Source organism: Chiloscyllium plagiosum, unplaced genomic scaffold (assembly GCF_037043375.1).
Source record: "Chiloscyllium plagiosum isolate Xiang-an unplaced genomic scaffold, Cpla_swu_hap1 HiC_scaffold_26, whole genome shotgun sequence".
Taxonomy (NCBI): Eukaryota; Metazoa; Chordata; class Chondrichthyes; order Orectolobiformes; family Hemiscylliidae; genus Chiloscyllium; species Chiloscyllium plagiosum.
Window position 1 is genome coordinate 36,617,190 of NW_028270164.1, and position 72,089 is coordinate 36,689,278.

The 72,089-nt window shown below is 40.8% G+C and overlaps 1 protein-coding gene across 1 annotated transcript; it reads right to left on the reverse strand.

Annotated features, from left to right (window-relative positions):
* Nucleotides 1-36,272: 36,272 nt before the first annotated feature.
* On the reverse strand, nucleotides 36,273-46,979 carry LOC122563236 (pleckstrin homology-like domain family A member 3). The gene is made up of 2 exons (XM_043716840.2): nucleotides 46,403-46,979; nucleotides 36,273-36,725 (listed from the first exon to the last, which is right to left on the reverse strand). The coding sequence occupies exon 1, from the start codon at nucleotides 46,815-46,817 to the stop codon at nucleotides 46,419-46,421; it is 399 nt and encodes a 132-aa protein (XP_043572775.1). The 5' UTR covers nucleotides 46,818-46,979; the 3' UTR covers nucleotides 36,273-36,725; nucleotides 46,403-46,418.
* Nucleotides 46,980-72,089: the final 25,110 nt, after the last annotated feature.

Sequence of the window (72,089 nt, forward strand, 5' to 3'; positions counted from 1 at the left end):
CTATATAAAGGTAAATTCTAGTTTTGCTTTATTTCATCCCTGATTCCCTCGTGCTTTGTGTTAGAGATTTCATTTTATTGAAGGTCAGTTTCAGTATATAACTAAACAATCTGTAACTGTAATATTGTAAGGCAAAAACAGTGGACTGTAAGTCGTCACCCCAGCTCTTGGGTCCACTGTAAGTCATTATCTGTCACTTAGTGTTAGAAGTGGTAAGATTTGTTAGAATTTTAATTAAGTTATCCTAATGGATGGGCTACAGTGTTTATTTTGGAACCTGGTGAAACCTTTTTATTCTGATGCTTTAACAAGTTGGAACCAGCCACAAGATAATTGTAAATAATTTCATAGTTATGACCAAAATGCAGCTTTTTCATTTTAAAATCAGCTTTGGAGAAACTATCCAGCAGATTTCACATATTTTCACTATTGTTAATGAAGGGAGCCTTTATAGACTTTACCAGCATTCTTGGCAATTGTGTCCTGAGCCTCTTTATTAGTGCTGAGGGGAAATTTAACCAAAATTGCACCATCAACTGATGTATCTGTAGGATTTCTCATCATGTATTGCTATAATAAGGCTTTCCATCCATGGGATTCAACATTTTATCAATCTTAACTATGTAGAATTGGAACATGAGGGACTATTTCACTACAGGAAAGGATGGAGGAAAACCCAGAAGGATTCTGCCCCAATGCATCTTCTTCATCAGCAGCCAATTATAGAATAGCATGACCGGAGCCTGGAATCTAGAAAATAGAGCACAGACAGTTGAATGAAACTAGGGAACAATATTGGTCGAAACAAAGAAAAACTTAAAATCTGATGCTTAAGAATTATTGCATGTTGCAATTTAAATTCCAAGGTTGGATTATGCATTAACATATGTTCCAAATTAGCAGTAGTAAATATCTTAATCCAAGATACATAAGAGAAACCATATGTGAGCAATAAAGAATAAGCACTTGCTGGCATGTTTTGAGAGCCCCAAGGACAACACCAGCTCCATTTGATATTAATTTTGAGGTGCCAATATTTACTTGGTAATATTGCCAATACCAAATGCTTGAATGCTGAAGTAAAAAAAAAGAACCTCTCTGTGTTTGAAATGGGAGCAACAGTTCCTAAACTTTGTGATTCTTTGTTCAAAACTATAACCCCCTATGTAGGATGGAATGGAATTAAAAGGGAGGATGAACAGAACAACAGACAAAAGTCAAATGTTGTGTTTCCAACTCATAGCACAAAGATAAAATTAGTGGTTTTGATAGCTTACTTTGTTCTTGTAAAGGACTGAACATAGTAAATGACTGACATAGTAAATCAGATAAGTTACATATCATCTCAGTCAAGGAAAGGAAATGCATTAGAGATAAATTTTATGATTTATAGTGCAAATTTTTGCCTACATCAGAAATTCAAAGAGAAAGGTTGTGTACAGCTTGCATGATTTTCACTTCCAACTTGCTCCATGTTACAGAATAGCTTTGGAATGTAAATTATAATGATTTCATAATTACCTAACATGTGCAATTACCAACGGAAAAAGATTGTAAGGCAATTAAAAATTCCCAAAAATAAAGAACGGTCGATAAATGTTAATACTTGGAATGAGATCTTTGCTGAACGGAAAGTGTCTTCATTCTCTCATTTATGAGGCCAATATCATTCCCAGAAGGAAAGATTCAAGGCATTTTTCTAAATGTTGGACTGAATATTGGATGACAGCAGCTAAATAATTATCAATACTCTTTTCCCAGTGAACTCCACAAGGTTGTAAACTCAGTTGGAAGACAATTTTGAATATCTTGTTATATATTAGCAATCACAGAATCACTGAAAGAGGCTGTTGGCCAAACACACCTGTGTCAACTTGTTAAAAGAGCAATTTAATTAATACCTCTCAACATAACCTGTTATATTTTCCATGAAATATTTATTCAATTCTCCACTGAAAGCTAATAATCATCCTGTCTCCACTACCCTTTTGGGCAGTACTTGACAGATCATACCAATTTATTGCATACTTATTTCCTCTAGTTCTTTTGCCAATGAGTTAAATGTTTCTGTCCTCTATTTAATCATTCTCACAAAGCCACAAGCTCTACCAGAACAGGATTATTCCATGTCCCTTCAAAGTGACAAGAGACTTGTCAGCAAGCTAATATACAAAACATTTCCACACACTTGGCCATCAGCATTCTCCTGTACATGGATTCATCAAAGTCTAATCTAAATGCTCTGCACAAACTCATCTGGAATTTGTCCTCCATTGAGCTGGAATGTACATTACACCCTCACACTGGACTTTTGCAATCTACTCACACCCACTGACTCATTACACATAGGTTTTGGAACTTTTGCGTTTAGTTCTGAATGCCACACTTTAGAGAGGAAGTGAACGCATTGGAAAGAGTGCAGAAGAAATTCACAATAATGGCTCTGGAGATGAAAAACCTTAGTTTTGAGGATAGATGTTGGGACTATTTTTCTTGGAGAGAAGAAAGTTAGAAAGAAATTTGATCAACGTTTTTAAAATCATGAGAGGGCTGGCCAAAGTAGATTGGCAGAAACTGTTCCTGTTCCTAGAATGATCAAGGATGAAAGGGCACAGATCTAAAGTGATTTGCAAATGAAACAAATGGAATTTGAGGTAAAAACATTTTCACTGGACAAGTGGCTCTGGTCTCGAATACATACTGCCTGGAAATGTGATGGAGGCAGGTTCAATTAAGACGTTCAAAAGAGCATTAGATGATTTAAAAGGAAACAACATGCAAGGTAGAGGAAAAGACAGGAGAACGGCACAATCTATTAATGTGCATTTGGAGAGCCAGTACAGACATGTTGGTCTGAATGATTTCCATCTGCATTGTAACACTCCTGTGATTCTATTGAAAACAGGCACACCAGCATTTCATGAGCCCTCTTAAGGAGACAGTGCTTGTGACTGACTCATTGCGTCCAGTATTTCTGAGAACATTCAGGATGATGGTTTATTTCTGTCCAATTCATTTATCAAATTCCACCTCACCCTATTCCTATTTACTGGAATGAAATGCAACTGGAGATGGTGTGACTATGGACACTGCCCTTTCTATCCACATCTCCGAGATCTTGTATAATTTTCACACTTCATGCTGAGGCTGCACTGAGTCACGAGATGACAGTTCTTGCTTTCCTGAGAGCAGAAATGAAAAAGTGGTAAATACGGGTGTGAAAATGAGTGAGGTGAGATCTAACAAGGGCCAATATATCATGCCAGTACTCTGCTGCTCTCTGCCTTAACCAGCAAGCGGGAAGGATTATCAGTGATTACAGGAGATGAAAGAAACTAAAATTAATAAATTCAGTTCAATGAAATAACTTGTCGTGGTGACTCTATTATACATTTGCTAGGAAATTACCATTATCACTGAAAAACTATATATGTCAGATACACATCATAAGGCCCATGGAGCTATGAAATTCAGAGTTGGTTAACTTATTGATGCCAGTTTCTGAAAGACCACAATACGTTCCATTTAAAAGTTATATATGTCATAATCCTGGGAAACTATCTCATACATTGATTACATCATTAGTGCTACTTCCTTCTCTCATTCAAAGTTAAGAAGGTTAATCAAATTTGCTTCCAGATTTAATCGATTTCTTATTTTCACTTAGTTCATATCAACTCTTTGCTTCCTTCTTGACTTCACTGTTTTCATTCCTGGGGATGGCTGTCCATTCATATCCACTACAAACCTACTGACTTCCACGGTTGTTTGGAAGGGACTTCCTCACACGCTGTTTCTTTTTCAGACTCTATTTCATTCTCTCAGTTCCTTCAATTCTGTAGTACGTCTCTTGTTGATGCTACCTTCCACATAGACTCCACTCCACTCCACCATGGACTCCACGCTGAAATGTATTCCTTTACCTCACTTAAAGATACCAGAACAGAAGTGAAGGAAATGGGTCAGACACAACTGAGGTTTATCAATCACATCAGGGGATCTTCATTTGAGCAAAAGGATTACATTTCGGAACATCCCTATGGAAAGTAGTGTCCTATTGGACACAAGATGTTGGCTTTGATTCTGTCTACACTGATGTTGCCAGACCTGCTGAGTTACCCCAGCAATTTTTGGTTTTAAACTATAAAGTATGGCTTGCAGAAAAAGAAGCAACAAATAAACTTGAGTTATGATATAACCTTTTTTAAGTCATTAATGGGATGAGGGCATTACTGGCCAAGCCAACATTTATTGGTGCTGGAAAAGCACAGCAGGTCAGGCAGCATCCAAGGAGTAGGAAAATCAATGTTTTGGGCAAAAGCCTATTTCTGATGAAGGGCTTTTGCCCAAAACATTGATTTTCCTGCTCCTTGGATGCTGCCTGACCTGCTGTGCTTTTCCAGCACCACTCTGATCTAAACTCTTGTTTCCAGCATCTGCAGTCCTCACTTTACCAAGCCAACATTTATTGCCCATCAGTAATTGCCCTGAGCCAGTTAAGAGTCAACCACATTGCTATGGATCTGGAGTTGCATGTAGGCCAAAACTAGTAAGGATGGCAGTTTCCCTCTCTAAAGGAAAGACATTAACAAACAGATAGGTTTTTCCAACAATTGACTCATGGTCATCATTAGACTCTGAATTCCAGATTTTTTTTGAATTCAAATACCATCTGCCTTGATGAGATTTGAATGCAGGTCCCCAGAACATTAGCTGCGTCTCTGGATTAATAGTCTAGCAATAATAGCATCAAGCCATCATCTCCTCTTATGAGGAGGAATGAGTCAGTTCATCTATTTTCAACTTCTCTATTCAGTTGCAACAAACTGTTCAGTTGCAACAAATATTTATTTTCTTTTTCGCACAAGGTTATACCACTCTCTGATAAAAACTGTAGTTGTCCAATGCCTATAGTATTGGTAAGGAGGAAACTGCGAGGTATCTTTCACTGAAAAAAGAGCAATTTTCTTATCTGCTAACTTCAAGAAAAACAATAACAACACAACTTCAAAAACACAGCCTTTATACTGGAGTCCTTACCCACTCATTTACAGGTACTAAAATGTAAGGGGTAATGTCCAGAATACAAGGCAGATAAAATAATAAACTGCTAACATATTCGGGTCTTCTGTGGGAATGATGGTTTTAACCTAACACTGAGGTTATTTCATTCAAATTTTGTAACATCAGCAATAGCAGATATTTCAAGTATTTCAGTTCTTTGTATTCTGTTGTTTCCTTTTAATCAATTTCACCTGGCACTGTTCCTGCTTGAGAAACAAGAAATCACTTTCTCCAGCTAGTTCCAGTTGCAATCAGAAATCCATCCCCTGCTCTCCTAAAAGTAATTCCTTGATAAACAAGCTGATTTGTCCATTTCCATACTTAAGCTCATTGCTTCTATGTTTGATCATTCAGGTGCTGAATGTCATTTCCAGTATGCAAAATGCATCAAAGAATTATAAACTAAAGCAGTAAATGATTTTCATGCCTGACCGTGTGGACTAGTTTCAGTGTCTTTTGATAAAATGTTAATTGCAAGTCCAATTATTTACTTTGTTTCATGTTGCTTTCATGAAGCTTGGCTAACCTTTGGGATCAGCTGATTGCTGAGGCCATTTTTAAGTCAGGGTTTTATCCCATGTTTTAAAACATTTCAGTCTATGAATGTCCGAGATATTAAATAGGTATTGGAATTTGAAATTTAATATTTTATATCTTATATGTCATCAATAAAAAGAGGAAATGCTGGAGAAACACATGATGAATTTGTGAATACAGAGACAGAGATAATGTTTTGAGTCTCTCATGCCTTTGCTCCAGAACTAAAAACAGCTGGAAAATTATGTTTTTTCATTCTGTAGATGGAAGGAGGAGAAGTAGTGGGACAGATAATGAGGATGCCCAGAGCAAAAGACAAAGGGAGTGCTATTATTGGTAAAGGAAATATGGAAATGTAAAATAGGTGCAAATGTTAGGTGTGAAAAGGAGAAAATGGATTCACTCGAATGAGAGCAAAGCCAATAACACTTGGCTGGGGAGGGGTGTGTGTGGGGTGCAGGGCGGGTTGTAATCAAAATGGAGAAAAAAGTCATGTCTGAATTTGTTGAACTCAATATTAGTCCTGGAGGCTATAAGGTGCATAAGCAGAAAATAATGTGTTATTCGTCCACCTTGTGTTATCTTAACTGGAATAGTTTAGCAGGCCCATGATGGAAATGTTAATACGGGAGCAAGCTCTTTTATTGAAATGGCAAGCAACTGGAAGGTCAGAGTCTTACATATTGAGTGAATGTGTTCTGTAAAAGAGTCACCCATCACAGGGTCAGCAAATGTAAAAGTATTTTCAGATGAATTTTCAAATTTATTCATTTGTGCGATGAGTCATTGCTGGCTGGCCAGCATTTATTGCCCGTTCCTAGTTGCCCTTGTGAAAGTGTAGTGAGCTACCTTCTTGAACCACTGCAGCCCACCTGCTGTGGTTAGACTGACAATGCCATTTGGAAGGGAATTCTAAGATTTTCACCTCGTGACAGGGAAGGAGCAGCGACATATTTGCAAGTCAGGACGGTGAGTTGCTTGGAGGGAATTGAAGGTGGTGATGTTCCAATATATCTGCTGTTCTTGTCCTTCTAGCTGGAAGTGGTTTGGAAGGTGCTGTCTGAAAAAGTTTGGCGAATGACAAGGCAAATAACTAATAGAGAAAATTCACACATTGTAAGCCTGAGATTTGAAGAATGGAATTGGTTAAGTGGAACAGGAAAATATATAACATAGAAGTTCCAAAATAAACAGTTTTAAATCCCCTTTTGAATAAATTGTAGTGTTTGTGCTGTGCACTCCCTATTTCCAGATTTAAAGGAATGCCCAAGGCAATGGAAGAAAGCATTCCTCTATTAAAATAAACTAGTAATGCAAGGATTGAGAACCAAAGAACACACATTTAAGCTGATTGCCAAAAGTGAAATGAAGAAATAAATCTTAATGCAGCAAATAGTTTTAATCTGGTGAAGAAAGTTACCTCAGAGTACACCAGGATCCTGATCAGGTGAGCCAATGGGCTGAGGAATGGCAGATGGAGTTTAATTTTGATAAATGAGAGGTGCTGCATTTTGGAAAGGCAAATCAGGGCAAGAATTCTACACTTAATGGTGAGATCCTGGGGAGTGTTGCTGAACAAAGTGACCTTGGAGTACCGGTTCATAGCTCCTTGAAAGTGGAGTCTCCGGTAGATAGGATAGGGAAGAAGGTGTTTAGTATGCTTTCCTTTATTGGTCAGAGTATTGAGTATAAGAGTTGGGAGGTCATGTTGCAGTTGTGCAGGACATTTGGTTAGGCTACTTTTGCAATTCTGATCTCCTTCCTATGGGAAGGATATTGTGAAACTTGAAAGGGTTCAGAAAAGATTTACAAGGATGTTGCCAGTGTTGGAGGATTTCAGCTATAGGGAGAGGTTGAATAGGCTGGGGCTGTTTTCCCTGGAGCATTGGAGGCTGAGGGGTGAACTTATAGAAGTTTATAAAATCATGAGGGGCATGGATAGGGTAAACAGACAAGGCCTTTTTCCTAGGTTGGGGGAGTCCCGAACTAGAGCGCATAAGTTTAGGGTGAGAGGGGAAAGATTTAAAAGGGATCTAAGGGGCAATGTTTTCATGCAAAGGGTGGTGTGTGTATGGAATGAGCTGCCAGAAGAAGTGGTGGAGGATTTTAAAAGGCATCTGGATGGGTAAAAGAATAGGGAGGGTTTAGAGGGATATAGGCCAAGTGCTGGAACATGGGACTAGATTAATTAATGTATCTGGTCAGCATGGACAGGTTGGACTGAAAGCTCTGGTTCCATGCTGTACACATCTCTGACTCTATGCTGTACTGCTTGAAATGTCATGCAGGCAGATTTGCACATGGCTTTGAAGAGAGAACTGGATAACTAACTAAAGAGAAAACAATTTCAGGGCTATAGAGAGAAAGCAGGTGGGTGAACAAGTTGAATTGCACTAGCAGAAAGCCACGTTGACATGAAGGGTCAATTGGCCCTCTTCTGTGCTTAACCTACTCTTATGATGCAATGAGTATATAAAATTACATAAATCCTAAACACAGAAACAGGTCCAAAGTCTATTTCAATCGTCATTGTCTACATAAAAGGCTTTTCGTTCTACTTTATCTTCCTTCCACATCTCTCAATCACCTTCACACCTGCATCAAGCCTCTCTTTAAATGTATCAGAGCTTTTGTTTCAGCAAATTAATGTGGCCACAATTTCCCCAATCTTACCATTATCCACATGTAAGCAAATTCTGACTAAATTCTTTTTGACTTATTACTATTTATTTTATATCTATTCCTATTATTCTGGGCACACCTAGAGTTGGAAATAATTTACCACAAACCATGTCTCAAAATTCTAATCAGTTCCTCTTTTCCAGAGAGAGAAATTCCAGCCTGCTCATTCATTCCTGATAACTGCATTCTCTTAATGTTACTAACCTCTTTGTGGGTTTTTAATTTTCCCTGCATGTTCTTCAGAGGACTCATTGCTTTTCTGTCATATGGAGATCAGAACTATGCACAGTTACAATATAGAAGTATGTCTAAGATAATAGTTCAGTATAAATAACTACTATCCCAGTTTGACTTTATTAATTTTCATTTCTGTTTTCAGTAATTAATGTATCTGTATTTCCAGATTTCTGCTGTCGTTCTGAATTTACTTAAGATGTAATCACAACTCACAACGCTCTCGTAAATTTGACTTGCCATTTATCCACCAATTTACAGGCATATTAATATGTCTTCCTGCAACCTGCTATGGTCCAGAATGCCAAGTAGCGAAGGATAGTACTGGAGCCAATCTTTAGATATTTTATTCACATGCATTTTCCTACACATGAGTTTCAATGTGTTCCTTTTTATAGATATACAAGTTAATCTCCAACAAATGCTCAACACCTGCACACAGTTCATTACAATTAATATACAATTAACTGTCTTCTACATATTATAACTTAGTTTGGTGTCAATCATTCATTTCAGCACCATATTTTTATCTCATTTTTGTACATAGCAAATATGTCTCAACATGAATCTCTACCAGATACAATTTCCCAATTCATCTCAGGACAAAGAGCAACCATTAACTCTCACTCAATTTTTTTTTCTTGTTTTGTGGCCTCTTTCAGTCCATTTTTGTACATAGCAAATATGTCTCAACATGAATCTGTACCAGATACAATTTCCCAATTCATCTCAGGACAAAGAGCAACCATTAACTCTCACCCAATTTTTTTTTTCTTGTTTTATGGCCTCTTTCAGTCCATTTTGATTCCGAATCTCTGACTTCATAAAGAAGAAATTGAATTTAATGCAATGCAAAGTTTTCATTCAAAGGTACTGTTTGATCCCAGTTTAACTTGGGCTTAAAACTTTGCCTGTGTGTAAGCAGTGAGCTGTGGACAAAAAACAAACATCCCAATGCCACTTTTCAGTCAGAATCTGAGGATGGATATCAGATTATGATGCTGTGCCCCTAGGTTCTGGGGTAGGAAGTAAATGATGTGGCGAACCTTTAGAGGCAAGACCTGGCTAGAAACAGCCCACTAGTCTTCTGAATACAGTCAACCTTTTGACTCTACAGAAGAGAAATTATAACAAAGTATTTTTATTTTTATGAGCAGCCTCCAGTAGTCCCTTCAATGCAAGCTGCCTAGGCTAATGCAGACAGACTGGAATACCAGAATAAAACAACACTCAAGAAACTTTACACCATCCAAGGAAAGGTTGTCCACTTAATCAACATCTCATCTACTGATCTGAGTATATAGTCCCTTCATCACCAGCATACCATGGCTGAAAGATGTGCCATCCACAAATGCAACAAATCACCCAAACATCTTGCATGGCAACTCCCAAATTCATGACCCCCACTAGCTAGAAGGTGTGGGCACAAGGGAATGCCACATCTTCCAAGTACCAGCTTAAATTACCGGATTACACAGAGAGTATGGTGACACAGGCAGTATCATGGGTGATGGAATCCAATGCTGAGTAATGTAAAGTGATGGACTTTGAAAGAACTATGGAAAATGAATATGCTATAAATGGTCAAATTTTGAAATGTATAAATGAGTTGTGAAATCTTGCTGTTCATGTACAGTACATAAATCATTAAAGGTATGCATCAGATGATAAGGTGGGTAAAAAAAACAAGTATGGGTTACTTGGCTTTGTAAATAGAGGAACAGAATATAAAAACAAAGAATATGTACTAGAGTCTTATGCAATATTGGTTAAGCCTTAGCTGGAAGACAAGTATGGACAATTCTAAGCACCACACTTCAGGAACGATATAATGGCTCAGCCAGGTTACAGGGTTATTTATACTATTGAGAATGACAGACCACTGTTATGAGGAAAGGTTAAAAAAGTTAGAACTGTTATCCTAGGAAGAGCTTTTAATGATTGACCTGACAAATTTCAAAAAGATGTAGAATAGGTCGAGAAGATTTGATCTCTTTGGTGAATGAATCAATAATCAGAGGTCATAGATTTAAAATCATTAGCAAAAGGTCTAGAGGGAAAAAAAGAGGATTTCTTTTTTCAGCCAGGGTTGACACATTTGGAATACTGGACTAAAATAGATGTGGAAGCCGGTTGTAATTTTTATTTTTTTTTAATTAAACAGTCACTTGAAGATGAGAAAACTGTAGGGTTACAGCTAAAAGCAGAGTTATGGGCTTAAGCATGATGGCTTATGTCAAAGAACAAGGCACAAGCACGATGGGCTTTCATGCTATGTGATTCTATTACTCTTATAATATTAAGCTTTTTTGTCTATTATTTGTCATATAACTCTGCATTAATGCAGAGCACATACAACACAAAGCAGTTTGCAACCTAAGGTCAAAGTTTGCTGGAGTAAAGCAAAATGAGAGCTCCTGGATCATAAGGGCTGAATTTTACCATGGATCCCATAATTGGGTCAATTGTTTCTGAGTTACACTTGCAAGCAGCATGAACAGATTGGCCATTTAATGAGAGACGATCTAAGTAACCATATTTCTTTCTTTTATAAATTCACCCATATTGCACAAAACCTAGTCATGTGTAACCCAAGATTAAAACGGTGAGAATGCTTGTTACTTCAATTGACAATAGTGTGATAGAAATTTTATCCAGTGTTTATATTTCAATATGGCAGATAGTCACACACATTTAATCCTAATGAGTTAACTCCTGTCTACCATATTGAGAAAGATCAAAAAAATCATGGAGTGTTCATGCCTGAGTACTCCGACAGACCAATTTTCTTTCTGCTTATGACAGCTTTGGTCTGTTCTGTAACCTACATCCTCAAGGTTGGGTTATATGTGAGACTTCAATGGGAACTAATTTGAGGCATCCTGTATGACACTCCAAACATAATATGAAGTGGTCACTTTAAATCTAGTTTTTCAATGGTTGCATATTTTATGGGAGTATGCTGTAGTTCAATTTCCATCTAGTCTTTAGTTATTAAATACTCAATTAATGAAAATGGTTCATCTGTCTAACAGACAAAATGCCTTCTCTTTACTTGCCTGCAAAGTAAAACCACTTTTACTCACATTGGGTACAGATTTCCTTTTTAGTTCACTGCTCATGCAACCTGTCAATTCAGATTTACTGTGAGAAGCAAATCTGAATCTAATCAACTGTCTGAAAAAGCTTTTAAAAGTTGTCATTGTTAAGGTATGTCTTAATATCCAATGTGGGAAACAGTTTTAGTACAGTGTTGAAAATCCCCTGACATAAACTTACATTACAGCTTTATCAGGATATTTCATTCTAAATTTATTGTGTTTTTATCCAGAGTAATGACCAAAACAGATTAAATGGGACATTACGGTACAATTATCTCTGTTCTAGGAAATGATTCATCATCTGGCTGAATAATAGAGGGGGAGAACCAACAGCACAGAGGAAATTACTTGTGACATCATCTTACTGTGGCGATAGTGTTTGCCCAAGCTTTGTGCAAAATAGGGATGGAGGGTTAGAGCACTTGAGACATAGGAACGTGCAATCATTGAATATGTATTCAAATGCATTAATGGTCTCCTCAATATTTCAAGAATATTCTAGGTTTTAAAAGGAATGTCAAGTATTAGTTCCTAGCAGCCAGTAACTCTTCATAGGACAATGAATTGTTAAAAACTGACAGTGATATGCCACCTTTAAGATAGAAAGCTTTACAAGATATTTAGTCATGTAACTCTGTAAAAGTATTCACCCTTTATTCAATTCTCTCATACATAATATAAGATCTTCTCATCTTAGACTCCTTTCGAAGTCACACAAAGCTAGTATGATCATTGATCAGAAGAAATGCAGTCATGCTTCTCCACTATGCTTCACTTTGTGATAAGAGTATAGATGATTGCAGTTTGAGTTAGAAGTTAAAAATCACACAACACCAGGTTATAGTCCCACAGGTTTAATTGGAAGCACATTAGCTTTCGGAGCGACGCTCCTTCATCAGGTGATAGTGGAGGGCTCAATCGTAACACAGAATTTATAGCAAAAATTTGCAGTGTGATGTAACTGAAATTATACATTGAAAAATTGATTGTCTGTTAAGCCTTTCATCAGTTAGAATACAGTGATAGTTTCACTTCTTTCATGTGTAAATCACAAAACCTTTTTTTTTAAAGTTGCATTCTCTGGTTAGCTGTTAACAATGGTGATAGCTAGACAATATGTTGAAGGTGTTAGCCCCCTGTGTTCTCTGTCTATGACCTGATGTTTAGATTGATTCTAATCTAAAAAGTGAGATAACAGAGTTTTACATAAATTCATGCAGTTTTTGAGCTCAGAGTTCTACATGAATGTATGCAGTTTTTGAGCAAAGTGCAATGTAACTCTGCAAGTACAAATTCACCCCACAAAATAAATGTGTGTGTGTGGGTCTTTGTCTGTCTGTGTGTGTGTGTGTCTGTCTGGGGTGGGGGTTGGAACTGTCACTACTGACTATTTTTAATATTTTTGAGAAAATAAGTTATCATACACCTCTGGAACTGGTGAGACTTTAAAGCAAGCTTCCTGCCTCATCTCGGGACTCTGCCACTGTGCTACAGGAGCCCATGAGTGTGAGTATTGAGATCACACGCGTTACTCAAATGTAACTATTCCTCATTGTCCCCATATTTGTTTGGTAAATTGTCTAACATCTGTTTCAGGTCCAGGCTCTGCATTTCAAATTTTTGGTCTTTAGAAGAATGATGAGGAATCTCATAGAAACCTATAAAATTCTAACAAGAATAGCAAGTTAGCCCATTTCCCCTCAACAATAACCTCCATGAACAGTTTCCCAATTTTCACATCAAAGTTCTTAATTCAGTTGGCATATCTACACTTAGTTTATTTCAGGCAAAACTCTGTCTTCACCCAATGTTAGTTTCCTCAAAGGATCTTTAAAAAAAACTCCTCCCACATCTCAATTATTTCTCAATATGAGATCTGTAAACACCTTGTTACAGCCTTCGGTTTCTGGAACTTCTTAAGACTTCTTCCACCCTGCTACCAATTTGGTGTCCTATCTTTCTAGCAACCTAACATCAAACTTATAGTTAGTTTTGTTCAACATGCCCAGGCGTGTTATAATATATATCTGGAACAGCTGGGACTTGAACCTGGGTCTCCTGGTCCAAAGTTTAGGACATTACCTCTGAACCATGAGAGTCCTTCACCCTTACCTCATTTACTTAGCATTTGACAGCAACTGTCAAAGAGGCTGTCAAGACCTTTCGATTTCAGAATACAGCAGCTAACTGCTATGAAAAGGGTGTGTGATTTACTTTCCTCTAACAGTTCTGCACAGTGGAAGAGCTATCACTATGGAAGCAAGGCAATGCATCTCAGAAGGAGCCCTGCATGGAATCTTCTCTCAGAAATATGGTCCTTCTTTGATTAAAAAGAGAGAGGCTGAGGTGGCAATCTAGATGAGATTGTCACGTCAAGGAAAATTCGGCACATACTTCTTAAAAATAGAAACTCAAAGCAAACTTCAGTCTGTACATGACTCTGTCAACTTTAGAGCCCAAATTTCCAAACAAAAATAATAATAATATCACAAACCTTCATCATCGAATCCTTAGTGTGAATACAGGGCATTGTCACAACAATGTCTATGCAGTGGTCACTCCTACCAATACTGTCATGGACAGATGCAACAGCGATGTGTAGATTGGTGAGGACAAGGTGAATTTGGTTGTTGCCTCATGTCCATTCCCTCATCATGTGCAACAGATACTTTCTCATAGCTATGTCTTTTAGAACTCAGGTAGTTTGATCAGCAGTCACGTTACCAAGCGCAACTTGGTGATGAATTTTTTTTCTTATTCGTTTGTGGGATGAGGGTGTCACTGTCTGGCCAGCATTTAAAGCCTTTCCCTAGTTGCCCTTGAGAAGGTGGTGGTGAGCTGCCTTCTTGAACTGCTGCAGTCCACCTGCTGTAGGTTAATCCACAATACTGTGAGGGAGGAAATTCCAAGATTTTTGCCCAGCAACAGTGAGTGAATGACGATATATTTCCAAGTCAGCATGATGAATGGCTTGAAGGGGACCTTTGATGTTCCCATATATCTGCTGGACTTGTTCTTCTATCTGGACGTGGTCAGGGATGTGGAAGGTGCTGACTGAGGATCTTTGGTGAATTTCCGCAATGCATCTTGTAGATAGTACACAATTCTGCTACTGAATGTCAGTGGTGGAGGGAGTGGATGCTTGTGGATACAGTGCCAAACAAGCAGGCTGCTTTGTCCTGGATAGTGTCAAACTGCTGGAGTGTTGTTGGAGCTGCACTCATCGAGGCAAGTGGGGAGTATTCCATCACATTCCTGACTTGTGCCTTGTAGATTAGATTAGATTAGATTACTTACAGTGTGGAAACAGGCCCTTCGGCCCAACAAGTCCACACCGACCCGCCAAAGCCAACCCACCCATTCCCCTACATTTACACCTTTACCTAACACTCCGGGCAATTTAGGATGGCCAATTCACCTGACCTGCACATCTTTGGACTGTGGGAGGAAACCGGAGCACCCGGAGGAAACCCACACAGATACAGGGAGAATGTGCAAACTCCACACAGTCAGTCGCCTGAGTCGGGAATTGAACCCAGGTCTCTGGCGCTGTGAGGCAGCAGTGCTAACCACTGTGCCACTGTGCCGCCCATGGTAGACAGGTTTTGGGGAGTCAGGAGATGAGTTACTAGCCACAGTATTCCTAGCCTCTGACCTGTTCTTGTAGCCACTGTGTTTATGTTGTGAATCCAGTTGAGTTTCTGGTCAATGAATAAACCCAAGATGTTGATAGTAGTCCGTCATGGTAACACCATTGAATGCCAAGGAGCAGTGGTTAGATTGTCTCTTATTGACGATGGTCATATACTGGCATTTGTGTGGCTTGAATGTTACTTGCCATGTGTCAGCCCAAGCCTGGATATTGTCCAGATCTTGTTGCATTTCAATATGGACTGCTTCAGTATCTGAGGAATCATGAATTGTGCTGAACATTGTGCAATCATTGGCAAACATCCCCACTTCTGATGTTATGATGGAGGGAAGGACATTGATGAAGCAGCTGAACTTGGTTGGGCCGAGGGCACCACCATAAGGAACTCCTACAGAGATATCCTGGAACTAAGATGACTGGCCTCCTAACAACCACAACCATCTTCCTGTGTGTCAGGTATGACTCTGTCCACCTGGGAGTTTGCCCCCCGATACCCATTGATTCCGGTTTTGCTAGGGCTCCTTGATGCCACTCTTGGTCAAATGCAGCCTTGATGTCTCACCTCACCTCTGGAAATCAGCCTTTTTGTCCATGTTTGAATCAATACTGTAATAAGGTCAGGAGCTAAATGGTCCTGGCCCTGCCCAAACTGGGCATCACTGAACAGGTTGTTGCAAAGCAGCTGCTGTTTGATAGCACTGTTGATGGTACTTTCTATCACTTTATTGATGATCGAGAGTAGACTGATGAGACAATAATTGGCCAGGTTGGATTTGTCCTGCTTTTTATTGACAGAACATACTTGAGCAATTTCCTCATTGTCAGTTAGGTGTCAGATCTTCAGGACAATTGTGGGAATGTTGTAAAGGTCTGTAGCCTTTGCAATATCCAATGTCACCAAATGTTTCTTTATATCACATGAAGTGAATCGAATTGGCTAAAGACTGGTATCTGTAATGCTGGGGACCACTGGAGGAGGCTGAAATGGATCATCCACTTGGCATTTCTGGTTGAAGATTGCTGTGAATGCTTCAGCCTTATCTTTTGCACTGATGTGCTGGGCTCCTCCATCATTGAGGATGGGGATATGGAGGTGGAGACTCCTCCTTGAGTGAGTTGTTTAATCATCCTCCATCATTGACAACTGGATGTGGCAGAGCTTTAATCTGATCCATTGGTTGTGGGATCACTTAGCTGTCTCTCACTTGCTGATTATGCTGTTTGACGTGCAAGTAGTCCTATGTGGTGGGTTCACTCGGCTGACACATCATCTTCATGTATGCATGGTGCTGCTCCTGGCGTGCACTCCTGCTGCCTCCGTTAAACCAGTGTTGATCCCCTCACTTGATGGTAATGGTTGAGTGGGGGAGCTGCCAGGCCATGAGGTTACAGATTGTGTTAGAGTACAATTCTGCTGCTATTGATGGCCCACAGTGCCTCATGATGCCCAGTCTTGATCTATTCAAAGTCGGTCCCATTTAGCATAGTGATAGCACCACACAACACAATGGAGGTTATACTCAATGTGAAAGCAGGACTTCATCTCCACAAAGACTGTGCAGTGATCACTCTTACCAATACTTTCATGGACAGATGCATCTGCAGCCGGCAGATTGGTAAGGATGAGGTGAAGTATGTTTTTCCCTCTTGTTGGTTCCCTCACCATCTGCTGCAGATCCAGTCTCGTAACTATGTCTCTTAGCACCTGACCAGCTTGATCAGTAGTCCTCCTGAAATCCTTAACCCAGAGTACACTTTGTGCTCTTGCCATCCTCAGTGCTTCCTCAAAGCGTTATTCAACGTGGAGGAGGACTGATTCATCATCTGAGGGAAGACAATACATGGTAATCATCAGGAGGGTGCCTTTCCCATGTTTAACCTGAAGCCATGAGAATTTGTGGGATTCAGAGACAATGTGGAGGGCTCCCTGAACAACTCCCTCCCAACTGTATACCACAGTGCCGCCACCTCTGCTCGGTTGGTCCTGCTGGTGGGACCAGACATATCCAGGAATGGTTTTGGTGATGTTTGAGATATTGCCTGTAAGGTATGATTCCATGACTATGACGATGTCAGGCTGTTGCTTGACTAGTCTGTAGGACAGCTCTCCCAAGTTTGGCACAAGCCCCCAGATGTTAATGAGGAGCACTTTGCAGGGTTAACAGGGCTGTTTCTGTTGTTGTTTTTTTTCCAGTGCCTAGGTCGATGTCAGGTGATCCGTTTGGTTTAATTTCTTTGAGACTTCATAACAATTGATAGAACTGAATGGCTTGCTGGGCCATTTCTGAGGACAATTGAGAAACAACCACATTGCTGTGGGTCTGGACTCACACGTAGGCCAAACCAAGGGGAGGATGGTAGATTTTCTTCCCTGAAGTGAATCAGATTTTTTTTTTGGCAATCAGCAATGATTTAATAGTCATTGGTAGATTCTTTATTCCAGATTTTTGTTTCATTGAATTCAAATTCCACCATCTACCTTGGTGCGATTCATATGTGGGTCCCCAGAACATTACCTGGGCCTCTGGATTAATAATCCAGAGATAATACGACCATGCCATCACCTTCCATCTAGATTTCATCAATGCTTCGAGTGAAGTGTCAAAAGACTAGAGATTGGCTAATGTGGTGCCACTGTTTAAGAAAGGTGGTAAGAAAAAAGCCAGTGAACTATAGACCGGTGAGCCTGGCATTGGTGCTAGGCAAGTTGTTTGAGAATCCTGAAGGACAGGATTTACATGTATGTGGAATAACAGGGACTGATTAGGGGTAGTCATCATTGCTTTGTGCATGGGAAACCATGTCTCACAAACTTGATTGAGTTTTTTGAAGAAGTAACAAAAAGGATTGATGAGAGCAGAGTGGTAGATGTGATCTATACGGACTTAAGTAACGCGTTCGACATAGTTCCCCAAGGGAGACTGGTTAGCAAGGTTAGATCTCACGGAATACAAGGAGAATTAGCCATTTGGATACAGAACTGGCTCAAAGGTAGAAAACAGTGTGGTGGTGGAGGGTTGTTTTTCAGACTGCAGGCCTATGTCCAGTGGAGTGCCACAAGGATTGGTGCTGGGTCCACTACTTTTCTTCATTTATATAAATGATTTGGATGTGAGCTTAAAAGGTTTAGTTAGTAAATTTGCAGATGACACCAAAATTAGAGGTGTAGTGCAAATTGAAGAAGGTTACCTCAGATTACAACGGGATCTTGATCAGATGGGCTAATGGACTGAGAAGTGGCAGATGGAGTTTAATTTAGATAAATGTGAGGTGTTGCATTTTGAGAAAGCAAGTCTTATCAGGTCTTATACACTTAATGGTAAGGTCCTAGGGGGTGCTGCTGAACAGAGAGACCTTGGAGTGCAGGTCCATAACTTCCTGAAAGAGGAGCCACAGATAGATAGGACAGTGAAGCAGCTTTTTGGTATAAAAGCAAATTACTGAGGATGCTGGAATCTGAAACCAAAAGAGAAAATGCTGAAAAATCCCAGCAGGTCTGGCAGCATCTGTAAGGAGAGAAAAGAGTTAGACTTGAAACGTCAGCTCTTTTCTCTCCTTCCAGATGCTGCCAGACCTGCTGAGATTTTCCAGCATTTTCTCCCAAGCTGTTTGGTATGCTCTCCTTTATTGGTCAGAGTATTGAGTACAGGAGTTGGGAGGGCATGTTGTGGCTGTACAGGACATTGGTTAGGCCACTAATGAAATATTGCGTGCAATTCTGGTCTCCTTCCTATCGGAAAGATGTTGTGAAACTTGAAAAGGTTCAGAAAAGATTTACAAGGATGTAGCCAGGGTTGGAGGATTTGAGCTATAGAGAGAGGTTGAATAGGCTGGGGCTGTTTTCCCTGGAGTGTTGGAAGATGAGGGGTGACTTTATAGAGGTTTATAAATTCATGAGGGGCATGGATAGGATAAACAGACAAAGGTTTTTCCCTGGGGTCGGGGAGTCCAGATCTAGAGGGCATAGGTTTAGGGTGAAAGGGGAAAGATATAAAAGAGATCTAAGGGGCAGCATTTTCAAGCAGAGGGGTACATATATGAAATGAACTGCCAGGGGAAGTGGTGTAGGCTAGTACCATTGCAACATTTAAAAAGCATCTGGATGGATATACGAATAGGAAGGGTTTGGAGGGATATGGGCCGGGTGCTGGCAAGTGGGACTAGATTGCGTTGGGATATCTGGTCAGCATGGATAAGTTGGACCGAAGGGTCTGTTTCTGTACTGTACATCTCTGTGACTCTAAGTGGTGTTCAAAATGAAGGAATACTGATTCTTCAGCTGAGGGGAAGCTTGGTGATAATTAGTAGGAGGTTTCCTTTCTCCTGTTGACCAGATGCCAAGTGTCTTCTTGGGGTTTGGAGTCAATGTTAAGGATTCCAAAGGTAATTCTCTCTAGACTGTATACCATAGTTCTGCTGAGTTTACCCAGGTAGCGTGACAGGACATATCTAGCGAAGCTGATGCTGGTGTCTCAAACAGTGTCTGTAAGCTGTATTTCCACAGTAATGGCTTTGTCAGTCTATTGCTTGACTAGTCTGTGGGACAGCTCTCCCAGTTTTGGCATAATCTCAAAAATATTAGAAAGAAAGTCTTTTCAAGATAGACAGGCTGGGTTCACCACTGTCATTTCTGCTGCCTATGTCAATTCAACATGATCCATTCAATTTCATTCTATTCTTCAAATAAAGCTGGTCTCTGTTTATTGAAAGCAGTACCTGTATCCAGTTCACTTAACAAATAATTAAAGGAATAGCATGTTTACTATTTCTTTTCTCCCAGAAATGTACTTTATTTCTGAGATTTGTAACAGTTGAAGTACATTTCATGTACGTGTCAAGTATATTTGAAAACATTTCAAATTTAACATTACACAAAGTTCAATAAAATTCACTCAGTATGTTGCACTCTGATTTGCCTCAATAACATTGCAATTCTCTTAAAATGTAAAACGTACATTTATTTCAAACAAACAACCCAAGGGGGTCTATGTTTTTCGAGCCCCTTGGTAGACAATTGCTGGCAGACCCTATACTGTGACCTTTTCCCAGTAAGTCTTAACAGAAATTGCCTCAAGCTTTCATTCACCTTCAGCATGCGCTGCTGGATCTTGGACTGTGCCAGTCTACAGCATAACTGTTTATGCTGAAAACCTAACAGGTTTTGAGACAGATGAAAGAACATCTCTCACTATTGATGTTTGTCTTGGTGCGCATCCCTGGGAACAGCTGGGCTGAGGATAGAATACTGCATCACCGAGCTGTCTTGTCAAAAACCATTTCGTTTCTTTTGAAACCACATTCCAGAAGCAAGTCTTTGACCAGAAAGCCCTTTAATTCTGCATAGGTCTCTGAGGCCCCAATGCAAATTCTGGAATTGGAAGTCAATGTTGCTGATCTCTGTGTGTGGAACATCAGAGCGGGTGCATACAGCCATGCAGCTCATAGGGAGTATTGCTCTTGATGGTCTTTTCCTGACTGCACTGATCTTTAAGGGTCATACAGTTCACAAAATACAAAAGTAATCAATAATCTTTCATTGCTTGTATCATAACAAAGGTACTGAGTCTCTCAGATTTCTGAAGTCCAACAGCTCCAGTCCTAAAACTCTTAATCTCTGCCTGAGTTCGAAATGAATCTGTAATTGCACCTTTAAAAAAGCATTCTTTTCAACAACAGGAAACAGCTAATCTTAGGAATGTGATTAATTTACTAAGAATGCAGTTGAGTTAAGGTCATGCTTACAATATGTCAGAACAGAGCCTCAACTGACAGATGACATACTGCCAACTAGTTATTTTCCATTTTAGTAAACTGTCACTAAAATAATATTCAGTCTGACCGTATTCAACATAATCAAACTTTATGTGACTCTGAGACTTCATGGCAAAATGACTTTCTTCTAAATCTAATTCACAGTTAATGGATAAAACTTCAGAAATGAACAGTTGATCAGAACCATCCCCAAGTTAATCTCTCCTGGATCCACATTACTCCTGTAATTTACTTTTACTTAATTGCATAGTCTTTTGTAATCATTCATGTAATTATTAACATCATTATTACTATTATCAGAATTATTACCATCTCCCTCCTATCCCCTCCAGAGAGTGAATCTCACAGGTTGGGCTGATCAGGAACTCAGACTGGACATTCTCATTTGGTTCACTTGAGTTCATCACTCAGGTAATGGTCTTTGTACTAAGTCCGGGCTCATTGTATCTCTCTGTGGTATAGATATGGTTGTCCCACCTCATGTGATAATCACACTCAATCTCACTTGTTCACTTGAGAAAGATCAATGTCTTCCACTTCCTTCTGCTTGATCCTCTAGGTGCTCAGTTAACCTTTCTCTGATAACCATGGCTTTTGACTTCTTATCCCTTAATCAGGTTTTCTGCCTTGACTTTACAGTGGACAGAGTGTTCACCTTGTGTCAAGAGTTGTACTATCTCTATTGCTTTTCCTTGTGGCTTTTTTTGAATTGTTTTGCCTTCCTTGAGAGGTTACATTTGGCTTAAGGTTGTGCTCTAACTGCTATATTCGTTTTTAATCTTCTCCCCATAACAGTTGAGCTACTAAATACCCATTACTTAAGGGTGTTGTTCTGTATCTGAGGTCAGCTAATTCCCAGTCTGTATCAGCGACACCCCAGTGTTTACTGGTCTTTCACTCTCTCTAAGGATGGAATGGGAGAACTTGTCAACTCATTAATGCTGACAAACAATCTGAACTTCCTGAAATCCTTATTCACATAGTGAAGTCCATTGTCGAGTGTTAATTCTTCTGGGAAACCTTGTATCACATAGCTCCTTTTTAGTAATCTGATCACTGAGTCTGCTGTTTTACCACTTCAGTTAATCTTGAATCACAGTCAGCTAACAGTAAATACATCATCCTTTTAAAATTAAACAAGTCCACGGCCTTTCCGGAAATCTTGATGAAATCATTTGTTCCGTATGAGCTTAGCTGCATCAAGTACATGTTTGCCATGACAAACTGTAATGCTGAAATGCTTGGCCAACAGACTGACCACTCTACTCTTGCTCTGTACTTTGTAATATATAGATGCCCCCCACCCCCACACCCACCCATGGGGTTACTGTTAGACTTCTCTTTGGCCTAACCATTCTGTAGTTGAAAATCTTCCATTGTTGTCAATTGCAGCTTCTGCCCATGAAATGTTTTCAGCACTTGAATGTATTTTGACCACCCACAACATTCTCCTAAATGATATAAGGTCCACACATACAATGCTCCTGAGGCTGCTTGCTCTTTATTACTGAGTTAGGATTTTCAACTCTGTATGTAATCTTCAGCTGTGCATAATTGATTATAAAAATACCGTTCTCTTGTGTAGTGCCGAAACCCCTCTCTTCACATGTTCATTTTAAATTGGTGCCTTCCATTTTACCGAGTCATGTCATCAGCTACATCATTATGTTTATATGAATTTTGATGTCGCACAATGTGAACTAATAAATGCAGGAAAATGCAACAAAGCAGTTTTTAGCCATGCACACATATTCATATATTTATTTCAAATATTCCAATGTCTGTTTTTTAAAAGGAAATTTGTTAGGAGACCAGTAAAAAAGGGATCAGGATGTTAAGTGACAGCAAAATCCCTGCCTCTAAAATAAATATACAAGGTTTGGGTTGGATTGTCAACTACAAAAAGCCCCAGTTAATGCTACCAGTCCTTGTGAGAGTCCCATGGTGCGTGCTTATTTTCAAGCATTCATGGGATGTAGAAATCATTGGCTCGGACAGCATTTATCACCATCCCCAGTCAGCATTGGGAAAGTGATGTGAGAACTAGCCATTATTTCAGAGTACAACAGGATCTTGATCAGAATGGCCAATAGGCTGAGGAGTGGCAGATGGAACTAAATTTCGATAAATGTGAGGTGCTGCATTTTATACTTAATGGTAAGGACCTCATGGAGAGTTGCTGAAATGGAGTGCAGGTTCATAGTTTGTTGAAAGTGGAGTCACAGGTAGATAGGATAGTGAAGAAGGCATTTTGTAAGCTTGCCTTTATTGGTCAACGCATTGAGTATAGAATTTGAGAAGTCAAGTTGCAGCTGTATAGGACATTGGTTATGCCACTTTTAGAATACTGCATGCAATTCTGGTCTCCCTGCGACAGGAAGGATGTTGTAAAACTTGAAAAGGTTCAGAAAAGATTTACAAGGATGTTGCCAGCGTTGAACAGTTTGAGCGATAGGAAGAAGCAGAATAGGCTGAGGTTATTTTCCCTGGAGCTTCAGAGGCTGAGGGGTGACCTTATAGAGGTTTATAAAATCAGGAGGGGGATGGATAGGACAAACAGACAAAGTATTTTCCCTGGGGTGGGGGAGTCCAAAACTAGAGGGCATAGAGTTAGGGTGAGAGAGAGAAACATTTAAAAGGGGCAGCTTTTTCACATAGAGAGTGCGGAGAGTATGGAGCGAACTGCCAGAGGAAATGGTGGAGGCTGGTACAATTTCAACATTTAAAAGACATCTCAATGGACACATGATTAAGAAAGGGTTTAGAGGGATATGGGCCAAATGCTGGCAAACGGGACTAGATTAATTTAGGATATCTGGTCAGCATGGACGAGTTGGACTGAAGGGTCTTTTTCCGTACTGTACATCTCTATGATTCTGTGACTCTAAACTGAAGGATTTCAAAGCTGCCACATATTTCTAAGTTTTCCGAAGTCATGCCTGGATATAATACAGCACCGAACCAGAAGAGGACAAGAAGATGAGTCTGAGCCTTGTGCTGCAGTTACTATCAGAACTCTCTTTATTCTGGGATCTGAGCATCACTGGCATGGTCAGTATTTAATTCCCATTCGGTTGTCAATATGCAGGTTGAGGAAGGCTGCCTACAACTGAAAGACTTGTTAGGCCTATCAGGGCTAATTGAGAGGCAATCATATTCATGTAGGCCTGAAGTCACTTATAGTCCAGTGATGGTAACAGAGGAAGATTTCAAGCCCTGAAGATAGTATTGTACCAGATGGGTTTTCTGACAATTTTCTATATTAATAACCATTAATAACGAGACTAGCATTTTAACCAAATTTAGGCTTGGTATTTAAGTTTAATCAGCACTCATGTTGGGATTTGAACTCCTGACTCTGGACCATGAAATTCACCTTGTAATGAGACCACTATGCTACTGTCTTCATAAACCATATACAATTAGTCATAACTTCTCTCCTAGGCACCTATCCAGAGACAAACTGCTGCAGGTGCTAAGCATTGAATCAAAAGACTTCTGTGTATGCTAGCAGATCGAACATGAGGGAACAAAAGAAGCTGGGAATAAAACAAGTAGCAAAAGCTGGTGTCTGGTAGATCAGGAGAGGTCCAGTGGTTGTCATGACCCTGATCCAATCCCCAAAGTACTTAGGGACATATCAAACTTTTACTTCCAATACATATGTGTGAAAGAGGACTGCTGCAGCCAAAAGATTATTGTAGATGTAAATTCAGCAAATATCAAGCAGTGTCCTGTATGAAGTTTTATTTTAGAAAGAGTTAGATGTCGTTCTTAGGGGTACAGGGATCAAAGGGCTTGGGGAGCAAATGGAAACAGGCTATTGGAAGTTTAACCATGACCTTATTGAATAGAGGAATAGGCCCAAGGAGCTGAATGACCTATTCCTGCTCCTATTCTCTATGTTTCTATAAATCCAGTATTGTCACACCTTTACAGAAACTTCAACCAAAATGATTATCCACCTCCTCTCAGCAAGAGGCCAATGCCTGCAGATGTTTCTGATGTTTTATCCTTCAAGGGATAAGCAAAACTGGGGTTAAAAACCAATCGCAAGCCCTGGTCTAACTATATTAGTGGCCTGACAATATTATGTGTGGACCTGTGTGCTATGAAGGTCACACTTTGCAAAATCAGCCAGTAAATACCCAAGTACTGCAGATAAAAGAGAAAATGAGTCTCTCTTGCTTTAAGAGCTGCTAGGCAGCACTGTTGAAAGAAACCATGACAACAGAATTCCAATCAACCTGCAAAGTAAAAAATCCTTTTTTCATTTTTTTATCTTTTTAACTTATTTCTTATTCTCAATCTGTGTTTTAGCATTATTATTTCTTGTGCATACTACTGAACAAGCCACTCTTTTGTTAACTCAGAAAACTTGGTTAAGTCAGTTGTTTTGAGACATAAATTTGCTTGATCAAAACAAAATGCACAAGGGAACTGATCCTTCCAAATTGATCTTGTTGAAACCATCTGAGGGAAAAGGTAAACAAAGAAAGGGAGACAGTACATTCCTCCTCACCTTAGAACTTAACAAATTGATGTATCTTGTCTGAAACCATTACAAATTAAGGCATCTTGTCACACGTGAGGAGATTTGGCACAAAGATATTAGTAGTCAGTTTTTCAAAGAAAGATATTACCAGAACAGATGCAAAGATACCAGGGATAATCACATGTATTGAACAGTAGGAGACAAAAATCTTTTTCATGAGACATGGGCTTTGCTAGCTGGTCCAGCATCTATTTTCCCTAAAGTAGGTAGTGGTGAACTACTTTTTGAACCACTGTAGTTCCAACTGTAGATGCACGCACACAGTTGCTTTAAGGAGAGAGTTCCATAATTTTAACTCAGCAACAACAGAAGGATCTCAACATATTTCCAAATTTGGGTCGTGAGCAGCTTGGGTCGTGAGCAGAGAACATACATGAATCTTGTGCCCTTATGCTTCTAAATCAAAATTGTTCTGCGTTTAGAAGGAGCTGTATTTGCAGCCTTGGTGAATATCTGCATGCATCTTGTAGATGGCATACACCTTTGCTAAAGTGCATAGGTGGTGGAGAAAGTGAAAGTTTTTGGATGTAGTGCCAATGAAGTGGATTGCATTTTTCTGGATGGTGTCAAGCTTCTTGAGTATTGTTGACGCACCGTTCATTCAGACAAGCGGGGAGCATTCCATCAAAGTCTGATTTGTGCTTTGTAGATGGTGGGCACACACTGGTGAGACAACTGGTGAGTTACCCATTGCAACATTCTGATCTTCTGACACATTGTTGAAGCCACAATATTTATATGATTGTTCCAGTTCAGCGACCCCTGAGATGTTGGTGGTGGGGGTTTTAGTTTTAGTAATGCTATTGAATTATATGATTGTTAGATTCTCTGCTATTTGAGATAGTAATTGCCTGGTACTTGGATGACACAAAATTTACTTTCCATTTATCAGCCGAAGTCTAAGTGTTGTTCAGTTCTGGATTGCTTCAGTATCTCAGGAGTTGTTAATGATGTTGAACAGTGTGCAATTGTCAATTAACATTCCCACTTTTGATCTTAGAAAGGAAGCAGAGACATTGAGTCACAGAGTCATAGAAACAGTCCCTTCAGTCCAACTCGTCCATGCTGACCAGATAGCCCAACCCAATCTCGTCCCACCTGCCAGCACCTGACCCATATCCCTCCAAACCCTTTCTATTCATATACCCATGCAAATGCCTTTTAAATGTTGCAATTGTACCAGCCTCCACCACTTCCTCTGGCAGCTCATTCCATACATGTACCACCCTCTGAGTGAAAACGTTGCCTCTTAGGTCTCTTTTATATCTTTCCCCTCTCAACTTAAACCTATACACTATAGTTCTGAACACCCCAACCCAGAGAAAAAACCTTGTCTATTTATCCTATCCATGCCCCTCATGATTTTATAAACCTCTATAAGGTCACCCCTCAGCCTCCGACGCTCCAGGGAAAACAGCCCCAGCCTTTTCAGCCTCTCCCTGTAGCTCAAATCCTCCAACCCTGACAACATCCTTGTAAATCCTTTCTGAACCCTTTCAAGTTTCACATTATCTTTCCAATAGGACGGAGACCAGAATTGCACACAATATTCTAATAGTGGCCTAATCAATGTCCTGTACAGCCACAACATGACCTCCCAACCTCAGTACTCAAAACTCTGACTAATAAAAGAAAGCATACCAAACACCACCTTCACTATCCTATTACCTGCAACTCCACTTTCAAGGAGCTATGAACCTGCACTCCAAGATCTCTTTGTTCAGCAACACTCCCTAGGACCATACCATTTAGTGTATAAGTCCTGCTAAGATTTGCTTTCCCAAAATGCAGCACCTCACATTTATCTAAATTAAACTCCATCTGCCACTTCTCAGCCCATTGGTCCATCTGATCAAGATCTCATTGTAATCTGAGGTAACCTTCTTCGCTGTCCACTAAACCTTCAATTTTGGTGTCATCTGCAAACTTACTAACTATACCTTGTATGCTCACATCCAAATCATTTATATAAATGATGAAAAGAAGTGGACCCAGCACTGATCCTTGTGGCACTCCACTGGTCACAGCCCTCCAGGCTGAAAAACTACCCTCCACCACCACCCTGTCTTCTACCTTTGAGCCAGTTCTGTATCCAAATGGGATTTCTCCCTGTATTCCATGAGATCTAACCTTGCTCACCAGTCTCCCTTGGGGAACCTTGTTGAACACCTTACTGAAGTCCATATGGATCATATCCACCGCTCTGCCCTCATCAATCCTCTTTGGTACTTCTTCAAAAAACTCAATCAAGTTTGTGAGACATGATTTCCCACGCATAAAGCCATGTTGACTATGCCTAATCAGTCCTTGCCTTTCCAAATACATGTACATCCTGTCGCTCAGGATTCCCTCCAACAACTTGCCCACCACCACCGTCAGGTTCACTGGTCTATAGTTCCCAGGCTTGTCCTTACCACCTTTCTTAAACAGTGACACCATGTTAGCCAACCTCCAGTCTTCCAGCACCTCAACTGTGACTATAGATGATCCAAATATCTCAATACGAGGCCCAGCAATCACTTCTCTAGCTTCTCACAGAGTTCTAGGGTACACCTGATCAGGCCCTGGGGATTTATCCACTTTTATGCGTTTTAAGACATCTAGCACTTCCTCCTCTGTAATATGGACATTTTGCAAGATGTCACCATCTATTTCCCTACAGTCTATATTTTCCATGTCCTTTTCCACAGTAAATACTGATGCAAAATACTTAGTATCTGCCCCATCTCCTGCGGTTCCACACAAAGGCCACCTTGCTGATCTTTGAGGGGCCCTAAGCTCTCCCTAGTTACCCTTTTGTCCTTAATGTATTTGTAAAAACCTTTTGGATACTCCTTAACTATATTTGCCAAAGCAACCTCATGTCCCCTTTTTGCTCTCCTGATTTCTCTCTTAAGTATACTCCTACTGCCTGTATATTCTTCTAAGGATTCACTCCATCTATCCTGTCAATGCCTGATATATATTTCCTTCTTTTTCTTAACCAAACCCTCAATTTCTTTAGTCATCCAGCATTCCCTATACCTACCAGCCTTTCCTTTCACCCTAACAGGAATATACTTTCTCTGGATTGTCATTATCTCATTTCTGAAGGCTTCCCATTTTCCAGCTGTAACTTTACCTGTGAGCATCTGCCCCCTCCTGCTCCTTGGATGCTGCCTGACCTGCTGTGCTTTTCCAGCAACACGTTTTCAGCTCTGATCTCCAGCATCTGCAGTCCTCACTTTCTCCTTTTGAAAGTTCTTGCCTAATACCATTATAATTGGCCTTCCTCCAATTTAGAACTTCAATATTTAGATCTGGTCTATCCTTTTCCATCACTATTTTAAAACTAATAGAATTATGGTCGCTGGCCCAAAAGTGCACCCCCACTGACACCTCAGTCACCTGCCCTGCCTTATTTCCCAAGAGTCGGTCAAGTTTTGCACCTTCTGTAGTCGGTACAACCACATACTGAATCAGAAAATTTTCTTGTACACACTTAACAGACTCCTATCCATCCAAACCCTTTACACAATGGCAGTCCCAGTCTATGTTTGGAAAGTTAAAATCCCCTACAATTACCACCCTATTGTTCTTACAGATAACCGAGATCTCCTTACAAATCTGTTTCTCAATTTCCCTCTATTTGGGGGTCTATAATACAATCCCAATAAGGTGATCACCCCTTTCTTATTTCTCAGTTCCACCCAAATAATGTCCCTGGATGTATTTCCGGGAATATTCTCACTAAGTATAGCTGTAATGCTATCTCTTATCAAAAACACCACTCCCCCTTCTCTCTTTCCTCCCTTTCTGGAGCATTTGTATCCTGGAATATTAAGCTGCCAGTCCTGTCCATCCCTGAGTCATGTTTCTGTAATTGCTATGATATCCCAGTCCCATGTTCCTAACCATGCCCCGAGTTCATCTGCCTTCCCTGTCTTGCATTGAAATGAATGCAGTTTAATTTATCAGTCGTACTTTGTTCTCTGCTTTGTTCCTGCCTTCCCTGACTGTTTGACTGGCTGTTGATCTCAACTGTACCAGTCTCAAATTGAAATCTTTCCTCACTATCACCCTGGGTTCCCCACCATCAGTTTAAATCCACCTGAGCAGCTCTAGCAAATCTCCCTGCCAGTACATTAGTCCCCTTCCAATTCAGGTGCAATCTATCCTTCTTGTATAGGTCACTTCTACCCCAAAACAGCTTCCAATGATCCAAAAATGTGAGTCCTTCTCCTGTACACCAGCTCCTCAGCCATGCATTCATCTGCCCTATCCTCCTATTCCTTCCCTCACTAGCTCGTAGCACCGGGAGTAATCCAGATATTACTACTCTTAAGGACCTCCTTTTTAAATTTCTGCCTAACTCTCTGTAATGTCCCTTCAGAATCTCAATCTTTTCCCTTCCTATGTCGTTAGTTCCAATGTATACAATGACCTCCTGCTGGTCTCTCTCCACCTTGAGAACATTCTGCATCCTCTCCGAGACATCCTTGATCCTGGCACCAGGGAAGCAACCCATTATTCTGATTTTTCGCTGCTGGCCACAGAAACATGTGTCTGTACCTCGGACTAGAGAGTTCCTAACACAATCAATCACTTGGAACCTGCTGACATTGGTGAAGCAGCTGTAGATAGTTGGGCCAAGAACATGACCCTGATGCAGAAATGTTCTAGAGTTGTGATGACTGGCCTCTAGCAACTAAAACTAACTTCCATTTAGAGGCTCGACACCATCAGGCCAAAACAGCCTGTTTCATTGGCACAACAATCACAAGCATCCACTCAATGCTCAGTAGCAGCAGTATGTACTATCTAACAAAATTGCTGAAATTCACCGAAGGTTCTCAGACAGCACCTTCCAAACCCATGACCACTTTCATCTCAAAGGACAAGGGCAGCAGATATATGGGAACACCATCACCTTCAAGTTCCCCTCTAAGCCACTAACTGTCCTGACTTGGAAATATATCTCTATTCCTTCACTGTCACTTGGTCAAAATCTTGGAATTCCCTCCCTCATCACATTGTGGGTCAACCCAGAGCAATTGGACTGCAGTGTTTCAAGAAGGCAGCTCACCACCACCTTCTCAAGGACAACTAAGGATGGATGATAAAATGTTAGCCAGTCAGTGATGCCCACATCTTACAAATGAAGTTTTAAAAATGTATACTAGAGTCTGAGTACTGCAATCCACCTTGAAACGTAAAACTGTTCCAGGCCTATCTTACAAAGAGAAGTCTCAGAGACATTTTTTGGCACAACATGAGAATGGATTGTCTTTATTTGTTTCAGAACTTTAAAAGCTCTGACCTGCCTTGCAACAGAGTAAATACTACATACTAGTGGCATGCCTGAGATATGAACACAAGATGCTGTTGTCACTCAGGTAAGCAGCTTGTCCATCCACTGCCACCAGCTCACTCAATACTGACAATTGTGACTTCACAATAAGGGTAGATCATACTAACACCTTTGCTAGTGTCCACAATGATCATACCTTTACCTCGATGTGGCCAACTATCCCTGTTACACCTATTTTGCTATGAATTACAAATTCGCCTGGCTGCAAAAAAATGCACAACTCATCAAATTCTACATTGAATTTGATTTATAAGTTTAATTCAGAAACTTAAATTCAGAATGTGCTTCTTCCTGAAAATGTCATTTCCTTCAGAAACTTGTTCTTGTAAATTTCAGGAGCAAGAACCTGATGTAAATACCTCAGCATGCCAGGGTCAGCAGACAGAATCTTCTTAGCCCATGTAGGCAGCTTACAGATGGAATCAGGAGCAGAATCAGAAACCAGGGCATCAAGTTGCCTTGCTATGTTCCTGTGTCCAAACAATCTTCCCAACTGGGGCAAATCTTTGCAACAGCTGCCCACCCATCATCAGCTGGTAGCCAAAGTGTTGATGATGACGCTGGGGTCTTCCTGAACTTGGTGGTTCTTGCTGAAGCCAGAGCTTGGCAGGAACCTGTAAGTGGGATTATTGACATCTCTTCAATCTACCTTCATCATGGACAGTGCAATAATGCCACAGTGTGCATCTACAAATGTGGCATAACAGCTGTGGCTCCACTTTTTAAAATAAAAAGCAAAAAGCACCCTCTTTTTGAAGAAACCCAACAACGGCCTATCCACCTCAGCAGCACTGATCTCTCATGATGGGGCTACTGATTGTCCAGAACTTTGTGTCCTCTGATTGCTCCTCAGACCTTGAGGGTATGTCTACCATCCTTAACTGAATGACAAATGTTTCATCAGTATGGAACATTTGGTCCCAATAGCAGAAATAATTTAAAACTGGTTAAGATTTCATCCACCCTATTTACAGTGTATATCATCTCAAGATACACTGCAGCTTCTTGCCAAGCTCCTTCAACACATCTTCCAAACTCACATTCTGTACCCTTTAGAAGGGCAAGGCCTTATGGAGAGACAATCACCTGCAAACTTGCAGGATCCTGGTTCGGAAATATTTCACCATTGCCTCATTCTTTCTGGCTTAAAATCTTCTAACTCTTGATCTAATTCCGCAGTGGAAGCATTTTCACCACACGTCTGCAACAGTTCAAGAAAATGGCTCCACTGAATACCGAATAAAGGATGAGTAGTAAATGCTGGCCTTTCTAACAACAGCCACATCCATGAATAAATTAGTAAATCTCCCTAACTGTCATTGAACCCAATGCAAGGTCAGGAAACATGCGATGATGTGGAAAAATAATTAAAACAGGAAATGACTTTCACCTGCCAGGCATTTAAGATAATAAACTATAATCACAAAGTACACACAGTTTACATATGTATTCAGTAACGTGATTTAAAATGTTACCCTCATATATATCCTTACTGCTCTTTATATCTTTAACTAAATAGAATGTAACTTGTAGGTAAATCAAGTAGGTCACCTACTCAGACTTTCTTGGCTATGTGGATTCAGTTTATCCTAAAGCCCCTGTACAGTAACAATGTGTTGTAGTTGTTCACAATATTTCTGTATACTTTGACTAGCTTCTACTTCAAACTTGTTTCTGAAATGATTAGGAAGCCAAATCACTGTTTTGGAACAATAATGCTTTGTTCAATGTCAGACTGCATTGCCCTGGAATGTCTGCTGAGATGCCGCAGCCTGTGACCAGAGCTTTGCTGTAAGTGTAATGGAAACATTGTTTATGTCACAGGTTCTATCTGGGTAGTAGCGAGTAGAATTTCTCCTGCATTGAGATAAAAGAAATAACCCACAAAAAAGGGGATACAATTGGTGTATGTTGGGGCAATATAGGGCCAATTTTATTCATCTTAGTGTTCCAAATACCATGTTTCTGTGGTTTTAGGATAAAGAAGATTTAGTAAAGATGTTTTTGTTAGCACTGCGACTCCATCCTATGTGAATGCTAAATATTTCTGTGGCAAGACAGGTAGAAGCAGCAATATTTGCCCTGTCAGTAATACGCAACTTTAAATTTTATTATGGTAATGAAAAACGCATTTTTCTCTATTAAAGGCAGTTTTCAAGATGTTAACTCAAATCCCTGTGTAAATGTAATATTAGCAGTTCTCAGGCATGCTTGATTTAAAAAGATTATTACCGAATGAATAAGCAACCATTGTTGCTGTAATAATTTTTATTGCTGCTGTTGAACAACTGCATTTGTCTTACTTCATGTGCTTGAGACACACTGTGTGGGAGCAGCAGTTTTGTAAGGTTTGTTTGGGAGGTACCTGCCATTGTTCCATTTTCTACATTGAACTTTCCTCTCAGCAGCAACTTCCTTTCATATCGCACTTTTAATGCAGTAAAATATTCCAAAGATGTATCAAAAGAACTTAACCCAACAAAATTTCATGCTAAGCCAAAGGAAATATTGAGAGGGAGATAGGTTTTAAGGAGACTCGTAGATATAGGGAGAGGTTAAGAGCGAATGTTCAAGATATGCAGGCCTAGACAGGTGAGGGCACTGCTTGAGAGAATGATGAAAGTCTGGGATTGCACAAGACCCTGAAGTTGGAGGAAAGCCAAAGTCTTGGACATTGTAGGGTGAAAGGAGTTCACAGAGAAACGGGGAGGTGAGGTCCTGCAAGAATTTGAACAATATAAGAATTTCAAATCCACTTGTAGACTGGAGTGAATGTAACTGAGTATGATTGAGGACTGGGAGAAAGGAACTTGGTACAAGATAGGATAGAAACTGCAGGGTTTTCGATGAATTCATCATTATGAAGGATGGAAAATGGAAGGCAGCCATCAAAGCATTGGAATAGTTCAGTCTGAAAGTAAAGCAACAGAACGCCTGAGGCAAGGGTGGTGATAAGCAAAGCCAGAGATCAGAGCAAAGATTTCTTATGATTGAAATAGTCAGAAGCTCAATTCTGAGTCAAATAGGATACTAAGATTGCAAAAACTCGAGTTTTGCTTGAAATAGTGACGAGGAATATAGTTGTGCTGTGGAGTCAAAAGAAATGATTTTAGTCTCCCCAGTGCTTCATAAAAAGGCATGTCTCAGGGAAGTCATGGTGACATCGAACTACATGCCATCAATATACATAGGGAACCTGATTTCACATCCTTGGTGATGTCATTCATGGGCAGCATTTAAATGAATAAAAGCAAAGCATCAATGGTGAATCTTTGAGAAATTGAGAGGAAGAGGGAGAAACAAAAATCTCAGATTGCAACTGGATAGATAAGAATTGAACTTGGTGAGGACAACTTGGCAAAAGTGTTTGAGAATAATGTGTGATGAGCCATAGTTGAATGTTGCAGGCAGTTTGGGAAGTATGCAGAATGACACTGGACCACAGTCCGTGTCACAGAGGATGCTATTTATCACTTTGATTAGGGCCATTTCAGTATGGTGCAAGAGCTAGAAACCTCATGAAGACTTGCAGAAAAAGTGGGCATGGATTGGGGAAATAATAATAAGTTGAATGTCTTTAAAAACATAGTAGATGTCGCAGTAGTTTGCAAAGAATAGCATGTTATACTATAGTCTTGTGCTCGTCGGTTGTGAATGTACACAAGATTTTACAGCCAGGTGTTTCCAACTCTCCCTGCCTCTTCCATCTCCTCCTCCTCCTTACAGGTTCACCCATTCATTATACTCTGACTAAGCATACTACCTTAGTTAATTGGAATGAATCTATATCCTGTTGCTTGTAGAATAACATTGATAGTAAAAAGATGCTTTATGCAGTGACTCGGTGCAAAAGTCAAGACAAAGTTTTCTCTGATACCAAAAAAGTGAATAAAACTGGTTCCCAATAAGATTCCATTACAACTTGCTGGTAAGTAAACATAATTCAAATCAGGATATGAAGCTGCCAATCAACACACAATTTGGTGTAAGTGATTGTGTAATGAATAGCTGGAGAATGAAGAAGGCAAAACCTCCTACTTTCCCAGTCCCAGTTTCTTTATCCACTTCCAGCCTTGAATTTTCAGGGGCTACTCACGAAGAGACGAGTATGTGTAGCTTCACCAGATATTCTCCAATAGTTTCATGTTGACATGTACATTATATTGGTAACCAGTAGCAGGACCATTGCTTGCATACATCTCTTTTAAAGAGGGTATTAGAAAACACCAGGGAATGCATGATGCAGCTTAAACTAAATGACATTGTAAAGCTAGAGACATGGCAATGAAATCAATGTGCATGAATAATGTGCTTGTTTAAATAATAAATGGATCATATTAGATGAACAGTCAATGCAATCTTCAACCTTGCCACATCTATTAAGGTTACTGGACTCTCTGTACCCACATCTTCAGGGAAGTGATTACATTCTGCCAAGCATCATGGAGCATAACTTTTTATCACCCTGCAGCCACCTTGGGGTAATGTCAGATTTGTCCAAAGCTGCAATTGCTGCAAAAGGATTTCTACTGCTTCCACAACAGAGCATCTTCTCTTGCTAACACAGTTGCCAGGAAGCCTTTGGTTACAAGGCCTCTGCCACTGCTCTGAAACACCCCAATCCAGAGACTATCAGATACACTATGATACCCTACCATCATTCCTCTTCCTCCCTGCCAAATGCTTTAATCTCTCCCAGTACATAGTTATTTTAATCCGCCTGTTCAGGGTAGGTGGAACTTGAACCCAAGCCTTCTGGCCCACGGGCAGAGACACCACCACTGTGCCACAAGACCTTAAAAATGTCTTTAATCAACATGTTTAGGCATGTTATAACATACATCAGTGGCAGGTGGCCCATGAACTGAACCATCTAGCTCAAAGGTAGGGACACTACCAGTACACCATAACAGCCCTCTTGTTAGTATATATGCACATGACAATGAACTAAATCTGGAAAACCAATGTGGTTCAAAGACATTCAAGTCAGGTGACTTTTCAAATTGCTACTGCCTGACTTGAAGCAGGTGATGTAGTGGGGAAGAAACTCAACCACATATTGGATTGTACATTTCAATGCACCTTAGACTCTCAATCGATGAAGTACATCATGTTGTACAATGTTTGTAATATGCTTTAATTTTTGAACAATCAAATTGAATATCACATAGCCATTCCTTTTTTCTCCATCCCTCCTTCTCTTTTTTCTCCTTTAATTTTGCCAGTGCCCTGTAATTTTGACCTTTATCCACCCCACCCTAATTCATAACAGTTTTCTTGGTGTAATATTGTATGGTGCATTGTCAAATAAAAAATAGTTTCAGGTCACGTTTGTCATTATTTTTATTTACATGTTAACAGACAAAAAAAAACAATCTTCATACAGATTGCAAGATTTACCGTTTGGCAGAGAAAAAGCCACAGTGTCAAGCATTGAAAAGACAGTATATCTCAATAAATAAAGTTGGCATCAGTAATTTACAATGCATTATGTGTGACTTGCATGAAGTCATCGCTACAGTGAGTATTGGTCATTTAATAAATAAGAATAAAAAAAATTAAGACTGAGAAGCGTATTGTGAATAATGAATCTGTTCTCTAGATTATTATAATACAGTCCTTCTCGTGAAGATACATCCATTTTGAGTCATGATTGTCATTTGGTTGAACTGAGGTGTAGTCTTGTGATGGATGCAGACACAAAATCAATCCTGTCCCGTTCAGCGTTGTTTGGTTGTAGGTCAAGATTTGTTCATCACTTTTGCATATCAATGATAGCTGGAGAGAAAAGAATTATATGATAAAATTCAAATTGGACATGAACTAAGAATATATTGGAGTAAAAAGGAAAATGGTGGAGCCCACTTATATTATTTTCTTAGTTACAACAGCAACATTTAGAATCCAAAGATAATCAAACAATTTTGGAACAGAAGAACTCAATGTAACCATGAAAGATGTCATAGATACTTTTAATAAAGGAGATGACAGATATACATATATTCCCTCCCCAGTTCTCTCCACTTTCTATACCCATGTAGACCGTGGCTCATTGTTGAAATATGTTCTGTGTACATTATACACCTTCCCGTAATTTAAAAACCTTATCATTCTATTTATTTGTGGGTTGGCATTGTAGATGAATCTTGATTCTGTCCTTGACCAAAGTCAACACATGCAAATATCTGGGTGTTGCTCCTTAGAGTCAGAGACCTAAGATACAGAAAAAGGCCCTTCAGCCTATTGCATCCATGCCGGTCAAAAACAACCACCTAATTATTCTAATCCCATTTTCAACACTTGACTCATAACTTTGCATGCCCCAGCATATCATATTGTTGGGAATTCAAACTTGAGCTACTTTTTTCCTTTGTTAATAAGACTAATTTTTGTGTTTTCGCTGATGTTGCTGCTTAAATCAAGCCTTTGACAAGGTTCTGCATGATAGACTAATTAATATAGTTAGATCACATGGGATTCATGATGAGCTTGCCAACTGGATACAAAATAGCAGCAGGAGACAGAGCGTGATGGTAGAGGGTTATTTATCAGACTGGAGGCCTGTCACCAGCAGGGATCGGTGCTGGGTCCACTTTTGTTTGTCATTTATATAAATGATTTAGATGAGATTATAGAAGTAAGTTAGTAAGTTTTCAGATGACACCAGAATTGGTGATATAGTAGACAGTGAAGAAGGTTATCTAAAATGATAAAGAAATCTTAATCAATTGGGTCAGTGGGCTGAGGGGTGGTTGATGGAGTTTAATTTGGATAAATGTGAGGTATCATGTTTGGTAAGGCAAATCAACGCAGGACTTATACAATTAAAAGTAAGGCCTCGGGTAGTGTTTTAGACCAAAAAAACCTCAAGGTTCAGATAGATAATTCTTTGAAGCTAGCATCACAGGTAGACAGGGCGGTTAAGAAGGCACTTAGCATGCTTGCCTTCATTGCTCAGACCTTTGAGCATAGGAGTTGGGACATCATGTTGAGGTTAAATAGGACATTGGTGAGAACTCTTCTGGAGTAATGCATCCAGTTCTGGTCATCCTGTTGTAGAAAGGATTAGATTAGATTAGATTAGATTACTTACAGTGTGGAAACAGGCCCTTCGGCCCAACAAGTCCACACCAACCCGCCGAAGCGCAACCCACCCATACCCCTACATTTACCCCTTCTTACCTAACACTACGGGCAATTTAGCATGGCCAATTCACCTGACCTGCACATCTTTTGGACTGTGGGAGGAAACCGGGGCACCCGGAGGAAACCCACGCAGACACGGGGAGAATGTGCAAACTCCACACAGTCAATCGCCTGAGTCGGGAATTGAACCCGGGTCTCTGGTGCTGTGAGGCAGCAGTGCTAACTACTGTGCCACCGTGCCGCCCATAAATCTTACTAACTGAAGAGGATTCATAAAAGATTGACCAGGATGTTGCCAAGAAAGGAGAGTTTGAGTTATAAGGAGAGGCTAGATAGGTTGGGGCCTTTTTTCGCTGGATGTTAGGAGGTTGAGGGGCAACCTTATAGAAGTTTATTAAATCATGAAGGGTATAGATAAGGTGAATGACGGTGCCTTTTCCCGTGGTTCATTTGTGGAATGAACTTCCACAGAAAGTGGTGGACGCGGATACAGTTACATTTAAAAGACATCTGGATAAGGGGTGGCACGGTGGTTCAGTGGTTAGCACCATTGCCTCTACAGCACCAGGGTTCCAGGTTCGACTCCAACCTCAGGTGATTGGAGTTTGCACATTCTCCGTGTGTTCTCTGGGTGCTATGGTTTCCTCCCGCAGTACAAAGATGTGCAGGTTAGGTGAATTGGCCATGCTTAAATTGTCAACTAGGTGCATTAGTCAGAGGGAAAAGGGGTTTGGGTGGGTTACTCTTCGGAGGGTCGGTGTGGACCTGTTGGACCGAAGGGCCTGTTTCTACACTGTAGGGAATCTAATCTAAAAGTACATGAATAAGAAATGCTTGGAGGGATATGAGGCAGGTGGGAATACTTTAGTTTATGATTATGGATGGCGTGGATTGGTTGGACCAAAGAGTATGTTTCCATACAGTGCAAGATCATTTATTTTGAATTATACTGTAACATATAACTTACAGCCCCACATCAGCCACACTGCGTCTTATATACTCGAGATGCCAAAGCCAGGATGAGGGTGGGTTAGAATTTCCATTTGCACATTTCGATAAAGAACATACATCTGGTACTATCCTTGCAAGACAGTAATATATTTGTGAGGGTACATTACTAGCATGTAGTCTGGCTCGTGGTGAAACCAAGTCAGCTGATCAGTTATTCTGTAATATTAGAGCCCTCTTTGTAAACCACATTCATTCCTAGCAAGACTACATGGTCAGCAAGACCTCAACAGATTAAACTAATTGCTTGTCCAATGTCAACAAATCTATGGTGAGATTTCTCCGTGTCTTCACATTTAACTATCCATGGCATGAATCTGACCTAATAAATATTCATATGATTATAGTGAAGCTGTATTAATTAAGAATTAAATAAAAGTCTGTATAATCATGGTTAAATATTAACTATCAATATTTCCGCCATTAATCAAGTGAGATGAAGATCAAATAACACTTGAGTTACAAGTGATGGCACTGATGTTATCTTTCACTGCAGCACTGCATTGTTTTGATGATATAATTTGTTACACTTTATTAATGTTCTCAGTTTAGAAATGTTGCAAGATTAAATTTTTAAATATAATCTTATTAGAATGTTTAAGTTTCAATCTATACAAACAATAACAATGTTATATCCTGGATCTGTAAAACTTACAAATCAAGCAGGTATTATGTTCTGGTCACATTAGACGTGTAAAGAACCAGATAAAATGTGAATAATTCACTCATATTATTTGAATGTATTTTGAATGCTGGAGTCTGAAGATAGTCACCGGGGTGGTTTAGCATATGGAATTCCTCGTGGTTCATCCCTATTTTTCATGCAGAGATGGCAGCAATTAACTTCAAATCACTTCCAGAAAGGCTGATTGGTATTGATTTACGTTCATTATCTCCCTAACAATGCACTTTACTCCCAGCTCCGACTGAACTAGTTACTCATTTGGTACTGGTGGAAAATTCAAAGTTGAATTACTGAAATTGTGTTAATATACAACACTTTCAAGTTCAATGGTGCCACTGATCGAACTAACTAAAGGTTGATATGAGTGAGTTATGGAAGCCACATATATACATAGTTCTGCATAAGTCACATACTATAGAAGCAATGCTAATATTAAACTAAAGGTTAGATTATTAGCTTAAATGATGCACCTGCAATCTTTCTTTGCATTAATTGTCAGGCTTATTAATCTAAAAAAAAATTACTGATATTAAAATTGGTAGATCAACCTTGATAATCATTTTGACATTCATTTTCCCATATTTTAAAAAGTATTAACTCATTAGTTTAATACACATAAATGCCTGAAAGATAGTAAATCACAGAATATTTAACAAATACATGATGCATTAATTCTGGTAGCATTAATAACATTTGTGGCCTCTTTTTTAAAAACACATAAAACATTTCTCCTTCTGGTAACAACTGTAGAAATTTTGACTGTTCTAGTAAAGTGGAAACAATCCCAAATTGTTCAATCCACATTGACCATGTTCCCAAACTAAACGAGTTCCACCTGCCTGCACTTGGCCCATATCCTTCCAAACCTTCCCTATTCATGAACTTATCCAAATGCCTTTTAAACGTTGTAACTGTACCTGCATTCATCACTTTCGCTGGCAGTTCATTCCACAGACAAACCACCCTCTATGTAAGAAAAAGGTGCCCTCATGTCGTTTTTCTCCTCTCATCTTAAAAATATGCCCCCTCGTTTTGAAATCCCTCACCCTAGAGAAATGGCCCTTGTCATTCACCTTATCTATGTCCATCATAATTTTCTAAACCTCAATAAGGTCACCCCTCAACCCCCTATGCTCCAGTGAAAAATGTCACAACCTATCTTTTATACCTCAAACCCTCCATTCCCAGTAACATTCTGGTAAATCTTTTCTGAACCCTCTGCCGTTTAAAAGCCTTCCTATTACCGGGTGACCAGAGTTGCACACAGTACTTGAGAAGAGGTCTCACCAACTTGTTTACATTAAGTTTTTTTTCTATTACTGTTACACAGGTGAAGATTTAGAACCAGTTCAATGCTTGCCCCACACTACGTAGTAATTTGTAAATAATATTATACACACGTCAATTACAAAAAGAGGTAATTCTGTCCAGACTGGATTTATATCCAAGTCTAGACAGTGGCATACTGGTTCCTAAAGAATCATAACAGTTTACTCTCTGGTTGATTTTTTTAAAATTTAGTCAGCAAAATTAGTCAGACTATGAAACTCAGAGTACCAGCAATCTTTCATGAATCTGGATCACAGAAAATTGTGGTAAGTCAATGAAAGCTGTCTACCGCATCCCACCTACACACACATTATTTACTTTCATCATGCCCAAAACTAATTAATGAAATTAATGACTCATGCTGGGAAAAACTATTTTAATGCTAATACTGCCAATCAATTTCAATGTTCAACCACATTCAAAGCATTCACAGTACTGAAGCTGGAGACGTACCACTATGGATCAGATCTATTCAGATTCTAATGAAGCTGACCTAAACATTAAACAAAACGTTTCGATGAAGACATCCAAACTTATTTCTATTAATGTAAAAGGCCAATGACTAAAAGCTATTATGACACACAAAGTCAACAGCACCTAGTACAATTACAGGGAGGGACCAGAAACAATACTGCAGGATATAACTCTGGGTGTGTATTCCACCACAATTGAAAAATAAATCATCCAATGCTAATTTCATATTGTGTTATCTGATTGATTTAAATGCTAAAGAAGCTATTGTACCAAACATCCAGGACATTAACTTCCAATTATGCACTCTGCTTAAAATTTAAATGATGTACAACTGTTGGCTCTCTGTTTAAAATAAAGCTATTTTGTGCTAAAATAAATTGTCTCAACTGCATGCGAGCAAGTTCAGCTGAGTTCTCCTTGCTCATATCCAACAGGCAATTGAGATTGATTCACCTTTTGCCTTTTCTTTCATCTTTTCCATTGGATATTGAATGAGAGAATTGGATCCAACTATGTTGCCTCACATGGCATTGTTAGGACAACAGCAGCATTTATATCTAGAGGCTCATGGGAGACCTTTCCCAATGCGGCTGACTGTGAAATAATTTTATCTTGGGTGACCACCAGGAAAGTAAATGAGACTCGAGCAATTACTATTAGTGGTTCTAGTACTGATTTGAAAACTGTAAAAAGTATTATTTTCCCACTTCACATATTAGGAATAGCTATTTGGTTGAAATACTGAACAGTTGATGGAACAGTAGAACAATAGTGTAGCATGATAATGTCTTGAGATAAATATTAAAAAATAACCAGGTAAACGTTAAGTTTATTCTGACTTAGGTTTTAATAGTAGACCATAAGCACACGACATTCCCATCATTGAAGTACCCTTCCAGGTCTGTAGCTTTTGCAAGGAAAGGTATCTGTATCTGTTACATTACATGTTATGCAAAATAGGCTAAATATAATTAAGTTAGATTGTTTGTAATAGATTTCTATGAACCTTTAGCAAAATTACTAATTACCAACATCTGTTAGAGAAATATCTTTTTTGAGAACTATCTAAAACCAGGTTAATGGATAATCAGTTGTGATGAAACATTAATGTAGATGCTGCTAGATTTGCTATTTTTGCCTCAGACTTCCTCAGCATTCTGTTCTTGCAAATTTGAGAAATTGGTAAAAACAGAACAACTGAATGTAGATTCTGCATACCATATTAAATGAGTACACAACTTGAGGTTTTATTTGTGAACTAAAAACTTCAAATGTTGAATCCAAAAAGCTTATCAGACATTACACAGGGTATTAACTGCTTGAACTCTTTTCCTAATACTTGAATTGTGTTTTGATATTGCTATTCTAAATATTTGAAGATATTAATATTTTTGACTCATCACATGATATTAAAAATATATTAATTGTTGGTTTAAAAAATTGTTCCATTCAATTTTTAAGCATTTTTATAAGTATTTTAGTGCCTTTGTTTAAATGGCAGAGAAGTTTATGTTAAATTAAATAGAAATCTGAATTTTTATGGCAACTGTTACATCCTGAGAAAGCCTCAGTTCACTTAATAGGGAATGAATATTCCTGAAGAAGGGCTTATGCCCGAAACGTCGATTCTCCTGTTCCCTGGATGCTGCCTGACCTGCTGCGCTTTTCCAGCAACACATTTCCAGCTCTGATCTCCAGCATCTGCAGACCTCACTTTCTCCTCAATGAATATTAGCTAACATAGCAGCCACCTTCTGCACATTATGATACTACAAGAAAACTCTAAAATGAATGAATACCTCAACCTTTTTCTTCCTAAAGTTAGTCAGCACAAATAGAAAGCAAGAATATTTATACTATAGCACAGACAAATGACAATAGGAACAATCATCAGAGGATAACTAATGTTATAAAGCAATTAATTCCTGTTTTTTTTCAAGCTGCTTGATTGAAGGATGAAATATCGGCAGTTGAACTAATGTAAAAGGATGTGGTCAAATTAGGAGTTTCAGGTATGCTTACATGCTTATTGCAGCCAGAGTGTGTAAGAATAATTTCTAAACCAAATATTAAAAGGTAGTTTTTAATCACTCCATCTATCTCAATTATCATATGACTTTGAGATTAAACTCGCCAGCATCCTTTGAATCCCTCTGCTGTCTCTAAATATCTGACACCCAGATCTGAATCAAGCAGAGACTTTGTCAAACAAAACCCACTGGCTTTGGTCCCTGTCAGAAACCTCGTTCCTGTCCAATGTTTCCATATCTGGCAAATGTCTTAAACTTGACTTAAACTAGCGTCAGAACCTGAGATGAGGTTTTAAGCATGATTTGGCAATATCACCAAGCCTACCTCCCTCCACCTCGGCAACATACCTTGATTTCAGACCTGCTTTACCTGCTAATGAAACTATTGCTCCTGTGGCTTTCCACCCTCCAAAACTGCTGATTGGGGCTTTTGCCTGAAACATCGATTTTCCTGCTCCTTGGATACCGCGTGACCTGCTGTGCTTTTTCAGCACCACTCTAATCTTGACTCTAATCTCCAGCATCTGCAGTACCCACCTCCGCCTCCAAACATTTTAACTCTCCCTAAAACCTGTTCCCCAAGCAACCCATGCTTATTGGTTTTCCATCTGCAAAACATCACATTTTAAATCCTCATCCTTGCTCTCAAATCATTTCCCCTTCCTGACCTTTCCCATCACCAAAGACCCTCCAGATCTCATCTTGGCCCATTGTGCAGCTCTGATATTAATTGCACCATCACTGTTACTTTGAGCAAAACCTCAGAATTTTCTCTCTTAAACCTTCCATCTCCACTTCCTCTTTTAGACAGTTTTATCCAATCTGCAGAGACATGTTGACACACATCCTGATGTTGAACCCAGGCCCTCTGCGGCCCTCCCACCACCACCAAAGTAGGGACTCTAACACTGCACCACACCAGCCTCAACATTTCCCTTTTTAAAATGATTCTAAATGTCTACTTCATCGATCAAACCTTTAATTAGCTGACTTTATACCTTCTTCAGTGGTTCAATACCTTGAAAGGATATTTTAATTTAACCATAATATATAAATGTAATTTCTTTTGTGATTGGCAATATATATAAAGCTTTTCCTACCCTGTGTAACACAGTCGGGTTCAGTATTGATAGTGTACCAGCAACCTCTGAGAGATGAGAAAATTGTGACCCACTTCTTGAACAGTTGTTACAGCCAGTGCTTTAGAAAGCTGGTAGCCATGACGGTTCATCAGAGAGAAAAAAACAGAAATATGTGCAGAAGTAGACCATTCAGCCCAAGTCTACCCTGCCATTGAATGAGATCAACTCCACTTTCCTACCTTTTTCCCATAACTCTTGTTTCTCTAACTAACTGAAAAAGCCTTGCTTAAAATAGGTATTGTCAAGAGTATGAGAAGGGGAGGACTGCAGATGCTGGAGAGTCAGGAGTCGAAAAGGGTGATGCTGGAAAAGCACAGCAGGTCAGGTAGCATCTGAGCATCAGGACTTCTGCCTGAAACGTCGACTCTTCTGTTCCTTGGAAGCTGCCTGATCTGTTGTACTTTTCCACTGCCACGCTTTTCAACTATTTTCAGGAGTACCATATTTACACAATTCAAATGGCTGACTGAGTTGTTTTTAAGTTTCTTACTCATTTCTTACTGGAAAATGTCACGATCCTAATCCTGTGGAACTTAATTGTTTTCGGGTTGAGGACTCTGGGTGCATACTTGATGGTATTTAGAAGGGTGGGAGGGGTATCTCATTGAAACTTCCAGAATGCTGGATAGAGTGGATGTGGAAAAGATGCTTTCACCAGTGGGAATGACTAGGACTCAAGGGTGAAAGTGAGGAATGCAGATGCTGGAAATCAGAGTCAAGATTAAAGTGTTGCTGGAAAAGTACAGCAGGTCAGGCAGCATCTGAGGAGCAGGAAAATCGACGTTTCAGGCAAAAGCCCTTCATCAGGAATGAGGGCCAATGAAGGGCTTTTGCCTGAAACGTCGATTTTCCTGCTCCTCAGAAGCTGCCTGACCTGCTGTGCTTTTCCAGCACCACTCTAATCTTGACTAGGACCCAAGGGTACAGCCTCAGAGTGAAAGGACGACCCTTTAGAAGTGAAATAGGGAGGAATTTCTTCAGACAGACGATAATGAATCTGTGGAACTCATTGCAGTAGAAGGCTGTGAAAGCCAAGTAATTAAGACTGAAATAGTCAGATTCTTAATTAGTAGGGGCCTAGGGTCAAGGGGAGAAGGTGGTTGAGAAAAAATTGCACTATTGTTGAATGATGGAGGAAACTCGATGGATTGAATAGCCTTATTCTGCTCCTATGTCACACGGTCTTATGGGTTATCGTTGTTGCCTCGTCCTTAAGTGACAGCCTTATTGTGCACAATTACTGCCTTTGTTTTACTAAAATAGCATGATTATTAAAATTTGGTTTTCAGAATGTGTGGAGCTAAACCCTATACAGAAATCCTCTCATCCTAGAGCACTGAAAAATCCAATTGTTCCTTGTTTTGTACTAAATTTCCATTCTCCCAAATGTATACAGTAATTTATTACAATTGTGAGCTTATGTTCGTGTTGTCGGGAGAACTAGAATGGTCAGAACCGAGAGGCGATTGCCTGCTGATCAAATTGGTTTCACAGTTAAGCCGCGTTCATTGTTCCTTCATTCATTGGAACCCCCCCCCCCCCCCCCCCCCCTGCCGAGTGCATGTTGCACTGTACAGAGAGACAGTGGCAGGCCGGCGATGGGAGGAAAGGACGGGGCAGGCGCTCGCACAACGCACTCACCTCGGGGCTCTTTGGATCAGGACATGGTGCTGATGGCTGGAGGAGGCGTGCAGATGTGAGCCAGCTGCCTGGATTTCACCGACTGGATGGCCTGGCGGTTCTTAAACTGCACCATGCCCAGGGTGATCTCCGCGTTCCACGTCGTGTCCTCCAGGCACCTGAAGTCGATCTCCCTGCTGTCGGCCATCACGATGGTGAAGTAGACGTACCGGCCTTTTCTCTCCACGCAGTCCACCGTCTTCATGTTGTCGAACGGCAGCACTTTGCATTTGGAGCGGCTCGCCTTCGGCTCGTAGATGCACAGCCCCTCGTCAGTGAGCACGCAGCTTTTCCTCTTCCATAACTGCAGCAAGCCGTCACTCCTTTTCTCCAACAGCCCTTCCTTCAGGACCGTTTGACTGTTCATCTCGGGCATGCTGTTTGACCTGGACTCTCTCTCCCTTTTGCCTGGGGATTTTAAACCTGCGAAGACCCAGTGATGATGGACGGTTCTAGTTCATTTCCCTCCCTCTCCCTGTCTCTTCGCCCTCCCTCCCTCACTCAGTGTTTCCCTGGGAGCTGTTGCAACATGCCCAGATGGCTTTTTATTTCATTTCAGCATCTCTTCGTCCAGCCCTCCGCCTGACGTTCCCAGATCAAAGGCTTCCGCCCCCGCAGCAACTGAGTCATTGAGAAAACATTGGAGGTGGGGGGATGGGGGGGGGGGGGGGGGGAGGTGGAGTTCTGAGCCACTGTGGCTTGGGAACATTTGATACCATCAAGTGTTTCTCAAAAGGGAGGGGGGGTGATACCCGGGTGGATCCTGTACATCCGCTCCCCCACCACACACACACACACACACAGTTTTAAGACGTAAATGTTCCCCAGTATTTTCAAAATGAAAGGTGATGGTGGTATTGCATCTGGTTAACTTGAGACCCTCACCGGTTACAAAGGGGGAACCTTAGTCGAAGTGTGTCCTTTGTCTTTATGTTGATCTAAACTCCAACACGTATGTAGGGGTTGGAAGTTGCCTGAAAGCTGTTGCTGTGACATGTTGAGCCAGCAGCCTCTGTGCACACAGTTTGTTTTCGTTTCGGGACCAGACTTTTCCCCCGCCCCTCCTGTCTGCCTCTTGGGTGGTTTATTCATTTCATGGCTTTGTGTTCCCATCGCTAACTTTCCCGAATTTATTCATCCTCTCGGCTCGCGTGTGTTAAGATAAATCCACCTCCCAGGTGCTGAACTCTGTCTTCCTTCCCTGTTGCTGAGATGGGAAAGTGAGACTAAATTGCCTTCGTGCCGCTCCAGCAGGGCAATTCTACAGCTGGCCTTGTTCTGCAGATGCCTCTCAATTGTTTTATGTTACTGCCTGTGCTTTCTGCTCTCCAGCAGGTCTCCTGAGACCTCATTGTGTCCAGGCCCATTGGACGGCTGTTTCCTGGAAAAAACAATCATCTTTTACAGCCTGCAATCTCTCCTTCAAGAATTCCACTTGGCTCAGATATTATGACAAAGTGTTCACAGATTGTGGTGTTTTGTTGACTATTTTCTTTCTTGTACAGAACTGCTAAGACATTCAACCAATGTTTTGTAGAATTATTTCTGGTTTATAATTGGTGTCAGTTCATTATTCCATGTTAGGGAATAATAACCTGCATTTATATTAGTGAGCTTCTGGAAGCTCATACCATTCCACAAGGCCTTACAGCCTAATAAAGAACTTTTGTTTTTAAAACTGCAATTGTAGTTGCAAAGTTGAAATATTCCACCAGATGAGCTAACTTTTAAGATACTGACCCCGATACTTAGATAATCATTGGAGCACTGATTATACAATGGGACCTTGCAGATTTCCAAATGCAGCTATCTCTGATGGAATTGCTCAGAAAATTCAAGCTCCTGGTATTCAATTCCCTTGTATTCAGAACCCTCGAAGAAAGTCCCTAAAATGTTTGGAGGGTTCTGGCTCAGTTATTTCAGAATTGAAGTAGCCAGGAAAAGGTTCTCGATGGGGGAGTGGGGGGTGGGGATTCAGAAGTAAGGCACAGATGGAGATGGAGCCCAGAGAGAGAGAAAAAAACAGATAGACAAAGGGTTGGATAATGGTAAACCAATGGAAAGAAGAGTGCCATGGTGGCTCAGTGGTTCAAGTCACCCCCCGGGAACTATCTTTAGGGAGTTTGGACATTCTCCCTTTGTCTACATGGGTTTTCTCTCATAGTCCAAAGATGTGCAGGTTAGGTTGATTAAATTGCCCATAGTGTTCAGGGATGCATCGGCTAAGTGGATTAGCCAAGAGGGATAAGGATCAGTGTGAACTCAGTGGGCCAGATGGCTTGCTTTCACACTGTAGGGCATTCTATGAAAGAACTGCTAATGGGGATAATAAATATTTGAAAATGGGTTGGCTGTGCTGAAAGCAGAGTGTGGGAGTGGGCAAAGGACATGGAAGAAGCTACTCAGGCCCTAAAACTATTAAACTTCAGTCCTGAAGGCTGTAGATCCCCCAAGTGAAAACTTAGATGCTATTCATTAACCTTCAGTGGAGCACTGCAGCAAGCCTGAGACAGAGATGTTGGCCAGGCAATAGGGTGGATGGAGGGACAGGCTATTGAAAGCTTGTGGTCACTTTTTCTGGTGAATGTAGGTGTCCAGAAAGTGATCGCCCAGTCTGTGTTTTGTCTTCCCAATGCAGAGGAGACCACAATATGAGCAATTAAAAGAGTAAACTGAGTGAAGTGCAGGTAAATTGTTGCTTCACCTGGAAGATGTAACTGGAGACTTGGATAGCGAAGAGGGAGGAAGTAAACAGACCAGTTTCACAATTTCTGTGAAGGCATGGGAAAGTGCTCTGGGGAGGGTTTGGATGTGGACCCGGGTGTCCCAGAGTGAACGGTCCCTGTAGAAGGCTGAACAGAGGGCAGGAGGTAGTGACATTCAGCTGGAGATGGTGGAAATGGCAGGTATTGGGCAATAATCTCCATTAGATGGTGATTCTGGTGGGATGGAAGGACTCTATCAGTCTTGTGTGAGGGAAGAGAAAGGGTGAAGGCAGAAGTGCAGGAAATGCGTTGGACAGGCTGAGGCCCTCTCACCCATGGTGGTTGAGGAAAAAATGGACATCCGTAAGGCCCACTTGCAGAAGCTAACATCATTAGATGTGAGAGGGACGAAGAAACTGGGAGAATGGAATTCACTCTTTACAGGAAGCAGGGTGGATTTGTGGTGGATATTAATGAATCCCTGTCCTATCCTATCCCCAGAAATGGAAACAGAGATATCAAGGAAGGGAAGGGAGGAGTCAGAGATGGACCAGGTGAAGGTGAGAGTGGGGAGGAAATTGCAAGTAAAATTGATGCGTTTTTCCACATGGCTGAGGGAAGGAAGCAGCACGATTATGTCATTGATTTACTGGAGAACGCGTTAGGCAAAAGGTCCGAGTAGAATTGGAACTAGGAATGTTCCAAGTACCCCATGAAGAGACAGATATAACTGGGGCCCATGGAGGTACTGATGGCCACCCTTTGACCTGAAGATAGTGAGAAGAATTAAAAGAGAGGTTAGTCAAAGTGAGGACAAGCTTGGCCAGCCGGAAGGGGTTCGTGGTGGATGAGGATGGTTCAGGTCTTTATTCCAAGAAGAGAGGGCCCTAAGACCATCCTAATTGAGGATATGTGTGTAAAGGAATTGTGTATCCATGGTGATGAGGATGTGGCTACTCTCTGTGAACTGGAATTTATGAAACTGATGTAAAGCATTCCCATTATCATTTGTTTTCTTTCTGGTTTAACACTATTCATCTCTTTGTCTGCTTAACTCTTCCTCTGGGCTCAGTCTCCAACTATTGCTTACTCCTTTACCCACCACCGGGTTTCAGCATATATAACATATTTCCCTAGTCACTACTAGTTCTGAGGAAAGGTCACTGGATTCAAAACATTAACTTTGCTTTCTCTCCACAGATGTTGCCAGACTTGCTGAGTTTCTTCCAGCAATTTCCATACTTGTTAAAGGGATTAAATCTATTCTCTTTCTGATAACTATTAACTTGACCGACTAACTCACCACCCTCTGCCCCCTCCTGACCCAAAGAGCAGCTCCTGACACAGCCTGACTCTTCTGCACTTGACTCCCAATACGACCTTCCAATCTGATACAAACTGAATGCCCCAGACACTCAACGCCAAACCAACTTGTCACCACACCCCTTCCCACTGCTGCTGGACATGTCCACAATAATCCCCACCACCACCCTCCACACAGACTGCTCATCCATGAACCGAGCACACTAGCTCTCTCATCCACCTGGCAACCTACCCAGTTGGCACATCAACTGCCTCATCTGCTTGTCACACTGTCTGCCTCACCCATGTTGCTCCCTACCCACATGACACATCTTGTACCCTATCCCCAAAACCCACATATCCTTCCGTCTTAACTATCTGCCACTCTACTCTCTCACTTACACGTACCTGTCCTCAGTTGATGTCAAGGTGGCTTTTGAACTTTACATGATTTAACTCCTGAAATACAACTGTAAATGCTAAACAAAAATGGGATGTGCCTTAGCCTGCAATACTATTCCTTGGCTGAATGCCATTTATTTCCACTTTCCTTTGATGAATGCCTTCGGGACAGACTAGACTCGGACTTTTTTGTCACAAACATCACCGATAATTTAAAATAATTCAAAAGGCTTACTGTCGGTTAGATCTGTTGATCAGAAATTACCTGTTAATACTTTGCTAATCCAAAAATCTGGGCCAATTAAAAGTATCATGATAGGCCAATACCAATGTTTGTTTAACAACTCTATACAATGGCTTTGTGTAATAACTTTGTACCCAAATGATTACACAACATATACTGTAGTCATTCAAGGTCACTTTAGACTACAGATACATGGGTTCAACATCTGGTCAATTATAACAGTAGAATAAATGGGAGCAGGAGTAGACCCTGAATATGTTCAAGCATTCCATGAGATCATGGCCAATTGGATACTGGACCTTCACTCCATTTTCCAGCTTAAGCCACCAAACCATGATTTGCTTTTAAACAAAACAGTGTCTAACTCAGTCTTGAATAAATAATATATGGTATTGCTTATGGGATTTATGTGAACAACTACCCAGTATTTACTACTCACATAGCCTAAACACTCAGAGGTGAGCATCATGATAGCTGAGTGGTTTACACTTCTGCCTCACAGCGCCAGGGTTCTGGGTTTGATTTCAGCCTTGGGTAACAGTTTTCACATTCTCCCCATGTCAGCATGGGTTTCCTCCCACAATCCAAAGATGTGTGGGTTGCATGGATTGGGCATGCAAAATTGCCCATGGTGTTCAGGAATGAGCAGGCTAGGTGGATTAGCTGTGGAAATGCAGGGTTACAGGGCTAGGATAGCAGGGACAGGTCTGGGTGGGATGCGCTTCAGAAGGTCGGTGATGACTTGATGGGATGACTGCTCTCCTTCCCTACTGTCGGAATTTTATGAAGTCAACCCACGGATACAATGGGCAGAATTCTGTGTGTTAAGATTAATTTGAGGGTAATTGAGATGAAACATTATTAAACAAGCCATTAACTATAGTTCAAAGTCTGTAAGAAGATTTGTAGCTCGGGTGCTTGTTGTTGTGGTTCTGTTCGCCGAGCTGGGAATTTGTGTTGCAGACGTTTCGTCCCCTGTCTAGGTGACATCCTCAGTGCTTGGGAGCCTCTTGTGAAGCGCTTCTGTGATCTTTCCTCCGGCATTTGTAGTGGTTTGAATCTGCCGCTTCCGGTTGTCAGTTCCAGCTGTCCGCTGCAGTGGTCGGTATATAGGGTCCAGGTCGATGTGCTTATTGATTGAATCTGTGGATGAGTGCCATGCCTCTAGGAATTCCCTGGCTCTTCTCTCTTTGGCTTGTCCTATAATAGTAGTGTTGTCCCAGTCGAATTCATGTTGCTTGTCATCTGCGTGTGTGGCTACTAAGGATAGCTGGTCGTGTCGTTTCATGGCTAGTTGGTGTTCATGTATGGGGATCGTTAGCTGTCTTCCTGTTTGTCCTATGTAGTGTTTTGTGCAGTCCTTGCATGGGATTTTGTACATTACATTGGCTTTGCTCATGCTGGGTATTGGGTCCTTCGTTCTGGTGAGTTGTTGTCTGAGAGTGGCTGTTGGTTTGTATGCTGTTATGAGTCCTAGTGGTCACAATAGTCTGGCTGTCAGTTTGGAAATGCTCTTGATGTATGGTAGTGTGGCTAGTCCTTTGGGTTGTGGCATGTCCTCATTCCATTGTCTTTCCCTTAGGCATCTGTTGATGAAATTGCGGGGGTATCCGTTTTTGGCGAATACATTGTATAGGTGTTCTTCTTCCTCTTTTTGCAATTCTGGTGTACTGCAGTGTGTTGTGGCCCTTTTGAATAGTATCTTGATGCAACTTCTTTTGTGTGTGTTGGGGTAAACTAAGACAGCAACCACCCCAGGAAGACAGCTAACGATCCGCATCCATGAACACCAACTAGCCACGAAACGACATGACCAGCTATCCTTAGTAGCCACACATGCAGATGACAAGCAACATGAATTCGACTGGGACAACACTACTATTATAGGACAAGCCAAAGCGAGAACAGCCAGGGAATTCCTAGAGGCATGGCACTCATCCACAGATTCAATCAATAAGCACATCGACCTGGACCCAATATACCGACCACTGCAGCGGACAGCTGGAACTGACAACCAGAAGTGGCAAATTCAAACCACTAAAAAATGCCGGAGGAAAGATCACAGAAGCGCCTCACAGGAGGCTCCCAAGCACTGAGGATGTCACCTAGACAGGGGACGAAACGTCTGCAACAGAAATTCCCAGCTCGGCGAACAGAACCACAACATTAATTATAGTGGACAGATCAATAAGCTTACTGTTTTTGATATATATATTGATTTGTTTATGGGTATACAAGGTATAATTACAACGTTTGCAGATGATATGCAAATTGGAAATGTAACAATGAAAAGGATCATAACAGAGAGGAAAATTTACTTACTATTTTTGGAATATCCTGTTACCAGTTTAATTTCTCTATTGTAAGCAGTTGTCTTAAACAGCACTATCACCAAGAAGATCAGCAGTTTATATTTACAGAGCACCTTATACATCATGAAATATCCAAAGTCATGTCATAGAAGCGTGATTAAACTTATGACACCAAGCCACATAAAGGGGTATTGTATCAAATGACCAAAAAGGTTAAGATGTAATAATGTCTTAAAGGAAGAAAAATATTTGACCTTGATGAAGCATTGATATACTGAGGAGTTCAAGTCATAGCTGCCTGAAAAGAAATATTTAGGGTGGTGAGCAAGGCATGTGACATGCCTCTCTTTATCAGTTCGGATTGAGTACAAAAATTGACAATCATGCTATGACTGGATAAGTCAGATCATATGTATTTTGAAAGGATTGATTAGGGATAAGCAACTTGGCCTTTTTGCATGGTAAATCATATCTCACTAAATTGACTTGAAGAAGTAATGAAGAGGATTGAGGAGGGAAGAGAGTGGACGTGATCTATATGGACTAATGTAAGGCATTCAACAAATTTCCTCATGATAGACTGGTTAGCAAAGTTAGTTCATAAGGAATACAGGAAGAATGAGCCATTTGGATGCAGAACTGGCTTGAAGGTAGCAAACAGGGTGGTGTTGGAGGGTTGCTTTTCAGACCAGATGCCTGTGACCAGTGGAGTATCACGGGATCAATGCTGAGTCGAGTGCTTTGTGTCATTTATATAAATGATTTTGATGTGAATGTCGGAGGTATGGTTAGTACGTTTGTAGATGACATCAAAATCTGAGGTGTGGTGGACAGCGAGGAGGTTACCTCAGAGTACAACAGGATCTTGATCATATGGGTTAATGCACTGGGGAGTGGCAGATGGAGGTTGGTTTAGATGGGTGTGAGGTGCTGCATTTTGGAAAGGCAAATCAGGGCAGGACTTCTACACTTAATGGTAAGGTCCTGGAGAGTGTTGCTGAACAAAGATACCTTGGAGTGCAGGTTCATAGTTCCTTGGGGGTGGAGTTACAGGTGGATGGGATAGTTCAGAGCATTGGTATGCTTTCCATTATTGGTCAGTGTGTTGGGTATGGGAATTGAGAGGTCATGTTGCAGCTGTGCGGGACATTGGATAGACCATTTTTGGAGTGCTATGTGTGGTTCTAGTTTCCTGCTATAGGAAGGATGTTGTGAAACTTGAAAGGGTTCAGAGGAGATTTATAAGGATGTTGCCAGGGTTGAAGGATTTGAATGGGCTGGAGCTTTCCCTGGAGCATCAGAGGCTGAGGGGTGACTTTGTGGAGGTTTATAGAGTCATGAGAGACATGGATGGAGTGGGTGGACAGGGATTTTTCTCTGGGATTTGGGGGTCCAAAGCTGGGCAGCATAGATTTAGGGTGAGAAGAGAAAGATTAAAGGGATCTGGGGGCAACGTTTCACACGGGGGTGATGCGCATATGGAATGAGCTGCCAGGGGAGTTGGTGGAGACTGGTACAATTCCAAAATTTAAAAGGCATTTGAATGGGTATAGGAATAGGAAGGGTTCAGAGTGATATGGACCAAATGTTGGAAAATGGGACTAGATTAATATAGGATTTCTGGTCAGCATGGATGAGTTGGACCGAGGAGTCTATTTCCGGGCTGTATATCTCTACAACTGTGAGGATGGTATTCCTGGTTTCAAAAAAGCTTTGCTTGTCGTGAAGGTCAGCATTCTGTTGGATCTCTCAGGCCTTTCTTCCTAACATATGCCCTTGGCCTTTGGATTTGTCTTTGGGCTCTGAGCAGATGAAATGCTACCTTCTTGAGTTGCAATGTTATTCCGCAAGAAATGAAGGATGTTTTTTACATAGCAGTACATATCTTTGAACATGACGTTTTTCATTGATAAACCAAAATCAAATGGACATTCGTTCACAGGAAGGTGTTTCTCTACGTAAGGGTGACAATGCCGCTCGTCAGTACTACAAAGAACATTTTAAACATCTCTTCAACCATGAATCTACAGCAGCAGTCAGTACATTCCAGATTATTTCCCAAAATCCTGTGGTAGAATCCATGGGTGAATCACCATGACTGGACAATGGAATGAAACAGAAACAGCAATCCTGCAGTCCTGACATCTTCAAAGCTGGTGACCCTTTGCTTAGTTCAAGACTCCTAGCGTTAATCCTATGTACTTTGGGAGGAGAGGGAATTGTTTATTAGCAAAAAAAGAGGGCTAAGGAAATCCCATTGGTAATGCCTCCATGACACACATATAGAGACTTGAATGTCACAGCAGTAAAGATCAAGCAAGAAAAAAATAGATGCTCAGCATAATACTTAACTAGCACAGCAGCTTAAAAAGTAAGTTAACAGAGTAAGATTCTCCATGAAAGGATCTCTGTTACGTTACTGCAATGAGAATACTTGTTTGAATTAAGATTTTAACAAATGTTCTACAAGCAGCTTGCTTTCAATCTGCATTTTATAGAGGCACTTAAAATCATGAATGGTTTTCAGAAGTAAGGCGAAATGGTTTCCGATGTGGTGGGAGGTGCAGTCACCAGAAATGTAGGCCTTAGATGGTTGAGAAAATAACAAGTGCTAACAAGTGGAAACATTTTGTTTACTCTCTGAATTGTTATCTTGAATGCACTACCTGAAAACATGGTGCAAGTCGTTACACCAAAATATGAGTCAACATGTTAGATAATGACAAGCCATGGGAGTTAACAAAGTGGGGATGATGGATAAGCATTATGTTTAATGCAAGTGGGGTGATGAAATTTGGGAAACTAATCAGTCACAAAGTGAGCTCTGGGACCACCAAGAAAAGCATTGGAGTGGTTTATTCTAACAGTAATTATTGTATTACCAGAGGAACCTCGATTATGCAGATACCAATTATCTGAATTTTGGATTAACCGAAGAAGCTCTCAAGGTCCTGCAAAAATGTTATGTCAAAAAGGTAAGTGTATTTGGTTTATCTGTACTGAAGAAGACTGTGAAAACGCTGGCGAAAACAAAGAAACTCAAGCACCTCAAACATCAGCGACTGGATATTTTTTATGTAAGGGTTAGTTACATAGCCCTTTGCAAAAGTAAGTGTTTTACAGGGTATTCCCGTCACTTTACTGGCCGTTCATGAAAAAAATGGCCAAGCAAGTAAACGCATGCATGAGGTGGTGCTTCTGTTTTGCTAACATGACACTGAGTTCCTGAAAACTGACAAATGCTCTTGCGATCATAGAAGCTGTTCAGGATCTTGTTTAATGCTGGGATTTTATATACAATATTTATGTGATGGTAAGGATTTAGTGTTTAACCTGTAATTTGCAGAATGCAAAGATTAGTTTGTTTAAATAGCAGACTCATCAAAATTATGGATTTAATCAAATTCTCCAGCAGAAAACAGTGTTAGATCAGTAGGCTTCCCTTGTTTAAGGTAAAGTTGATTATCCGAATAAGCAATTATAGAGTCATAGTAACTGAGATGTACAGCATGGAAACAGACCCTTCGGTCCAACTCGTCCATACCGACCAGATATCCCAACCCAATCTAGTCCCACCTGCCAGCACTTGGCCCATATCCCTCCAAACCCTTCTTATTCATATACCCATCCAGATGCCTTTTAAATGTTGTAATTGTACTCGCCTCCACCACTTCCTCTGGCAGCTCATTTATCCGAACGAAATAGTGCCCGCCCATCTCATTCAGAAAACGAAGGTTCCTCTGTATAGAGATTGAAGGGCTGATTCATATGAGGTAAAGGTGATATGTTGCTAAGATGGAAATATGCAGTCTTAATTAACAATGGAAAAACAAATCCTTCTGACATAAAAGAGTTTAAAGCATTGTATACCTTCTGTCAGTTAGTGCTGGAGTATCATTTCCTACAACAAAAAACAAAAATAATTCCTTAATATCGTTACAATTTATCTTCAGCATTAACAGTACCCTAGGTAAAGGTATGAATTATACAGTCTTTTGAAACATAGTTGAAAACCTGCTATGTTTAGGACTCCAGGAAATTCTGGTGGTTGTGTGAACATAAAAATGTGGTTTAAGGCATTTGGCATACTTGCCTTCATTGCTCAGTCCTTTGAGTATAGGATTTGGGAAGTCATGTTGAGGATGTACTGGACAAAAGTGAGGAATCATCTGTATTACTGTATCCAGTTCTGGTCAACCAGTTGTAGGAAGGATATTATTAAGCTGGAGAGGATTCAGAAGAGATTTTCCAGGATGTTGCTGAGTATGGAAGGTTTGAGTTATAAAGAAAGCCTGGATAGGCTGGGACTTTTTGGGGCAGCACAGTGGCCCAGTGGTTAGCACTGCTGCCTCAGCGCCAGACAGGCAGGTTCAATTCCAGCCTCAGGTGACTGTCTGCGTGGAGTATGCACATTCTCCCCGTGTCTCGCGTGGGTCCCCTCTGGGAGCTCCGGTTTCCTCCCACAATCCACAACTGTTCAGGTTAGGTGAATTGGCCGTACTAATTGTGCATAGTGTTCAGGGATGTGTAGGTTAGGTGCATTAGCCAGGGGTAACTATAGGATAATATGGGAATGGCTCTGGGTGGGTTACTCTTTGGAGGATTGGTGTGGACTTGTTGGGCTGAAGGGCCTGTTTCCACACTGTAAGGATTCTAAAAGACATTTGGATAAGTATATGAATAGGAACGGTTTGGAGGGACATGGGCCAGGAGCAGGCCAAAGGAACTAGTTTAGTATGGGATTATGGTTGGCATGGACTGGTTGGACCAAAGGGTCTGTTTCTATGCTGTATGACTATGACTCCATAAGCTGTCCAAAAAACCTCCACAGTTTGAAGTTTGAGGGGACTGAAATCAAACCCCCAAATGTTAGAGCAGCAAAATAATCAAAATTTCACAAAGTTATAACCAAGTACTCTCTTTCTTCTATTGCATGTTCTCAATGGCAATACATTAATAATAATGAATGTAGATTTGCTTGCTGAGCTGTAAGGTTCGTTTTCTGAAGGTTCATCACCATACTCGGTAATATCATCAGTGAGCCTCCAGATGAAGCATTGGTGGTATGGCCCACTTTATATTTACGTGCTTAGGTTTTCTTGGGTCGGTGATGTCATTTCCTGTTCTTTTTCTCAGGGGTGGTAAATGGGATCCAAGTCAATATGTTTGTTGACACAATTCCGGTTGGAATGCCATGCTTCTAGGAATTCTCGTACGTATCTCATTTTGGCTTGTCCTAGGATGGATGTGTTGTCCCAGTCAAAGTGGTGTCCTTGCTCATCTGTATATAAAAGATATTAGTGAGAGTGGGTCATATCTTTTTGTGGCTAGTTGATGTTCATGTATCCTGGTGTATTCACCACAGGAAATGACATCACCAACCCAAGGAAACCTAAACATATAAATAGAAAGACTATAAGACTATAAGCGGAAGTAAGGCCATTCGGCCCATCGAGTCCACTCCGCCATTCAATCATGGCTGATGGGCATTTCAACTCCACTTACCCGCATTCTCCCCGTAGCCCTTAATTCCTTGTGACATCTAGAATTTATCAATTTCTGCCTTGAAGACATTTTGCGTCCCTGCCTCCACTGCACTCTGCGGCAATGAATTCCACAGGCCCACCACTCTCTGGCTGAAGAAATGTCTCCGCATTTCTGTTCTGAATTTACCCCCTCTAATTCTAAGGCTGTGTCCACGGGTCCTAGTCTCCTCGCCTAACGGAAACAATTTCCTAGCGTCCACCCTCTCCAAGCCATGTATTATCTTGTAAGTTTCTATTAGATCTCCCCTTAATCTTCTAAACTCCAATGAATATAATCCCAGGATCCTCAGCCGTTTCTCATATGTTAGACCTACCATTCCAGGGATCATCCGTGTGAATCTCCGCTGGACACGCTCCAGTGCCAGTATGTCCTTTCTGAGGTGTGGGGACCAAAACTGGACACAGTACTCCAAATGGGGCCTAAACAGAGCTTTATAAAGTCTCAGTAGCACAACGGTGCTTTTATATTCCAACCCTCTTGAGATAATTGACAACATTGCATTCGCTTTCTTAATCACGGACTCAACCTGCATGTTTACCTTTAGAGAATCCTCAACTAGCATTCCCAGATCCCTCTGTACTTTGGCTTTACGAATTTTCTCACCGTTTAGAAAGTAGTCCATGCTTGTATTCTTTTTTCTAAAGTGCAAGACCTCGCATTTGCTCACATTGAATTCCATCAGCCATTTCCTGGACCACTCTTCCAAACTGTCTAGATCCTTCTGCAGCCTCCCCACTTCCTCAGTACTACCTGCCTCTCCACCTAACTTTGTATCATCGGCAAACTTCGTGAGAATGCCCCAGTCCCTTCATCCAGATCATTAATATATAATGTGAACAGCTGCGGCCCCAACACTGAACCCTGCAGGACACCGCTTGTCACCGACTGCCATTCTGAAAAAGAACCTTTTATCCCAACTCTCTGCCTTCTGTCAGACAGCCAATCCTCAATCCATACCAGTAGCTCACCTCGAACACCATTGGCCCTCACCTTGCTCAGCAGCCTCCCATGTGACACCTTATCAAAGGCCTTTTGGAAGTCTAGGTAGACCACATCCACTGACCTACTTGTCACATCTTCAAAGAACTCTAACAGGTTTGTCAGGCACGACCTCTCCTTACTAAATCCATTTTGACTTGTTCTAATCCGACCCTGCTCTTCCAAGAATTTAGAAACCTCATCCTTAATGATGGTTTCTAGAATTTTACCAACAACCGAGGTTAGGCTAATTGGCCTATAATTTTCCATCTTTTGTCTTGATCCTTTCTTGAACAAGGGGGTTACAACAGAGATCTTCCAATCATCCGGGACTTTCCCTGACTCCAGTGACTTTTGAAAGATCTCAACCAATGCCTCTGCTATTTCCTCAGCCACCTCCCTCAGAACTCTAGGATGTAGCCCATCAGGGCCAGGAGATTTATCAATTTTAAGACCTTTTAGCTTTTCTAGCACTTTCTCTTTTGTAATGGCAACCATACTCAACTCAGCCCCCTGACTCCCTTTAATTGTTGGGATATTTCTCATGTCTTCCACTGTGAAGACTGATGCAAAGTACTTATTAAGTTCTCCTGCTATTTCCTTATCTCCCATCGCTAGGCTTCCAGCATAAGTTTGAAGTGGCCCAATGTCTACTTTTGCCTGTCGTTTGTTTCTTATGTATTGAAAGAAACTTTTATTATCATTTCTAATATTACTGGCTATCCTACCTTTATATTTGATCCTCTCCTTCCTTATTTCTCTCTTTGTTACCCTCTGTTTTTGTAGCCTTCCCAATCTTCTGATTTCCCAGTGCTCTTGGCCACTTTATAGGCTCTCTCTTTTTCTTTGATACATTTCCTGACTTCCTTTGTCAGCCATGGCTGTCTAATCCCTCCCCGAATAATCTTTCTCTTCTTGGGGATGAACCTCTGTACAGTGTCCTCAATTTTACCCACAAACATCTGCCATTTTTGCTCTACTGTCTTCCCTGCTAGGCTCTGCTTCCGGTCTATTTTCATCAGTTCCTCTCTCATGCCCTCATAATTACCTTTATTTAACTGTAACACCATTACATCCGATTTTGCCTTCTCTCTTTCAAACTGCAGACTGAACTCTACCATATTATGATGGCTGCTTCCTAAGTGTTCCCTTACTTTCAGATTTTTTTATAAAGTCAGGTTCATTACATAGCACTAGGTCCAGAATAGCCTGCTCCCTTGTGGGCTCCATGACAAGCTGTTCCAAAAAGCCATCCTGTAAGCATTCCATGAATTCCCTTTCTTTGGATCCACTGGCAACATTATTTACCCAGTCCACCTGCATATTGAAGTCTCCCATGATCACCGTGACCTTGCCTTTCTGACATGCCTTCTCTATTTCCCGGTACATGTTGCGCCCCTGGTCCTGACCACTGTTAGGAGGTCTGCACATGACTCCCACTATGGTTTTTTTGCCTTTGTGGTTCCTCAATTGCACCCACACAGACTTCACATCATCCGACGCTATGTCATTCAGTGCCATAGATTTAATTTTGTTCTTAACTAATAAGGCAACCTCGGTACATGTTGCACCCCTGGTCCTGACCACTGTTAGGAGGTCTGTACATAACTCCCACTATAGTTATTTTGCCTTTGTGGTTCCTCAATTCCACCCACACAGACTTCAAATCATCCGACGCTATGTCATTCAGTGCCATAGATTTAATTTTGTTCTTAACTAATAAGGCAACCTCGGTACATGTTGCACCCCTGGTCCTGACCACTGTTAGGAGGTCTGTACATAACTCCCACAATGGTTTTTTTGCCTTTGTGGTTCCTCAATTCCACCCAAAGCAGTTGTTGTGGTTCTGTTCGCCGAGCTGGGAATTCGTGTTGCATAGAAAGCAGGCCATACCACCAGTGCTCAACCTGATCTGCAAATCTTCTCAAAACTCACTAATATATTAATAATCTTTCTCTGTTGACTATATATTATTAGATATCAATTGCTTAGAACTATTCTCAAATAAATATTCCAGGTTTAAGAATAATATTGAAGTTCATACAAACTTGCATTTGTATCATGAAAGAGACTATTGCAATGCATCTTGCAGTAGCATAATCAAATAAAAAATAATATTGAGTCATAGAGGGGTATATGAGGATGGTGATTAAAAGGCAGGGCAAAGACATAGATTTTAAGGAGAAGTGAAAATCAAGAGATTTCGAACCGAAGGAGCAACAAAGTTTGGAGATAGAATGCCAGAGCTCCAGTTGTCTGAAGACACAGTGACCAATAGTGACGCTAGGGAAAACAGAATATGTAAAACATCAGAATTAGTGGCAAGCCATTTTTTTGAAGGGTTGTAGGACAGAAGAATGCTGCAGAGGTAAGAGGTGTTGAGGCCATGAGGGTTTTAAAAGCAAAGATGAGAATTTTAAATTGAAGGTGTTGATAAACTGGGAGCTGATGCACGGCATGTGATTAGGATATCGGTAACCAAGATTTGCTAGGTAGAAAATGGGAGCCTGGCAAAGAAAGAAAGCATTGGAATGCAGTAGTAAGGTCTGGAACTGCCAGGATCTGGGATTAGGGTTCGAACAGCAAATCTGCTAAAACTATGGTGGATTTAGGTGAAGTCGCAGGATTGAAAGTAGTTGTTTTGTGATATGGAAGATATGGGTTTAAACTTAGCTCACGGTGTGAGAACACAGAGGTTCTTATTTTGGTAATAATAAATAAAAATAAAGGACTCAGAGGACATCTGTCCAGGAGTTCTTTACAGTAGTGCCTGAGGCACAACCATCTTCCTCTGTTCCATCAATGACCTTCCTTTCAACATAAGATCAGAAGTGGGGATGTTCACCCACAATGTTCAGCACCTTTCACAACTCGTCCGACACTGAAGCAGTCCATGTTCAAATGCAACAAGAACTGGGCAATATTCAGTGGAAATAAATATTCATATCACACAAATTACAGTCAATGACTATCCCAAATAAAAGAAAATGTACTCTTGCCCCTTGACATTCAATAGTGTCACCATCACTGAATCTCAACATTGGCCATAAATTGAACTGTACTTGCCATAATAAATAAAGTGGTTCCAGAAATGGTTCAGAGGCGAGGAATACTGCAGTTAGTAACTATGAGAAAGTGAGGACTGCAAATGTTGGAGATCAGAGTCAAAAGGTGTGACTTTGGAAAAGCACAGCCAGTCAGGCAGCATCAGAGGAGCAGTAGAATTGATGGTTCGAGCATTAGCTCTTCATCAGGAATTTTAATGGGGAAGCAAGGGGACTGAGAGATAAATGGGAGGGGGCTGGGCTGGGGGGAAGGTAGCTAGAACACCAGCACCCTGTGGCCGATCACTTCAACTCCCCCTACCACTCCGCCAAGGACATGCAAGTCCTGAGCCTCCTCCAATGTCAATTTCACCAGTTTCCTCATCTCCCCCCCCACCTTATCCCAGATCCAACCTTCCAATTCGGCACCGCCCTCTTGAACTGTCTTACCTGTCCATCTTCCCTCCAACCTATCACCATCACCCCCATCTTCTTCCAGCTATTGCATTCCCAGATACCTTCCCCCAGTCCCACCCCCTCCCATTTATCCCTCAGCCCCCTTGCCGCCACCTCCCCCCTCCCCACCCTCCAATGCATTCCTGATGAAGAACTTATGCTCGAAACGTCGACTCTTCTGCTCCTTGGATGCTGCCTGACTGGCTGTGCTTTTCCAGTGCCACACCTTTTGACTGCAATGAATAACTCATCTTCTGACCTCCCCCAATCTGTCCACCATCTGCAAGGCACAAGTTAGGAGTGTGATGTCAAGTGCTCACTTACCTGGATGAATGCAGTTCTAACAACACAAGAAGTTTCACACTATCCAGGACAAAGTAGCCTACTTGATTGGCATCACCTCCACAAACATTCAGCCACTCCATCTCCAGATTTCAACAGCAGCAGTATGTTCTATCTACAAGATGCCATGAAGGAATTTGCCAAATATTTTTAAACAGCACCTTCCAAGCACAAGACCAATTCTGTCTAGAAGGACAAGGGCATCAGATATATGGGAACACCATCTTCAAGTTCCCCTCCATGCCACTCATTATCCTGAATTGGAAATATATCGCTTCACTGTCACTAGGCCAAAATATGGGAATATTCTCCCCTCCTCCAACAGTATTGTGGGTCCATCTACAGCACATGAACCACAGCAATTCAAGGAGGCTGCTCACCACCATCTTCTTAAAGCACTTAGGGATGGGCACTAATTACTGACCTAGCCAGTGACACCCACATCTCTCAAAAAACATCCTAAGGGCTGGATCAAAAGAAATCCATCAATCTGCCCTGGAAGTACCTTGTGCACCATCTGTGAAAAACTCTGTCATTGTGAGTTTTCACCAGGTATTTAATTGTTAATCACATCATGCAGACATAATGACAGCTGACAACAGTCACACAATAGATGCCAATCCAAAATCAATTCACATCTGATCCTGACTTCCTTTCTTAACTGATTAACCTGAGAACAAAATCAGATGGTAAAAAAAGGTCAGAATTTGCATAATAATTAAGCGTGTAGTTTCATCATAGCCTTTGCTGTCTCCAGGGACAAGCACACCGGCTGAATGTAATTGTCATTTCCTAAACAAAGCTGACAATCTCTTCAAATCCTGGAGAGACAATAAAAAAGGAAAAATTATAAACTGTAAACCTGCACTGACTGGCTGGGTGTGTGTGTGTGTGTGTATGTGTAACTCAACAGATGATGACAGAATTGGGCTGAACTGTCAGCATGAGCTGTCAAATGTCAGAAATGAAAATGGTCCCTCAGTGAAGGTGCTTCAGCTCAGAAGACACACAAGGAATTATACATTTTGTATTTTGCTGCTGAGTTTTTTTGTCTTTTCTAAAATGCATTTTTGTGGAAAAATATCACCACCCCACCACCCTGCAAGCTACAGGTATTAATTGGGAGGCATAAAAGGAGATGAAGGGCTTTCAGCAAAACAGTCATGACCAGGATACCAGGCAGGAGAACCAAAGCCAGGACGATGTATCTACGGTCCCTCCAGGACAGTCACAGCAATTGGAGAACAAGGGGTTGGTCAGCCATAATCAGCCAGCAGAATACATAGGCATAAGTTTGTAAGGGAGCAAATAGAGTCATAGAGTAATAGACATGTACAGCATGGAAACAGACACTTCAGTCCAACCCATCCATGCCAACCAGATAGACCCACCTGCCAGCACCCGGTCCATATCCCTCCAAACCCTTCCTATTCATATGCCCATCCAAATGCCTCTTAAATGTTGCAATTGTACCAGCTTCCACCACATCCTCTGGCAGCTCATTCCATACATGTACCACCCTCTGTGTGAAAAAGTTGCCCCATAGGTCTCTTTTATATCTTTCCCCTCTCACCCTAAACCTATGCCCTCTAGTTCTGGACTCCCTGACCCCAGGGAAAAGACTGCTTATTTATCCTATCTGTTGCAAATTCCTCATTGCTTCTAACTGTATCTCCAACCGATCCATTTGATCTGATAAGATTCAGAGCCAGCAGCATCTATGGCAGATATAATCCGCAGTAACCCTTAAACTCTCTTTAAACTCCCACATCTGAGAAGAAGTACATATCACTCTACTAAAGGCCATTTTTGCTCCTTCACAATCTACAAACCCAGAAAATAATACTGTCTTATTCCTCTACAAGCACTGCCCCAGGTTAAATTAATAGTTATGGCTTATATTTTAAGTTTAATCAAGAGACATATCTCCAAAAACATATAATCAAGAAAGAAACCACTCTACTCACTACTGCAGACTCTCTGTAGGCCACACTGAAAACAACAATTAACCTATCTGACTCTGTGCTGTGAACTTCACCCAACAGTTCCTCCAAGATCAGTTGTGAATTTCACTGTTTGATAATTTTCCCAGATGCACTCCGATGTCCAGCGATTCATGAATTCAAACATCAAAGGCAGTAATTGTGCAGGTTCTCTCTCTCTCTCCTGCAATGACCTCACCATGTGCTTCCTTTGTCTGTTCTTCTCCCTTTTAAAACTGCTGTTGTTTTGACTTTTCTTTTATTGAGAATTGGAAGCAGAGGGGAGGTTGGCATAAGAAAACAAACATTCTATGTGCTGATTGCCTTTTGGTTCTCAGATATTTAAAGTGATCACAGTTTGTCTTTATATAGTTGCCATCTTTGTTAGGTCAGAAGACTGCTTATACCAGTGTAGATTATACAAACTCTGACACTCCTGTGTAGCTGTGAATGAAGCCTTACTGGAACTCTTATCCATACAGTTTGGTCCTAGCTAATTACTTCCTAGCTTTTTACAGACAGTGTAACAATACATAATCATGAGACCATGATTGTCAGAGGAGAGGTTGAAGGTTTCCTCTTGGGGCCATGGAAAGTACACACTTACTCTTCCGGACACAGAAGGAGCACTGTAAAGGGCACATACCCTGTGAGTCATTGTCTTCCACTTCCCTTTCATTGATGGATTTCTGTCCTCTGAAAGCCTTCTGAATGAATGTAAAATCTAAAGCAGGTTCCCAATTAAACTGTCATGACCCAATTGAAATACATGTCATTCTGCTATAACGTGTGTTTTGTTAACGCTATTGACTATTTGGGGCACTATTTCTAAAGCGCAAACTTTTAAAACATGTGTTGGCTGTAACATAATTACATCACCAACACTTTAGAAACTATAATAATGTGGGGTTGCACAAGAATACAGCCATTACATTATAGAACTACCTGTATGTTGGTGAGGTCTATGGAGCTCTCTCTGAAAATGCTCAGGACTCAACAAAACCAAGCATCATAAGAATGGTGACCAGCGTGTAACTGATGGGTTTAACAGATGCCCACATTTTTTTCTACATTTTTAACTATCCCCACTCCAGCACTACCTGTTCGTGTGTTTGAGACAAATATACTGAGGCCTGAATATTAGCAATGGATTATTAAAGTTATTTTTGAGACCGTTTGCAGCTAATATGTCATGAGTAATATCAAAATGCAAAACTTCAATTGATGGACATGATGCAGCAACATATTTCAAATCAATTGTGCAGTGTAAACATATTGGATTGAGTTATTCTGTTGGCATCAAGAACACATGCCAGAACTATTTAAAAGGATGAGTAAGTTATTTGAGTTGGAATGTTTTGCTTGTTGCAGCCCCTTTTCCAAATTTGGAGTTGTTCCAGGGGTCCATCATCACATGTTGAGCATGTTCAGTAACTCCTACAACTTACTAGCAGGAAAGGACCCTTGCAAAAACCATTTTAAAATTATCATGCAGCACTCCAACATTAATTGTCAGTGAGCCACTTCAGATTCCTGGTTAACGTCTGAACATTTCTTGATGTCATTTTTCATTGTTCACGTGTTCACTGTCATCAGCATAAAGCAAAATCTTACTGGCATTGCACTTTTATTGCCTCACTGGTCTTGTGGATGGATTGGTAGGCCTCGCGGCTGAAGGAAGAGGTAACAACAAAGAAGAAAGTGAAATGTCAATATGGTTTTCACAAAAGGGACCGTGATAGCTCTGCACCTTATCCATAGTGAGTGTTCAGGGAGCACTAATCCTATATTAACTTCACTGATGTAAATGTTGGAGATATCTTCATTTTACAAAGGAGGCCATCATCAAGCTTCAAAATTAGAGCAGTCAGATTTGAGCTTCATGTAAAGTCATGGATAGCAATAAAAGAACCAATATTTCCACTTTTTATAGATCACTTATCTTTGAACCTGAATTAACCCCCCTGCTGCTGAAACCCTCATCCACATCTTTGTTACTTCAGACTACTCCAATGCTCCCAGAGTGACCTCTTACCTTGGGCCATCCATACATTTGAACATATTTTAAAACCTGATGATCCATATTCTACCACATGACCTGTTTCAATTAGCCCTGAACTGTGGGCTTCACTAATTCACATTAACACACTGCTCCAAACTTAAAACTCTTATCATGATTATGATTCTCTCTGATCTCATCTCTCTTTATCTGTAACCTCCTTCCCCATCGAGTTACTCTTCGGAGGGTCGGTGTGGACTTGTTGGGCTGAAGGGCCTGTTTCCATACTGTAGGGAATCTAATCTAATCTAATTACCTTTTGTGACCTCTGCCTCCTCCAACGCTTGCCCCTTACCTTGTCATGCCCAGTAAAGGTATGTCATACTCATAATTTTAAACGTGAACTGTTTTCAACATGGACTTTTCTGGAGCTGCATTTTTTTTTTCAAATATGGATATTAAACAGCTGCATAGATGGCTGCCAAGAATTAGGTGAATTTTGAAATTTCAGCTTAAACTCAGTACTGTCTGAAAAGTTCCAAATTGAATCACCATGTGTGGGGTATCTTCCTTAAATGGAATTATAAAGAGAAAATACATTCACTAAATTCACCATTGTTTGTAGAGTTACACAAAATTCAAAATCAAACCGAACTGAAAAGTTAACACAGAGACCTGTAGAAAAAATAATTCATAATTAAATATGAATGTCACAATCACTCCTCGTTGTGTAGCAATGGCATCGAACTTCAAACTATTCTTAGTGAGCAATAGAAGTATTACTCATGTGGCCATATACTAGTAGCTGACTACAGATTACAAATCTTATCTGTCCAGGAGAAAGAACACAATCCTTCTGCAAACAATGCATCAGAAACAGTGGCTGCATCAAAGACAACAATATATAAATGTTCCAAGAATAGAGATGGAAACACCATAAAGTATCCAAGCCTATTTCTTTTCAAGTCCACTAGTACTAAAAAACTAACTTCATAGAAAAAAAGACAAAAAGTAACCAACTTTGCGAGCTGTGGAAAGTCCATCTGTTTGAAGGAATCTGAATAATGGCTTTGAACTCACCTAGGTACACTTCAAGAAAATAACCTCTTCACTGAGGCTCCTCTGAGATTAATCATAGAATACCCAAAGTGCGGAAGCAGGCCATTCAGCCCATCAAATTCACACCAACCCTCCGAATAGCATCCCATCCAGAACTACTCCACCCCTGTAACCATACATTTCTCATGGCTAATACATCTAATTTGCACACCCTGGATAGTATGGGAAATGTAACATGGCCAATCCACCTAATTTGCACAACCCTGGACTGTGGGAGGAAACCATCCCACCCAAAAGAAACCCATGCAGACACAGGGAGAATGTGCAAACTCCATACAGACATACGCCCGAGGGTAGAATTGAACCTGGTTGCTGGTGCCGTAAGGAATTGGTGCTAACCACTGAGGCACCATTCCACTCTGTGTGGTAAAATTACTTAACTTACAAGCTATTCTTTTGTTTATAACTTGGAAAGAAGAAAAGTGCATTTTCCTCTTTAATTTTACTTCCTTGAGACTATGTTAAAAATCACACAACACCAGGTTATAGTCCAACAGGTTTAATTGGAAGCACACTAGCTTTCGGAGCGACGCTCCTTCATCACCTGATCTCCGAAAGCTAGTGTGCTTCCAATTAAACCTGTTGGACTATAACCTGGTGTTGTGTGATTTTTAACTTTGTACACTCCAGTCCAACACTGGCATCTCTGAATCTTGAGAATATGTGTTAGTGATGTATGAATGATTCGGCACTAGATTTTCTAGGTGAATACATGAATACAAAGTCCTTTTTCTTTAAACCCATGAAAAGCATGGTGCTGGTTATTCAAATTTACTGTACATTTTGGGGTTATGAAATATTCACATCTTCCCTTTGCGAGCTGGAGAGCCTTTTGTTCCAGGAAGAACAGGATCTTTCCTGCTGTATGAGGCACTGGGGTCTCCAAGGCAGCAACATAAAATCTCAGTGCCCTCTCAGTATTTGTTAGTCATTCCCATATACAAAACCCATTTCTTTGTAACTTGCAGCCAGTGTGCACCCTTTGTTTAAGTGATGCTGGCTATCTTAAGGAGCAGTTAGAGATATCTGGCATCTGGCGTTACCACACTACACAGGTCATGAGTTTTTTGCTTGGTAATAAGAAGGCAGCATGAATATCTTGTATTGCTTCAACATGAGGGATGTGTGCAGTGCAGAAACCATGCTATCTTACCCATCCCTCCTGGTGGGATTTTTAGGTGCAATTATTTCAAGGGCAGTGCACATTCTGTGAACACATTCCATTTGACTTAAGATGCTTTAAAGTCATAGTTCTGTCTAACTGTCCTAAACTCAAAATTATCAAGAACCAAAAATAAATTGTTGGAGAAACTCAACAGGTTTGCTAGGATCTGCAGGGAGGTAACAGAGTTAATGCTTCAAGTCCAGTGACCCTTCTTCAGAACTGAAGATCCCTCTGAAGAAGGATCACTGGACTCGAAACATTAACTTTGCCTTCTTTGCAGTGCTGCTGCCAGACCTGCTGAGTTTCTCCAGCAATTTCTGTTTTTAGGGTGTAGGTTTGCTCGCTGAGCTGTAGGTTTGATATCCAGACGTTTCATTACCTGGCTAGGTAACATCATCAGTGGCGACCTCCAAGTGAAGCGAAGCTGTTGTCTCCTGCTTTCTATTTATATCTTTCTCCTGGATGGGGTTCCTGGGGTTTGTGGTGATGTCATTTCCTGTTCATTTTCTGAGGGGTTGATAGATGGCATCTAGATCTATGTGCTTGTTTATGGCGTTTTGGTTGGAGTGCCAGGCCTCTAGGAATTCTCCGGCATGTCTTTGCTTAGCCTGTCCCAGGATAGATGTGTTGTCCCAGTCGAAATGGTGGGTTTTTTCATCCGTGTGTAGGGCTATGAGGGAGAGGGGGTCGTGTCTTTTTGTGGCTAGCTGGTGTACACCAGCTAGCCACAAAAAGACACGAACACCAACTAGCCACAAAAAGACACGACTCCTCTCCCTCATAGCCCTACACACGGATGAAAAAAAACACCATTTCGACTGGGACAACACATCTATCCTGGGACAGGCTAAGCAAAGACATGCCAGAGAATTCCTAGAGGCCTGGCACTCCAACCACAATGCCATAAACAAGCACATAGATCTAGATGCCATCTATCAACCCCTCAGAAAACGAACAGGAAATGACATCACCACAAACCCCAGGAACCCCATCCAGGAGAAAGATATAAATAGAAAGCAGGAGACAACAGCCTCGCTTCACTTGGAGGTTGCCACTGATGATGTTACCTAGCCAGGTAATAAAACGTCTGGATATCAAACCTACAGCTCAGCGAGCAAACCTACACTCTAAACCTCAACCTGAGCTACAAACCTTCACAAACCTTGCGAATTTCTGTTTTTATTTCAGATTTCCACCATCTGCATGTTTTGTGTTTATATTATGAAGATAATGTTGGGCAATCAGTATGATAACAAGATATGCATAGTTTTTCACTAATTTTGTTTCCAAAATGTAAAAGCCTTGTTAATGCAGTTAAGTACAACTCTGGATGTAGATCACACATTGCTTCCTAAACAAAGGGAGGGCAGAAAGTGTTCAATGACCAAAATTTGATTTGCCAGCTGCAACAATTAAAAAGAACCTTTCAGCATTTTCTCCATAGGAACAAATTAGCTTTAACTAAATTTCCGAGGCAACGAAATCATGGATTTCATTTGAAGAGCATCTCACAGTCCTACTTTTCTACAAAATTCAGAAGTGGTCTTGGTCGGAAACTGTTAAAGTAGATTTTCAATAAATTCAAAAATGTAATGAAAGTTAATGAACAATCTATTTGCTGTTACATACAGGTAAATTATTTCTAAATATAATGTGTTCTCAGTGGAAATAAGGCAGACACATAATTAAAACAGCACGGGAGCACTCAAAGCCTTGTTGATGCTCAATTTCAAACCCATGGTCCTCTCACTTATGCATTTCTTTGGGATCCTATAATAAAAGCTTACAATTGAGGCATGTGACAGCAGTGGCTCAGCACTCTTACCTTGGAGTCACAAGGTTTCAGCTTCAAGTTTCACTCCAAGGTTAGAGCAACTCAATCAAGGTTAACACTCCAGCATAGTGCTGAGGGAGATAATAAATCAAAGTCAGAATTTCCACAGTTGGAGACGTTCAAACCTGACCTTCACCATTTTTGTGGGAGTGTACAAATTGAGGATAGTTTCTAAATTAAAATGTATTTCCTGAGGTAGCTAAGTCAGGAGCTGCCT

Coding starts and splice junctions, on each gene's coding strand:
- LOC122563236 (XM_043716840.2), bottom strand. CDS start 46,817: ATGCCCGAGATGAACAGTCAAACGGTCCTGAAGGAAGGGCTGTTGGAG.